This window comes from Peromyscus leucopus, chromosome 9 (genome assembly GCF_004664715.2).
Source record: "Peromyscus leucopus breed LL Stock chromosome 9, UCI_PerLeu_2.1, whole genome shotgun sequence".
NCBI classification, from domain to species: Eukaryota; Metazoa; Chordata; class Mammalia; order Rodentia; family Cricetidae; genus Peromyscus; species Peromyscus leucopus.
In genome coordinates this window covers 84,945,104-85,016,835 of record NC_051070.1, presented here as the reverse complement: position 1 = coordinate 85,016,835, position 71,732 = coordinate 84,945,104, and the positions used below count along the sequence as shown (strand labels likewise).

Below are 71,732 nucleotides of genomic sequence, written 5' to 3'. Positions count from 1 at the left end.
AAATGCATGTTGAGGAAGGGCTTGGACTTGCCTCTACTGGATGTGCCTCCCCATGGGAGACCCTTGCCTTCTTGTGGGGGGCAGTGAGGGGTAGGTTTGGAGGAGGAGGCTGGGGGTGAGAGAAGGAAAGAGGGGATCTTTGATTGATGTGTAAAATGAATGAAAAAATTTCTTAATAAAAACACACACAAAAAAAGAAAGAAAGAAGAAAAGAAGGAAGGAAAAGGAAGGAAGGAAGGAAAAGGAAGGAAGGAAGGAAGGGAGGGAGGAAGGAAGGAAGGAAAGAAGGAAAGAAGGAAAGAAAGGAAAAGAAATGCATGTTGAGAGCTCATACACTACTGCCCCTATCCTCAGACTGTGATTCAGGCCACAGATTCTGCTTTTCATTCAGAGGAAGCAGAACAGCCTGTGTCCCCATCTCACTCCTACCCAAGCTCCAAGTTCTGCATCTCAACTGCACTCAGGAAAATTAGTTTAGGCACCAGGACAACCTAGAGTTTCAGCCTCCTGTTCCTCAGGAAACCCGGGCTTCACACAGTGGTTTCAAGACAGTCGACAGAGAACTGGGCATAATGACTACCTGCTGTTCAAATCATTGTTGGTATAATGGGTCAGGATACCATGCAGTTCATTCCTCTCACAGGTCATCATCTGTAGCTGAATGGTCAGTTTCTCCACCTTGTTCATCTCCTGATCCTTCTCAGTGAAGATGGGGGGTTGGGTTGGTGCCTCTGCAGTCGTCCCTGCAGTAGATAAATACAAGTGAGCTTATGCAGTAGAATGGCACAGGGCCAGGGGAGTCCATGCTGGGTCCCAAGAAGATGCCTGAGGAAGAGGAAATGGTAGGGACCCAGTGAAGCCACCAAAGAGCAGGGCAGCTATCCTCAAACTGGGGCCCATTAGCTATGTCTCTGTCCTCAACCAGCATGGCCAGGCTTGTGCCTCACTCCCTAGTGCAGTCTCCTGGCCCTGGAAGGCATCAGCTAGCCCAGCCATGTAGATTTAGGACAGTGTCAGCTCATATCTGATGTGATGCAGGTGAGTCCATTGTCCCTAGAGCTTAGCAGCACCAAGTCCTCATCACATGTATCCAGGACCAAAACATCTGAATATCTGAGACTTTGGTGCATGGCCAGGGGAGTTTCCCTCCCTTGTTAGCATCAGATTCCCATGGAACCTGAAGGAATCCACTAGGATGAACTGCAGTGACACCCTATCCAGAGGGGGACAGCTCTAATCACTCTGTGCCTCTTGGGGGCCTTCTTTGCCACTCAGGATGAAATTAAGGTGCTCCCAGAAAAGCAGCTGCAGCCTGAAGAATTTGTGGCTCTCCCAAACCAACCATCAGAGATCCTTGACGCTCTGTCTGCTCTTTAGGAGCCCAGAGAAGCAGGATAGGCCCACTGCTCTCCAGAAGCTCCCAGCTGCTGAACTCCACTACTGGGAGGCACAACTCGAGCCTCACATCTTCCCAAAAGTTTCCCATCCCCTGCCCAGGACCCACTGTGCCTTCACCAGAACCATTTATTTCTCCATATTCTACAGAGATCGAAGGCCAGCTTCCTTCTGTCTCTCTCTGGTCTGTCTACACCATCTATTCTCTCTCCCAAGTAGACTCCTCAGTCTTCCCAACACGTTCATGGGTGAACCATAAAAACACGGAAGGAATGCCCCGAGGGCAGTTGATGTCACCACAACACTGGTGACATCACAAGAGGTGCTAGGGCTCTCCAGGATACAATAGAATGACCAGGAAAGAGACCGCTGGTGTCACATTATACAGTCCTTGCTTTCCTGCTAACTAGCTCATCCAAGACTGATCTGAAGCCAGGCTGCCCTTTCCAGGAGCCTCTCCAGGGTCACAGGGAAGCCCTTCAGCACCTCTTCCTTCCAAAGCCAGAAATTAGCTCTCTGCTTCAGTAGAATCTGTGGGGTATTGAGGGCTCACTTCCAAACACTGCCCAAGAATGGCTCTTCCCCTCCCTAAGATCCATACTCTAAGATGAGAAATAAAGGATGCTGAGAAACTAGGTCAGGATGATGGGGAGGAGGAAAGAAAGGTGAGTCCCCTGAAGTGAACGAGTACTTAGGGAAGATCCTTGGACTATTACAGTGTGGAGATCAAAATAAAAGAGAGAGAAAGATCACATACGTAGTGATGAAAATGTCCCCCAGAGCTTCAGCAGACCTGACTCCAGCCATGAGGCTGTTAGTGAAGATGTGATGAGCTGTTCACAGGTCAGGCTGAAGACACCTGAGCACTGGGTCAGCAGAGATGGCCCTCAGCCATCAAAAGCAAACATTCTGAGAGAGCATATGATGGACCAAACCTGGAATCAGGAAGCTGAGGAAAGAGTAGCAGCAAGTAAGAGGTCAGCCTCGGCTATGGATAGGCATGATGAGTAGGAAAACACACACATACACATGAATACACACACATGTGCGCACACACACAAAAGCCAGCACAGAGCGCACAGTCACAGGTTAAAACATGGTAGATCACTGCAATAGCACTTCAATCAGTGAACAAAAGCCCAATTCCTTGGTCTAGAGTCATCTGTGACAATTCACATGCTCTTGAAAACAGGTAGCAGTCCTAGCTTTGGGCACAACATCCATTATAAGAATATGAGAAGGGTGGGCAAGGGGAGCCACTCAGGGTTCTTATACCATACAGCTTTATTTAAAGCTCCACCACACCTTCCTGCTTATCCTGACAGTCCCTGTAAAGAGGACCCAGCCCCTCGTCAGCCTGGAATGAACGTTCTCCAGACCTCCGAACATTTTCCTCCAAAGCGTGTTCCTTGGACCCTAGGTCTGAGGAAGGCTGTGGGTGATCTGTGTGTTTTCAGATATTGAAATCTGGTATTAGCCAGGGTTTTCTAGAGTAACAGAACCTACAGATACATATACATATACATATACATATACATATACATATACATATACATATATGTGTGTGTGTGTGTGTGTGTGTGTGTGTGTGTGTGTATGTATGTATGTATAAAGGGAATTTACTAGAATGACTTACAGGCTATGGTCCAACTAATCCAACAATGGCTGGTTGTAAATGGAAAGTCCAAGGATCCAGTATTTGCTCAGTCCACAAAGCTGGGTGTCTCAGCCAGCCTTCGGTAGATGCTGGAATCCCACATAAGTCGGCTTTAACATCAGTGAAGGACTGGAGCTGCTAGCAAGGCAAGAGCAAGCACGTGAAGAGCGGGAGCTTCCTCCTTCTGTGTCCTCATACAGGCTCCAACAGAAGGTGTGGCCCAGATTAAAGGTGTATCAAGGCATGTGTCTTTCTCCCTCAATATCCAATTAAAGGTGTGTGTCTTCATGTCTCAAGATCCAGATCAAAAGTATGTGTCTTGCTACCTCAAAGATCCAGACTGGAAGTGAATCCACCTACTCAAACCAGACAAAAAATCTCTTACAGGTATGCGTTCCAGTTCTGAACTGTAGTTAATTTCAGATGTAATAAAGTTGACAACTAAAAATAGTTATTACAAGCCCTATCCAGTAAAGGGGGGGGGGCAAGCTTTATTTCTAAATAGGGTTTCGTAGAGACCAGCAAGTTGAGGCTACACTGAAGTCTAAGAGCAAGGCATGTGCCTAAACTGGTATTAAGAGTGTCTTTATGAACACAGAGAGAGGTAGGGAGAGATGAAGGCAGAGGGAGAGAGAAGAGAGGAGAAAGAGAGAATGAGTAATAAATGAGTGAAGGAATGAATTAGAGAATATGCCTTGTGCACATGAAGCCAGGGATAAGGCAGTAGATCTAGAAGGCAAGTTATGAAGGGTTGGCTGCAAATCCCAGCAATTAAGAGAGAGGTCTGGTGGCCTGCACTGCCACTGGGGCCATGTGTCTTCTGGGCCAGGGCTGTTGCCAAGGGCCATGTCTGGGTCCATGGCCCTGCCACAGCCACAGTCTGTGTTGATGTCCCCATGGCTATTTACCACTGAAGGCAGTGAGGATAGGGCTGCACAGAGTTGGTCCCACCCCTCCCTGGCTGCAGCACTAGGGAGAACTGTCCCTGCCCCTCACCAACTGCAGCACTCGGGAGAGCGGGCCCTGCACCTCACCCAGGCAGCACGATAGAGCTGACCCTGTTGACAGGGCCACAGGCAATCTGGCCCCACCCCTCATCTGCCATAACATGGAGTGGGTGAGGGAGAGAAGACCTCCTCCATCTCCCACCTCTCACTGCCCATGTCGAGTGGGACAGTTGGCCCTGAGGTCACAAAAGTAGGAGAGCTGGCACTGTCCCTTACTGGCTAAAGCACTCAAGAGAGCAGGCCCCTCACAAAAGCTGGACAGCACACTAGAGCTGACCCTGGTAGGGGGATGTAGGTGATCCAGCCCTGAGGGTGTGAGAGCAGGAAAGCTGACCTCCCCGCCCCCCATATTCCCCATACAGCAATTGGGAGAGCAGGTCTTGCACCACACCTGAACAAAACAGTAGAGCTGGCCCTGGTAGTACCAATGCAGGTGAACCAAACCCAAGGGCCTGAAAGCAGGGAAACTGGCCCTGCTCCTTGCTGCCTGCTGCATTAAGTGAGCTAGCTAGGGCAATTCTGGAGAGCTTGCCCTGGTAATGACGATGAGGGAAAGCTGGTAAGCTGACCAACCCAGCTACCACCCAGACCCAGAACCAGGGCTATGAGTTGGCCCACCACAACATCCTCTTTATCTATGAACAGCTAGAGTATACGAAGGGGCTGGACCTACAGATCCAAAACTGCAGGATCTCCATGCAGAGTCCCAGTGAGGGCTGACTATCAATAGTGTAGCAGAAGCCAGAGGCCTCAAACCAGACCAATGACTCATAGCATTGAACACTTACAAGTAAAGATGTATGGACTAAAGGATACATCGAGTGAAGAAAGGTTTTTAATGTCTTTAGTATAATATCTTTTCAGACAAGCTCACAACCTGTTCTCATGTGGGTTCACGTGTTATGCCTTTTCTGGTATCTGTCTTGTTGTTGTTGCTGTTGTTGTTTGAGGCAGGGTTTCTGTATATAGTTCTGGCTGTCCCAGAACTCATTATGTAGATGATGCTGGCCTCCAGTTCACAGAGATCCAAAAGCCTATGTTCTGGGAATAAAAGTAAAGGCCACCACGCCCTCTGCCTTTTGGGCTTGTTTTTTGTTTGTTTGTTTGTTTGTTTGGTTGGTTGGTTGGTTGGTTTGGTTTGGTTTGGGGGGTTGTTCGTTTGTTTGTTTGTTTGTTTGTTTGTTTGTTTCAAGATAAGGTCTCATTATGTAGCCCCGACTGTTCTGGAACTCTCTATGTAAACCAGGCTGGCTTCAAACTCTATGCCTGTGCCTCCCAAGTGTTGGAATTCAGGGGGTATACCACCAGACCTGGCATAACTTTTTATGGGTTTTTAATAGATGGAGGAAAAGCTATATTAATAAACAAGAATTTCAGAACTATGGACAGAACCTAGTTTTTTTTTTATTTTCAGATGGACTATGATGTAGGTTCCAGTGCCCAGTTCAGATCTCAGAGCTAAGGGGGAGCAATCCCTCATTTGGATGATCACCCCAGGAGCTCCTACACATTAATCTGAGGTCAGATTTGGTTTTCTACATCATCAGTTGGAAAAAAAAGTATATTCAATACTCTTCTGCTCTGATTGGGTTTGATACTGTTGGGCAGCCTGTGCACAATGCTGAAGTAATGATGGCCTGGAGGAGGTCATGTTTCTCACAGACACACTTTTGTGTGAATCCTGTGAACATGGCTGCTGCTGGGTCCTGGCAGTGCCTCCAGTGCAGGAACGACAGAGTCTCAGCACACTCAGTCAGGAAGTGAAGCCACAAACAAGCTGAGAGACAAAAGCTCGGTTGGACCTGGACTGTCAGTGTGATGCTGAAACAGGGAGTCCCATGCCCTTCCCTGTGTACTGGTAGAGACAAGAACTCAACAATAACATGAGCTTGCCTTTGTGAGACTTCTAGGAATGAATAAAATGTCACAGCATGCCAGAGGGTGCAGCCAACCCTGAGACACACACACACACACACACACACACACACACACACACACACACACCCTGTCCTATGATTAGGAGGAAATGTCCTAGCTGGACAAACTCTGAACTCTCCAGTCTTTTCTGTGTGGAGGGGGAAAAGTGGGAATCTGCCCAATGTGGGGCTTCCTGTGAATGAGTTTTTGTCTCAAGTAACTCTCTTGAGTGAGCCATTCTCTGGTGTTTTAATGCCTTGTATTCTTTTGTGGAAATTTGAGCACTTGACAAGCTGCAACAACAATACAACAGCTTCTCCCAGTTTCCATGGCCCAGCTTCGTTTAGGGGAAGATTATCAGTCAACCTGAATAGAGACTGTGTGCCCCCTAAGCCTGGTCTGGCTTGTGTGTGTAATTTTTCCCTTGAGCTTTGCTTATGCTCTTCTCTGCAGCCTCCCACACTGCCACCTGGTGTCTGCTGGCAATACTGCAATGCCTTTGGCGTCAGAACAACTAACATCCCTTTGAGAAGTCTGATTGGCCCTCCACGGATCATCTAAAGAATGCTATTTTTCTCTACTCAGTATTTTGTGTTATTTGAGACAGAAACTCAGCCACAGGTAGTCCTGAGCTGGGCATGTTCCCAAAAATATTTCAAAACTGACCATCATTGAAGTCAGAAAGCTAATCAAACCACTGTCCTCTGAAAGAGCAGCAGGTGTTTGGAACGGCTGAGCCATCTCTCCTGGGCTAGAAACTTTAAAGCACGTCTTTAATCCCAGCACTAGGGAGGGAGGCGGAGGCAGATGGATCTCTGTGAGTTCAAAGGCAGCCTGGTCCACAGAGCAAGTTCCAGGACAGCCAGGGCTACACAGAGAAACAAAGACAAAAGAAGAGGGGGAGGGGGAGAAAGAAAGTGGGGGGAGGGAGAGAGAGAGAGAGAGAGAGAGAGAGAGAGAGAGAGAGAGAGAGAGAGAGAGAGGCTAACAGACTAGGCAACAATAGAGAAGGCAAAAATTCCTCTCCCTGGGGCTTTGAGCCAAAGAACAAAGGGAGCCTTGGAGGAATTCCACAGATGCACAATTTGCAGCCTGCAAAAATTCGGACAGATTGTGATCTGAGCAGCAAACAGACCCTCAGGAAGACCCCTGTGCTCTACAGCTTCCTCACTGGTGCTAGGTGTGGGAACAGCTTAAGACAGGTCTTACCATCAACCCTTCTGGTGCTGCAAAAGCCTTTGCCTTTTTAAAAGACATTTCTAAGCCTCCCCATTGGCGAACTAAGCAAGCACTCTGAGAATTAGTGTGAGCCCAGGAAACTGGTTATGACTTGCAAAGAGACCCTGGGTCACAGGTTACACGGAGTGAAGTGTTAGCTGGCTGCTGGGGGAAGCAGAGGCCACCTCCATTTGGGAACTGCAACGTGGCATCTGGGGGAAGGAAGGAAATGAGGCAGGCCTGCTGTGTGTGAGTTAAATAGAGGCTGGGATGGGTGCAACTAAGCCAGCATTCAGTGGGTGCCTTCGCCTCCCCACTGAGCATTTTTGCTTTGGTTTGATGGCTTTCTGGGAGACTTTTGGTGGAAACAGGCACCACGCAGATATTTCCCACGCATGCACTGCCAGAGTGCCACTGGTGTAGGGACAGCCAAGTAGGCAGGCTTAGCTGGCAGGAGCAGTTTAAGGGTATGCTCCCATGCTCACTGTGTTGCTGAACCAACACACGGAGAATCCTGACATCAGTTCAATCCTGCAGCAGTTACAGAGGCATGTGCACGTTGACTGCAAAAGGCACTTCCTGGTCTGACCTGTTTGGGCTTCAGAGAGAACCTTAGTACCTCCTAGTTCCTCCCCACCACATCGTAAATAAATAAGCCTGAGGCAGAAGTGTCTCCTCTGTAAGGCTCCCCCCACCCCACCCCCACCCCCGCCATTTCCTGCTTTGGAATTCTTCTCTCTCCTTCCCCTCACCGCTCTCGGTCACTTTTGTTTGTCCGATACTGGATACTGTTTCACTGCTTTCCTCTCACTACAGCTCCTGGAACCTTCAACCCATACCTTTCCCTTCCTGTCTAGCTTATTCCCATGCTCTTTTTCTTTTTAAGTGCTGAATCAGTACTTTCATTTTTCTTTTTCTTTCTTTTTTTTTGTTTGTTTGTTTGTTTTTGTTTGTTTTTGTTTTTTGTTTTTCAAGACAAGGTTTCTCTGTGTAGCTTTGCGCCTTTCCTGGAACTCACTTGGTAGCCCAGGCTGGCCTCGAACTCACAGGGATCCGCCTGCCTCTGCCTCCCGAGTGCTGGGATTAAAGGCGTGCGCCACCACCGCCCGGCACATTTTTCTTAATTATTAAAAACAATCCTAGTTTGTTCTATACTGACCTAAGTTCCCTTTTCTATCCATGTTGGGGGTATAAATGTTTTTAACTGTTTGGGGCTTTTCTCCCTTATAGTCTAAATACCCAGTTTGTTTATGAGTTCTTGTAGTAGCAATCTGCTTTCTGTCCTTTAAGAAGTCAAGAAAAGCCGGGCGGTGGTGGCGCACGCCTTTAATCCCAGCACTTGGGAGGCAGAGCCAGGCAGATCTCTGTGAGTTCGAGGCCAGCCTGAGCTACAGAGTGAGTTCCAGGAAAGGTGCAAAGCTACACAGAGAAACTCTGTCTCGAAAAACCAAAAAAAAAAAAAAAAGTCAAGAAAAATGAGAACTCAAGACTAACCTGCTAAACAGAAGCCCTCATAAAACTCGAGGAATTCTCATCCCAGCAAACACACTATGGATGTAGAAATAAATTAATATAAAGAAGCAAGATGATGTACCTGTTATGATTTATTACACGGGCCCCCACCCCCGCCCCGTGGGTATCCTGGGAGTGCAGGAAACCATACTGGCATCCTGGGCAGATGCAGGCTGATGGGCAACCCACTCCATGCCAGCATGGCGGCGGGTGGACATTCACACCCCAGATGCTACATCTGCATGGGGAATTTGTTATAATAGAGAGATGAAGAGGTTGAAAGGGAGACAGAGAGAGAGAAGGGTGGGGTCAAGGGATGCACACCTTGTGGAAGTGCAGGGGGAGAGAAGCAGAAGAGAGAAGAGACATGGGCAGAGTTTGAGGCCGGATCAGAATATTAACAATACCTTCCCCAAATGCTTGTAGCTTTTCAACGACCAAACCCAGAAATCATTGAAATGACAGGCAACGAATTCAAAAGCCTGCTTTTTGTAATGATCAGTTACTACACAGGGTACACAGCTAGACAGAGGAATAAAATCAAGACACCAGTCCAAATCTTGGATAAGAAATTCACAAGGAGCCGGGCAGTGGTGGCGCACGCCTTTAATCCCAGACAAGAACCAAAACAATACAGAGAAACCCTGGGTGGAAAAACCAAAAGAAAAAAAGAAAGAAAGAAAAAAGGAAAGAAAGCAAGAAATTTACCAAGAAAGCATAATTTTTTTGGGAAAAAAAAATTAAACCACAAGGGGCTAAGGAAAAGGCTCAGTGGGCAAAACTGCTTGTCTCTTGAATGAAAATGAGGACACAACCCCTCCCATGTATGGTTGAGGAAGTTTTATTAAAGATTTATTAAAGATGGTATTGTAGATATAAGGAAGAGAACAGCCAGAGGCATCTGGAAGAGTCCAGACTGGACATGATCAGCAGAATAGCCTGGGACATGAGGCTAGAGACAGAAGAGGGGAGGAAGTGGGGGGGAAGACAAGTAGACCAAGAGGCCCGGAGTAGCTGACTAGCCAGGAACCAAGAGGCCAAGAGAACCAAAGATGGCATGTAACCAAAATGTCCAAGTTATATAAGAATCAGAAGCTGGGGGAAGGGAAGCCCAGCCCCTGGGCTGGAGAGGTTTGGGGTGGAGGTCAGGGTGAGAAGTGATGGAAGGAACCACACACAGGTCCTGAGTGAGATTTGACGCAGGTTTCTTTGGGATCAGACATTCCAGCCTTGTGTTGATAAGGGGTCATGTAACAGTCTCTTCTATAACTACCTCTGAGCTGAAATTGTGACATTGTTGTCCAGGGGAGCCTGGGAAGGCTGGAATGTTGGTCAAAGCCAGGAAGAGAGAGAGGAACACAGGCTGGGAGACATCTGTTTCCCTGGATGCCCAGCTTCTGTGGAACCACCTGGGGTTAGTGAAGTGCAGGCTGCTTTGGGGAAGCTTGGGGTGCAGTTTCTGAAGGGACAGCTGAGGCTAGCACATTGTAGGCAGCTTTGGAGCAGTCTGCAGTTCATTGGAAATCTGCTAGGACAGATAGAGACTAGGGACAGAAGGTAGAGTTAAGGAACTTAGGGGAATATTTTTATCTTGGGTGTACATCTGAAACTTCCAGGCCATGGTTCTGGCAGTTGGTGGGGCAGAATGGGGGAGGGGAGTCCCAAGACCAGGGGAAAAAGAGAAATCCTACCCTTGAGAAGGGGCAAGTGGGGAAACTTAGGCTGTTGATTGATGAGTACTTCTCTGGGGTCCATTTGACCTGTGAGAGATGGATCCAAGTCTCAACTCCTGAAGCTTACAAGAAATTTTTTAAGTTTACAAAAAGAGATAAAAAGTGTTATATATATTAGCATTACCACTGTTTGTAATCTATACTGAAATCTTTCTTGTAGAAAAAGCAGTAGAGCCGGGTGGTGGTGGCGGCGGCGCGCACCTGTAATCCCAGCACTCGGGAGGCAGAGGCAGGTGGATCTCTGTGAGTTCGAGGTCAGCCTGGTCTACAGAACTAGCTCAGGATAGGCTCCAAAACTACAGAGAAACCCTGTCTTGAAACACACACACACACACACACACACACACACACACACACACACACACACACAAAAGCAGAATCATGACTTTGAGTCATTAAAAAAAAGCTTGGGGATCCAAAAAATATTATTCTGAGTTAAAAGCATGAACACTTCCCCTATGCATCCAGAGGGTTGGAGATACAGATTGAACAGTGGTGTGTTTTTTTTTTTTTTTTTTTTTTCAAGACAGGGTTTCTCTGTGTAGCTTTACGCCTTTCCTGGAACTCACTTGGTAGCCCAGGCTGGCCTCGAACTCACAGAGATCCGCCTGCCTCTGCCTCCCGAGTGCTGGGATTAAAGGCGTGCGCCACCACCGCCCGGAACAGTGGTGTTTTTAGCACAATTGAGAGGCACTTTTTAAGTCTATACTTAGAAGACAACCAAAGGAAATTTCAATTTTCGAGCTTGTGACTGTGGTAATAGTAGCAGTGCTTTCCCAGATTAATATAATAGATTAATAGCCTTGTAGAACTGCATTGATTAATGTCAAAACTCTAAACTTTGGAGGACTTAGTATAACGACAGACTAGAGAGGGAGAGAAATCTGAAACAGTTCTCATTTTTTACATACCTTAAATCACTTCCTTAGACCTTCACAATGCCCATTTCTTTCTTAGACCTCACAAGTTACACTTTAAACCTTTTCTTTCATCTAGTTACTTACCATGAGACAGGGGTGGTTGATTCCTGAGAGCAGGCATTGTGAAGCAAGTTACTTTAAATAAAGGAATTGGTAAAAAGTTACATTGAACCCCGGTTTCTGAGTTTAGCTCTTTCACCGTGAAGTCGCCCGAAAGGTGAACTGTACTGTCTGCTTTTCTTAGGAAGAGACTTAGTAGCTCTAGAAAAATGAGGTCTGGTTTTACATTTGAAATGAACCCAGCGGGTGGCTGCAGCCTTAGGGAAGGAGTTGGGGGTGACAGTTAAACGGACAAAGCTACAGTTAGCTGTCAGAACCATCAGAGATCCCAGAAAGGGGAATTACCGAAGGCGGTATAATCCCAATAGCTTCTGTACCAATTAAAATGACATAGACCTACTGCTACCTGGACAGTTGACGTAGGCTTCTGTGGTGGACAGTTACTCTTGGCTCCCGTGGTCACAATGGCTTCAAGGAGTGGGTGGGAGAAAAAGGTCATAGGTCTTCTGGCCACCACACAGGACAGTATTACATTGTCAGCTGCTGCACAAGACAGCATTAAACTTTTGGCTGCCAGACCCAGAAGGTCTCAGAGATTTTCCTGTGGAGGAGGTACTTGGGAAAACTGACCCACCTTGGCGAGGCAAAAGAGGGCAGGCAACCCAACAGTGTGCACAGTTCAAGCAGGGCCCTGGTGATAGGCAAGGCATAGGGTCTTTGACAGGTGGTCAGCATTACCACAGTTCAGGTGAAGTCATCTGTGTCCCATCGTCTTGTTTGGAGATCTTAGGGTTGCTGTTAGGAGCTGGCATTTTTGTCTGTCACAGGAAGCTTTTTCATTAAGCATTTTAAATATCATATTCAGAAGATCTCCAAAGAGTTTAAGGACCTTTATCTATTAAGTATATCTGATTTTAAACAAACTATACTTGTTTTCAGTCACTTGTTTTAGGCTTAACCTTGGAAACAATATATAGGAGGCTAAAGTTTGTCATTGTAAATGGAATACATTTGTACTTGGCATGTCTAAGAGCATAGTTCTGAGCACATTAAAGAATTTGCTCTTTTATAGAGTGACTGGGCATTAACTTGCAGGTCTTAATTATCTTTAGCAGATTACAACAAATTAGTAGCTTATGTAAGACTAAGATTTTACAGCTTTATCCATGTTAACTTGAGCCCTAAATATTTGAATTGAAGAATTAATTGAAGCTCCTTTATCATCAAAATAAAACTTTAAACCATAAATACAGTCCATTGAGAGACTGAGGACTTAACTTTTTTGATCTTTTCATAATGCACCATTACAGAATATCAGTATTTTGTGAGACTCAGTTTATCCAAATAATATCCAAATATTAACAAAGCTAGCAAAGAAGCTACACATCTATCTTTAAGTCAGTTACTATTAACATCAGGAGATAGACCTTAGGAATTTATAAACCTTATTTATCAAACATATGTTTAACACAGGGTTTCTCTGTGTGGTTTTGGTGCTTGTCCTGGAACTCACTCTGTAGGCCACTCAGACTGGCCTCGAACTCACAGAGATCTGCCTGCCTCTGCTTCCTGAGTGCTAGGACTAAAGGCATGCACCACCACCATGCAGCCATATGTTCTTTCTTATCCAAAAATTTTTTTGAAGTCTGGTGTTGAATAGTTAGCAAAGACATACATCTCTAAGTCAGTTTCTGTTAACCTAGGAACACCTGTATAACCTTAGGAATTTTTTTTTCTGGAGCTGAGGACCGAACCTAGGGCCTTGTGCTTGCTAGGCAAGCACTCTACCACTGAGCTAAATCCCCAACCCCGGAATTTTTTATCATACAAAAATCTATCCTATTCCAAAATATTTTGGAGACCTGTCGTTACCTCTTTAGTTCAAAAGGAGACAGATACAGTGATAAGCAGAGGGCTCAGTTGGACTGAGAAGTTTCCTAACTGCTGTTTAGTTGGTTTAAACCATGTATTCATTTTAACCAAGATAGTGTGGAGCTCTATGACATGGTACCTTTTAACCTTAGTAAAGATGACTGCCAGCCACAGGGCTGCTTCCATCCTAAAGAGGTCATCGGCCAAGATAGAGGCAGGTCACATGGTTGCTATTTAAAAACATCTATTTTTCTAAACAGGAGTTGAATTCAAGTAACATACAAAGCACATAGATGTATTTTCCTAAATAAGAGTTGAATCACATATTGGAAATTAAGATTCAACCTTTTGTTACAAGTTTTAAGCTAACTTTTTTGCTACAGATTTTACAGATTCTTTAACCACACCCAATGAACTTATACATTCTGAGCTAAAGAGTTTTCAAATAAGAGTCTTCAGGGCTGGAGAGATGGACCAGTGGTTAAGAGCACTGACTACTCTTCCAAAGGTCCTGAGTTCAATTCCCAGCAACCACATGGTGACTCACAACCACCTGGAATGAGAACTGGTGCCCTCTTCTGGCACATGCAAGTACACATGTAGACAGAACACTGTATACATAATAAATAAATAAACCTTTTAAAAAAATGAGAGTCTTCAAAGATGTCTTGAAAGGCCAGCACAGGGAAAGTTTAGACATAAAAGATTTTCAAGAGCAGAAAGTTGAAAAACCTTAGAAATAAGAGACTTTGGGGAGTGTAGAGCAGAGAAAGCTTAGATATAAGAGATTTGGGGACCATTTGTTTGTGCATGGCAGAAGTTATTACAATTTGGGAGAATCTGAAAATCCAGTGTGTCAGTTTCTGGCCATTGATCTGTATGGAGACCAATCCATTTACAGTAAGGTATCAAGGCTATGGTAAAATCTCTAAGTAACAGAAAAAAGGGCTTTAAAACAAACCAGAGGGAGGGTTCCTGTGAGCTCCAAGAGGGAGCTGAGAGATGGAGAAGAGGGTTGCAGATAGGAATTCTGCCCCAGTGAGGACTCTGATATTGTAGAAATCCAGTAGGGCATGGAGAAGCTGGGGGACGTAGCAGGCAGTTCCTAGGGAAGCTAGGAGCCTTGAGGGAAAAGGGTCAACATGTATGGGCCCAGGAGGGATAGCCAATGTAGCTGTGAGGAGAAAGGGTTGCAAATAGGAGCTCCACCTGAGGGAGGATTCCAACATCATAGAGGACAAGAGGGCACAGAGAAGCTATGGGACCCCAGCTCCTAGAGGGAGTCGAGGAAACTCAAGGAAGAAGCTGAGAAAAAAAGAGAGTGGAGGGTGGCGTCCAGGGTGTCCTCAACCAGACTGAAAGACTTGTCAGAGAAATGTCCCAAATCACAGAGGAGAGGCATCCCTTTCCACGTCCTAGGGGCCCAGTAGGGTGAGAGGAGCTTCCTGGCATACAGGTGTGGCTTTTGTAGTAATGGTAGACAATGCAGGCTGACACTGACCAGCAGAGGAGGAGAGATGAGTGGTTAGAGCAAGTAGAGGAGAAAACAGCTGAAGAGGTAGACTGGGAGAGGCTTTTGGGGAGAGGGAGGGTTCCAATTGAGGGTGGCAGGTAAATGTCTTAGTAGAGAGTGGCCCACACGGTGGGGCCCCAAGTAGGCAAGGAGAGACATAGATTTTTGAGCAGGAGGAGAGAAGAAGCGGCTGAAGAGTCAGACTCTAAAACTTGGATGAAATATGGTGGAGGGTAGAAGCCAGGAGAAACAAATAACCCATACACCTTAGGCAAGGCAAGTCCGCAGCTCTGTTCAGAGCCTGAGTCCCTTGGAAGGGAACTCGCAGATGCCATTCCTGGAGTTTGGGCACCAGATGGATTAAAAAATGAGGAAATGATTGTTCCAAGGTTTGGTTGAGGAGAAGGGTTGTACTGTAGATATGAGGAAGAGAACAGCCAGAGGCATCTGGAAGGGTCCAGACTGAACCTGGCCAGCAGAATATGAGAAGAGCGAGGGAGTGAGAGCAAGAGAGGGAAAGGAGAGAGAGGAGCCAGGGGACAGGAGAACCAAGAGAGCATGTAGCCAAAATGGCTGAGTTAATGGGAATCAGAAGCTGGGGGAAGGGAAACGAAGCCCAGCCTCTGGGTAGGTTTAGGGTAGGGGTGGGGTGAGAAGTGATTACTAGAAGGAGCCACGGGTAATTAGTTAGCCTAGCCCTGAGTTTTTTGGAATCAGATACCTCCAAGCCTGCTGACCTGAGGTTGATCCCTAGGACTCATATGGAAGGAAAGAAGCATCTACCACAAGTAATCCTCTGACCTCTGCACATGCATTATCACACACACACACACACACACACACACACACACACACACACACACACAGAGTAAACAAATGTAATATTTTTAAAATAAAATCTAAAGCATAAATCTTGAAAAAAAAAGTTCAAAACATCAACTTTTTTTTTTCAAGATAGGGTTTCTCTGTGTAGCTTTGGCACCTTTCCTGGAATTCACTCTGTAGACCAGGCTGGCCTTAAACTCACCACCCGACCTCAAAACATCGAATTTTTAAAATTCAATGAAAAGTATCATCAGTTGACTATATCAGCAGAAGAAATAATAATAGGACCTGAAAGCAAGATCAAAGGACTATTGCATTCAGATGCCATAAAGGGAAAGGAAAAAAAGAAAAAACAACAACTAGCGAATATGACCACTTTAAAGAATTCTGAGACACAATTAAAAGATCAAACTTGCCAGGCGGTGGTGGGCACCTTTAATCCCAGCACTCAGGAGGCAGAGCCAGGCGGATCTCCATAAGTTCAAGGCCAGCCTGGTCTACAGAGTGAGATCCAGGACAGGCACTAAAACTACACAGAGAAACCCTGTCTGGGGGGGGGGGGAGAATCAAACTTAAAACTCTTCAGGGTTGAAGAAGGAGCTAGAATAGAAACAACAACACCTACCTATTCTGTGAAATTAGAGCAGAAAACCCCCAAGCATGGGCATCCACACAGTGTTGGGCTTGGGGTCTCTCGATAATGGGGGATAGACCACCAAAATCTATTAAATCAGAAGCAAACTTTATTCCAGAAAAAAACAAAGAAAAATAAAATTTTAAAAATGTCACCACAGGGCACAAAAGTTTATCAGCTAACTAAGACCACAGTCAGAGTTTGGATTTTAAGGCTGTGGCAGTTGGAGGGGGGTTATGAGCCCCTTTTTATAGTAAGGAGAATGGCATTAGGCACAGAGTGCATGCTAAGAGTCACATGGATACATCAGGCATGGGATGCATGCTAGAAGTCCCGTAGAAACAACTATTAAAAGTTAACTTGGTCCAGGCAGTTGTTGGCTATAAGGGGCAAGGGGGTTAAAAGTTAACCCCTGGCTGCTGACAGAGGAGCAGGCTGTAAAGCAGACAGCCATTGTTAGCAGTTAACCTTTAGAGCTGATTACTATCAGTTTCCATTTTTCTTTTTGTTTGTTTGGTTTGGTTTTTCAAGACAGGGTTTCTCTGTAGCTTTGGAGCCTGTCCTGGACTAGCTCTGTAGACCAGGCTGGCCTCGAACTCACAGAGACCTGCCTGCCTCTGCCTCCCGAGTGCTGGGATTAAAGGTGTGCGCCACCATGGCCCAGCCAGTTTCCAGTTCTTAAGCTTATAATTTGAAATGTCTATATTCCTGGACCCTTCAAGAGAACATGCACAAGTCATACCACAGTTAAAGAAAGGAGATTGAAAGCTGCAGACCAGGTCAGACAAAGGGCTGACAAGATGGCTCAGTAAGTGAAGGAGCTTGCCACCAAGCCTGCCCTGGGTTCAATTCCTACAGTGAAAGAAGAGAACTGACTCCAGCAGGTTTTCTGACCTCTGTGTGCATCCATGCATTCACACTCACTTACACACACATTATACATAAACATACAATAATAAATAATGTAAAAAATACATTATCCAGGGACTGAGTATAGAGAGCATGAGGTTTTTCCACTCACAGATCAGCACTGGAGAAACCAGTAATATTAAATACATAAGGTTGTCTCTCCAATGGGAGGGATGTGTATATATACCTGTTTCCACCCAGAAGGCTAGGGATGGATGTAGTTAATAGCCTGGTGATCTGTGCTATCTGTAGGCCAGGTCTCACCCAAACCCCCCAGACTGTTATGTTCATCCCAGACTCTTCCTCCCTAAACACCTTTATCCTGCCCATTATTTCTCAGTCAACAGAACCCGTCCTTATGGACGAGCTCACCTGTTCTTTACAAAAGATCTGTGCAAAAGACAAACTTTACAAAAAGGTTTCGATGTAGCCATGCCTTAAGAATTGTGATAATTATCACTAAGAAACTGTTTTTCCAAAGTTGTACTGTACTTAAATATGACTAAAACAAACTGCCCCATGTCAGTCAGACTCAACACCAGCTAAGTCATTTTGAACCGAATTTCCTTCTTGTCTCACACGGATCATTATTCTGCTGGCCATAGTGTTGACAGAGACACCCACAACTGTCACCCAATGTGAAGGGCTCAACCCTTAGGGAAGGTAAGAAAAGTTTTCTCTAAAGAAGGAAGGAAGGAAGGAAGGAAGGAAGGAAGGAAGGAAGGAAGGAAGGAAGGAAGGAAGGAAGGAAGGAAAGTTTTCTTTAAATAGAAATAAGGGGGAAATAAGGAGCAGGAATTAAGTCCTCTTGCCCAAGGGCTCACAATCATAAGTGAGAGAGTGGAATTAATATGGGTTCTTCTCAGTCCTCTGAGATTAAAAAACAAGTATACAATTATTAACCTGTTAATGAAAGACCCCCAGGGGAGATCTTCCCTCAGGAGAGACCCCAAACCCAAGGAGCACGCCGAAACCATGGATCAGATGCAAACAGCAAGAGGGTTTATTCAGATACACAGGTACCTGGGGCGAAGTCTCTCGGAGGACTTGCGCGCCTTTCTAGGGCAAGGGGGACTTTTTATAGGATCCCAGGGGCAGAGGCGCGGTTACAGAAGCGAGAAGCATAGTTACAGGGCTCCTATTGGTTGTTTCAAAGAAGGCCAGGGTGAACTTGGGGTCGTATTCTTAATTCTCAGAAATTTGATGTGTGGCTGACTTGGCCTTGCCCAGGGTATAGTGGGTGTTTTTCCAGCCCAGCTGCTTATTCCTCAAGGCCAGGGGGCCAGCCATAAAATATCCTGATTTGACTCAACGGTTTTTCTCCCAAGGCCGCCGACCACAGTTATCTCTCTCTCAAGGCCGGATGGCGGGCCACAGTTATCTCTCTCTCTCAAGGCCGGATGGCTGGCCACAGCTGTGAACTCCTGTTTTTCTGGTTCCTTCAGAATGGCGTTTCTTAGGCTAAGTTATTGGGACGGGGGGGGGGCATTTCATCGGCCCAACGCCCCATGTCCTCATAATGGAGTGGGGGTCTTTCATTCCCCCATTTTCTTTAGTACCAAATGGAATCTTTCATTTTAGGATGGAGAATAAGGGGTCAGCTCCATCTCTGACTGTCTGAGCCTCTGATATTGCTGGGTTAGGATCAAAGCCTGGACAACAGAAACCCTATCCTTGATGAATTGCACCAATCTGTTGAGGATGCATGGCCCAAACAATAAAATGAGCAGGAGGATGATTAGGGGGCCCATAATGGTGGAGACAAGGGTCATAAACCATGGTGACCTTTGGAACCATCCTTCAAACCATCCCTGTTGAGACTCGAATAATTGTTGTCTCTGTTTTAATCTTTCTCTTAATTTAGCCATGTTATCCCTGACTACTCCAGTATGATCTGCATAGAAGCAGCATTCTTCTCTAAGGGCCGGACATAGGCCACCTTCTTGTAGGAAGAGGATGTCTACCCCCCTCCTGTTTTGTAAAACAACCTCAGATAGAGATGTAAGGGATCTTTCTAGGGCACTTATGGATTCCTCTAGGGCCTGGATATCAGTGTGCATAGCCATTTGTAGCTGTCTGAATTGTGTAGTTTCCATGAGCGCCACAGTGCCAGTTCCGATGCCTGCGGCCATACCCCCGACAGTCAATCCCCCCAGCAGTAAGGCCACAGTCATAGACATTGGTTCTCGAGGGAACCTGTGCCATTCCTCATAATAGGTGAATACATATTCGGGGGTATGATAAATAATTTTGGGCCATAATTCTATCAATATACAATAATCAGAGGTCAAATTAAGTACTGTCATTGAAATACATGGAGTCAACCCGGTGCTGCAGGTCCAGTAGGTTCCATTGGGGGCTGCCAGGTAGTAGGAGCCCCCGACCACCTGTTGGGTGGTATTGCACAGGAACTGGTGAGACTTGGGCACCTTTCCAATGCATAACCCTTGTCCCGCAACTTCAGATAGGGTTAGCCTATGTTGAGGAGTGCAGGTACATTCTGTGGATGGGGTAGTGTGGTTAGTAAAATTCCCCATAACAGCAATCCCTTCGTAATAAGGGGGACTTGAAATTAAACAAAGCCAGCAGCTTCTGGTTTTGTTTGGGGCAGTGAGGTTGAGGGTTAGATATGCCCCTTGGATTAATTTCAGGAGTCTATCTCCAGTGCCTGGCCTTACAAGGGAAGCAGTGGTGGCCATGCTGGCTGTAGGGGACAATGTAATAGATTGGTGGGGGAGCTGGTCTGGGGCTCTTTCAGGTTGTGAAGGTAACTTCTGTTCTGGGAGAACAGGGTTGGGGCCCATAGGAATGTTAACTGATTCTATCTTTTGTTTTACTTGGAAGGTGAATCCCCTGTCTGTTCCCGTCATATAGAACCTGGCTCCCCAAGACCTTCCATCGGTCCATGAAGAGAACTTTGTGCCCTTCGGGGTGAAGGAAATGTTTAGTGAATCTTCTCCCTTCTGACTTCGTCCCACCCTGATGAGATCCCAACTGGAGCTAGGCTTCCAGTACATGTCCCCGGTCGTTTCACATCCCCATTTTGCACAAAAAAAAAGATTCTAGTCCCCCACATTTGTAAGTCGTATCCCAGTCCCTTCCGTCCCTAGGGCATACATACAGCTGGGTCTACTGCAGCTTCCTATAGGCTGACCATGTTCTGCAGCCAGGTGAGTCAGCTATATGTAGTCCTTGGGCTGTAACCCCAGTCTGTATGGCCCGTTTCTTTCAAGACATAACATTGTTGTGGTCTGCATTTAGGACAGAGTGCCTATTGGTGTGGATGTACTCGGGGATATCCCAGGTATCCAGCCTAGCGACTAGGTCGCATATCTTGGGAGTCAAGAAGGGCCACCATGTGTTAGGAGTGTGTTGAGCAGTCATAGACCAGACTACACCCCCAGTTTGGGAAATGACCTGCCAGGTAACTTTCTTAACCAGGTGAGGGCTCTCTGGTGATGCCCCTCCTAATGTCAGGACTATTAGGGGGATCAAGGGGACCCCCGGGTGAGTCTTATCTTTAGTGGGTTTGGAGAGCATTGAACTTTCCATGTTGATGTCTCGGTGCTCTCAGCTTCGTCGGGTTCCTTGGCACCCTTCACATGTGACGCGTGGACCCAAGCCGCTGTCCCGTCAACCTTGAGTGCGGTGGGAGTAGTTAACAGGACGGTGTATGGTCCTTTCCACCTCGGCTCTAGGTTCTTGGATTGATGGCGTAGGACCCAGACAGAGTCCCCAATCTTGAATGGGTGAGGCACCACCGGGCGATTCAGTTGCTCCCGATAGGCATCGGCCAGGGGTTTCCACACCGTCTTTTGTACCAGTTGGAGGGCTTGGAGGTGTGCCTCCAGGGTAGGGCTAGTGGCAAAAGAGGAGATATCAGGGTGAAGGAAAATTACAATTGGTGGGGGAGCCCCATACATAATCTCGAACGGGGTTAGGCCATGAGGCCCAGGAGTATTCCGGGCTCGGTAAAGGGCTAGAGGGAGTAGGAGCACCAAATCTCTAGTGCCAGTTGCAAGCGTTAATTTAGTTAAAGTCTCCTTAATGGTTCTATTTGCACGTTCTACCTGTCCTGAGCTCTGGGGGCGGTATGCACAATGGAGTTTCCAATCAATCCCCAGTAGCCTGGCCACCTTCTGACTTACCTGGGAGACGAAGGAGGGCCCATTGTCTGATCCCAATATCTGGGGCATTCCATACCTGGGAAAAATTTCCTCCAGGAGTTTCTTGGTTACCACGTTAGCGGTCTCCTTCTTGGTATGGAAGACCTCTGTCCACTCTGAATATGTGTCTACAAAAATCAGAAGGTATCTATATCCATACAGTCCGGGTTTTACCTCGGTGAAGTCAAGTTCCCAATGGACTCCGGGGCGGTGACCTCGCAGGCGGCTCCCTCTGCTCAGATGGGCTTTTCCTGGATTAACTTGGGCACAAGCAGGGCAGTTGGAAGTCACCTGTTGGAGGACCTGTTCCTGATTCAATAATACAGTGTCCGAAGCCTCATCAGCCAGAAGGGCCCTCATCTTGTTTTTGCTTAAATGGGTTAGCGCGTGGAGAAACTTGAGCATGTATTTAGTGTGGGAGGTTGGCATAACTAATTTGTTATCCATTATATAAGCTTGTCTCTTGGGGCTCCATTCTGCCCCCATTTTCTTTGCTAGTTCCTGGTCCTCCGGGCTGTAGGGCATGGGGTCTCTGCTTGGCTGTTGGTCCTGCAAGACCAACAGCTGGTCGCCCCTAGGGAATTGTAAGGCGACTGTCCGGGCTGTCAGATCAGCCAGCCGATTTCCCCGTGCTACGACAGAGTCATCCTTTTGGTGCCCGGGACAATGTATAATGCTGAGCTGATGTGGGAGGAACAATGCCCTTAAGAGGTCTAAAATTTCCTTTTTGTTCTTAATTTCCTTACCCTCCGAGGTCAAGAGGCCTCTTCTTCTGTAGATTTCTCCATGTACATGGGCAGTGGCGAAGGCATATCTGCTGTCGGTATAGACCGTGAGTCTCTTACCTCCCGCCATCCGGAGGGCCTGGGTCAGCGCGATCAGCTCTGCTCTTTGGGCCGATGTTCCAGGGGGCAGCGGTGAGGCCCAAACTACCTCTGATTCGGTGGTAACGGCTGCTCCGGCCCTCCGTTCTCCTTCTTGGAGGAAGCTGCTCCCATCCGTGAACCAGATAAAATATGGGTTCGACAGCGGTTGATCTGTTAGGTCGGAGCGGGTGCCATGGGCCTCCGCCAGAATCTGGAGGCAATTGTGCTCCTCGGATGGGTCTGGCAAGGGCAGCAGGGTTGCGGGGTTGAGGGAGACAACTGGTCCGAACACCACTCGGTCTGTGTCTAGCAACAGAGCCTGGTAGTGGGTCATCCTGGAATTTGAGAGCCACCTGTCTGGGGGCTGCCGGACCAGAGCTTCTACCACATGGGAGGATAACACAGTTAATGGCTGTCCCAAAGTCAGTTTCCCTGCATCCTTGAGCAAAACAGCAATGGCGGCTACCATGCGCAGACAGGGGGGCCATCCTGCAGCTACCGGGTCCAATTTCTTGGATAGATAAGCTACAGGTCTCTTCCATGGCCCCAGTCTCTGCACCAGCACTCCTTTTGCAAAGCCTGAGTTCTCGTCCATGAACAGTTCAAAGGGCTTAGTCAGATCTGGTAGGCCAAGAGCTGGTGACTCAAGTAAGGTTCTCTTAATTCGTTGAAAGGCCTGTTGTTGCTCCTCTCCCCAGTGGAACATGACCCCAGGCTTGGTGAGAGGATACAGGGGGGCAGCCATCTCAGCAAAACCTGGGATCCAGAGGCGGCAGTAGCCGGCTGTACCCAGGAACTCCCTCACCTGGCGGGGGTTCTTTGGAGGGGGTATGGAGATTATGGCCTCCTTCCTTGCTTCCGTGAGCCATCTCTGTCCTCCCTCTAGGGCGTAACCCAGGTAAATGACTTTGCTTTGACAAATCTGGGCCTTCTTGGCCGAAGCCCGATAGCCCTTCTGTCCCAGTTTAGCCAAAAGGGCCCGAGTGCCTCTCAGACATTCAGCCTGGGTTCTGGCTGCTAGGAGGAGGTCATCCACATATTGGAGCAAGATTAAGGCTGGATGTTGGACCCGGAACTCGGCCAGGTCTGAGTGAAAGGCTTCATCAAAGAGGGTCGGGCTGTTTTTAAACCCCTGGGGGAGCCGAGTCCAGGTCAACTGTCCTGAAAGTCCCATCTCTGGGTCTCTCCATTCAAAAGCAAACAGCAGTTGGCTCTGGGGGTGCAATCTCAAACAGAAGAAGGCATCCTTCAAGTCCAGTATCGTATACCAAATGTGGGTTGGTGGAAGAGTGCTGAGGAGATTGTAAGGGTTTGGCACCATGGGGTGTATATCTTCAACCCGTTTATTAACCTCCCTTAGGTCTTGCACCGGTCTGTAATCCCCTGTCCCAGGTTTTTTTACAGGCAGGAGGGGGGTATTCCAAGGGGATCGACAGGGCACAAGTACCCCCTGGTCCAAGAGCCTCCGGATGTGTGGTTTAATGCCCTTGTGGGCTTCCCGGGACATGGGATACTGTTTGATTGAAACAGGAGTGGCGGAGGCTTTTAATTGAATAACAAGTGGGGGTTGGTCGTGAGCCAGCCCTAAGCCGCCAGTCTCTGCCCATGCCGAGGGAAATTCCCTCAACCAGTCCTGCATCCCTTGTGGTGGCCCCTTAGAGGGCTCGGACTCAAACAGGCGGTATTCCTCTTCCAGTTTTAGGGCTAGGACTTGTAGGGGGCTCCCTTTGGGTCCTGTAATGGTCGACCACTTGTCATCAAAATAGATCTGAGCCTTGAGCTTAGTCAACAGGTCTCAGCCCAATAATGGGTGAGGGCAATTGGGTATATGCAAAAAAGAGTGGGTTACCTGTCCAGATGCCAGCTGAACCTTTCTCTCGGTGGTCCATCGATACCTCCTGCTACCTGTGGCCCCCTGGACCAAAGCTGTGTGGTCACTGAGAGAGCCTCCGGTATGGGTCAGGACTGAATGTTGAGCTCCGGTGTCCACTAGGAAGGTCACTGGCTGCCCCCCAATCTTGAGAGTTATCCTAGGCTCAGGTGGGGGCTCCTGGCCCTGACCTCCCTAATCCTCCAGATTGAGGAGGTCCGTGGCCCTTGGCTTAGGTCTCCGAGACCCTTGAGGCTTCTTTGGGCAGTCACAGTCCAATGTCCTCTCTGTTTACAGTAAGCACACTGGTCTTTGTCAAGCGGTGTCCTTCTTTGATCTCCCGTCCTAGCTCCCTCTCTGACCTGTCCCTGAGACACTACAGTGGCCAGGACTTTACTTATTTCCCTATGACGTTTTTTATCTCTCTCTTCTTGTCTCTGCCACATCCTCTCCTCCCGCTCTTCGGGAGTTTCTCTCTTATTAAACACTTTCTCTGCCTCTCTCAATAAATCTGACAAACTGAGTGAATGCAATCCTTCTAGTCTCTGTAACTTGGCCCTTATATCTGGACTTGACTGATAGATGAAAGACAAGATGACACCCGGCGCGTGCCTGTCCTGGATCTTCCGGATCGTACGGGGTATACATCCTATAAGCCTCTCTAAGTCTTTCCAAGAACGCTGCCGGCGTCTCCTCCTTTCCCTGGATCACATTCCTAACCTGAGCCAAATTGGTAGGGCGTCTAGCAGCCCCTCGGAGACCCGCCAAGAGCAACTGGCGATAGAGACGTAGGTGCTCCCTACCTTCTGGGGTCGCGAAGTCCCAGTTCGGGTGGGTGAGGGGAAAGGCTGCATCAATGATATTAGGCAATTGAGTGGGTCTTCCATCGTCTCCTGGAACCTGCTTCTGAGCCTCCAGGAAGACTCGCTGCTTCTCCTCCACCGTTAGGAGGGTCTGCAGTAACTGCTGACAATCTTCCCAAGTGGGCTTGTGGGTCACTAAAATGGACTCAATCAGGTTAGTCAAGGCAACAGGGTCCTTAGAGAAAGGAGGATTATGCTGCTTCCAGTTATAGAGATCAGAGGCCGAAAATGGCCAGTATTGGAGCTGGTGATTAGGACCTTCCCTAAGGGGGAAGGCCCTGAATTCTTTGGCTGGTTCGTCGCGCCTTCCTCGTAGGCGACCGGCAATTGGGGAGGGAGCCGGAGCCTCATCCTCCCGCTCTCTCCTTAGAGGCTGTTCAGGCGCCTCTGCAGGGGCTGCCGGTCCCTCCGGCACCCCTGCAGGGACCGCTGGTCCCTCCGGCGCCCGATTCCCTGGGTATGGTGGTGGGTCCTCTGTTAGGAGGTCAATAAGAGGTGAATTGGGGTCTGGGGGAAAGACAGGAGCCTTAGGGGGATCCTTTCGTGGGAGAACAGGGTAAAGGGAGGAGGCAGGAGGGGCGAGAGGGAGCGGTGGTGCTGTGGAGGAGGTAGGAGGGGCGGGAGGGAGCAGTGGTGCTGTGGAGGAGGTAGGAGGGGCGGGAGGGAGCGGTGGCGTTGTCGGGGGGCTGTAACACTCGGGGCGGGGTGACTCGGCATCCACGGGTGACGCCGCCCCTCCCGGGCCACCTTCCCCAAACCGGGCCTCCCCAGCCGTCCCGGAGTCGGTCGTGGCGCACCGCCACGGTGGAAGTGTGCCCGGCAGTGGCCGGTCGCCAGCCAGGGGGCGGTCCCCCGCCCCGGCTTCCTCGGCCCCGGGATTAGGCGAGTGCTGCTGCTGCCGGGGGGCTGGAGGGGAGAGAAACAGCCTAACCCATGGAGGGGGTTCTGTCGCCAGGAGTCTCCACATGGCGATGTATGGGACCTGGTCTGGGTGGCCATGGGGACTCGGAGCGAAAACTTTTCCCTCCACCTGTGAAATAAGACTGAGGTTAAAGGTTCCCTCGCGAGGCCATCCTATTTCCATCATGACCCATTCAGCCTTGCAAAGGGTGGTCCATTTATTTTTCTTGATTACAACTCCCTCCTTGTTGCCTCGTGCCTTCACGTCTGACCAGTGGTTAAGCGTGAGGCTCAGGGGGGTGGTGACAGTCTGCCCCATGGTTGTTTCTAGGAGGAGAACGGTTAAACAGAAAACAAAGAACGACAGACAAACGCAAATGAGACTAACATGCGCTGCGTGGCTTCGGTTCCAAACCAAAAGCAAAACCTCAGAAGGAGACTGCGAGGGTCCGGACCCCTTGTCTCCGACCAACACCACGTATCCCTCGGATTCGTGAGTGGCCCCGAAAAACCGTGCCCCAGAGGGAACTTCAGACACCCGTGGAACGTCTTCCAGGGTAACAGTGGGCGAAATCCGAACTCATCAGCTCCTTCAGCCCCCACCGCCACAGACAGATTATCAGGCGCGCAGACAAACAGACAACACTCAGACAGGACAGGGATGACATATACCGAGGCCGGCCGGCTTACCTCCTGACAGTGGGTCGGTGGTCCCAGGGAGGGGTCTCTATCTCAGTGGGACCTCCAATGAAAGACCCCCAGGGGAGATCTTCCCTCAGGAGAGACCCCAAACCCAAGGAGCACGCCGAAACCATGGATCAGATGCAAACAGCAAGAGGGTTTATTCAGATACACAGGTACCTGGGGCGAAGTCTCTCGGAGGACTTGCGCGCCTTTCTAGGGCAAGGGGGACTTTTTATAGGATCCCAGGGGCAGAGGCGCGGTTACAGAAGCGAGAAGCATAGTTACAGGGCTCCTATTGGTTGTTTCAAAGAAGGCCAGGGTGAACTTGGGGTCGTATTCTTAATTCTCAGAAATTTGATGTGTGGCTGACTTGGCCTTGCCCAGGGTATAGTGGGTGTTTTTCCAGCCCAGCTGCTTATTCCTCAAGGCCAGGGGGCCAGCCATAAAATATCCTGATTTGACTCAACGGTTTTTCTCCCAAGGCCGCCGACCACAGTTATCTCTCTCTCAAGGCCGGATGGCGGGCCACAGTTATCTCTCTCTCTCAAGGCCGGATGGCTGGCCACAGCTGTGAACTCCTGTTTTTCTGGTTCCTTCAGAATGACGTTTCTTGGGACGGGGGGGGGGGGCGGCATTTCATCGGCCCAACGCCCCATGTCTTCATAATGGAGTGGGGGGTCTTTCATTAAGATCCAATGGAGCAAAATATTCAGAGCAACAGCTCTGCAGCTTTCTACACATAGGAACTGTGTAAGAAGGGACCATGAAAAGGGGGTAATAAAATCCCCATCAGTTATTTTACAAGCTAGAGTATGGTGATGTATTGCTTGGACCCTCTCAGGAGAAAAAAGGGGGGAGGGCATCCTGCAGGATACATCTTGGCAGGTTGGGCTGAGTGGACTCCAGGGCTGCTCAGCTTCAGGCCAGCTCTGCCATTCAGTGATCGCCCTCTCAAGGATCCCACTGGAACTCAAAGACCTGTGGCCCCAAAGCCCTGTCTGCTCCCTGGGTTTGGCTGAGCTCAGAGCAGCCTCTGATGAGTTCCAGCAACTGGGGAATGAGGACTAAGCTCCTGCAGTCTGGGCTAGGGCTTGGCTGCCCCAAGGCATAGTTTTTGTTGGTCTTCCTCACAGCAGGAATAAGTCAGTACAAACTGATCAATGGTCCTGTCTTGTGGAAAAATTAAAACAGGCCCAACTTCTAGTACATCAACAATTACAACTAAGACATGATGCACCTGAGCTGGTGCCATTTAAATTTCCTTAGGTATTTGTCATTCAGGGCACGGATGACATTCTCTTCTCCTACTCTAATCAATGCTTAAATGAATGCTTAACTTGCATAGTAAACAATCTAAAAGAGAAAAATGTTAAATTTGGGGCCATGCCAGTATCTGATCTGCCTATCCCTACTGAGAATTTGGCTCGGCCCTTTAAGTTGCTTTCCAGAGAATCTCAGTTAAATTCTATAAGAAATGGAATACCTGAAGCAGAGCGGATTCCTAGCTTATTAATAAATAGCTCATAGAATTAATCCCTTACTGGTAAAGAGCTTGCAAAAATTACTGTGCTGCTCTATAAAATGCAGGTTGATTATTTGTTCCACACTAATAATTGGCAGGTTGCATGAGCATGATATTCAAGAGCTATAGATAACTACTACCCAAAAGATCCCCCTTTAAGATCTGTTTGTTTTATGTATATGAGTGCTCTATCTGCATGTACACCTTGATGCCAGAAGAGGGCATCAGATCCCACTATAGATGGTTGTGAGCCACCACGTGGGTGCTGGAAATTGAACTCAAGACCTCTGGAAGAGCAATCTCTCCAGCCTGCTTGAGATTCTTTTTTTTAAGCTACTTCATGGGTATTTTCTAAAATTACATCTAAAAAATCCTATAGAGCTTGCTTTTAATGCTTTTACAGAATTCTTCAAAGGGACAAGACCCTTATGTCTATAACCGAGACTAGATGCTTTCCCTGCTGATGCCTGGTCAAATTATGTTACCATTCAGTGATGTACTCACAGCATTAGCAAAATAAGGAATTTATTTTGTCTTTTACATCAAAATTGAAGACTTCCTTATTTCAGGCCTTTTAGGCACTGAGAAACCAAGCCACATGGATTCCATTGTATTTATAATTACTAAAACTTCACTTTTCACTTTTGTATTTTGGTACAACGTAACAAAAATTTTAAAATAACAAGCTTGGGATGAATTTTAAAAGTAAAATAGGGCCGGGCGGTGGTGGCGCACGCCTTTAATCCCAGCACTCGGGAGGCAGAGGCAGGCGGATCTCTGTGAGTTCGAGGCCAGCCTGGGCTACCAAGTGAGTTCCAGGAAAGGCGCAAAGCTACACAGAGAAACCCTGTCTCGAAAAACCAAAAAAAAAAAAAAAAAAAAAAAAAAAAAAGTAAAATAGGAGTAAATAAGAATTAAGAAAATTTTTTTTAAATATTTCTTCTGAATAATTGGTAGTCAAGAAATGCAAACAAAATTGCATGTTTCTCAAATTCCCATGGAGGCCAAAGGCAGTTAAAAACCAAAAATGCAATCAGTAGGAATTTGCTACTATAGATTATTTGTTGTTCAAGTATAATCTTGGTTGTCAACAATTCCCTGGCATGTGTTACTTTAATGTGTCAGATTTTTCTCACACTATTGATGATCAAATTAATGATTTACATAAAGAGATAGACAAAATCTCTCAAGTAACTTTGAATGTAACCATGAATGGCCATCACGGTTAAGAAGACTTCCCCTCTCCTTGGTCCTCTGTTAGCTAATGTTCTCTTATGCTTCTCTATTTTGATTAGACTAGCTATGGAGGCAATGCATTCAACTATGGCCTCTATTACGGCCACTATCCTTTCTTTAAAAACTTAGAAGTGGGGAGATGCAGAGGGTCCCAAATCCTTATGCTCACAAATCAACACTCCTCGAAAACCAGGAATGTTAAATATGCAGGGTTGTCTCTGCAATGGAAGTGATGTATTCCTGTTTCTGCCCCCAAAGGCTGGGAAAAGATGTAGTTAATAGCCTGGTGATGTGTAATATCTATAGGGCTAGGCCTAACTCAGATCTCTCAGACTGCTATGTTTAACCCAGACTCTTCCTCCCTAGACCTCTATCCTGTACATTGTTTCTCAGTCAATAGAACCTGTCCTTATGGAAAAGGCCACATGTATTCTGCAAAAGAGTTTCCATGTAGTCATGCCTTAAGCATTATTGTGATAACTGTCACCAGGACACTGTTTTTACAAAGTTGTATACTGTACTTAAATATGAGTAGAATAAACTGCTCAGGGTCAGACTCTAGAAGTCTGAACCAACACTGGCTAACTAAGTTGTGTTGAACCAGACTTCCTTCTAGCCTCATGTGGATCTTACTCTGCTGGCCCTGGGGTTTACAGAGACTCCCACAGCTGGGTGTGGTGGTGCACGCCTTTGATGCCAGCACCCAGGAGACAGACAGATCTCTGTGAGTTCAAAGCCAGCCTGATCTACATATCTACATAGTGAGATCCAATCTCAAAAAAAAAAAAAAAAGGAAGATGAAAAGAAAGAAAAGCCGGGCAGTGGTGGCACACACCTTTAATCCCAGCACTCGGGAGGCAGAGTGGATCTCTGTGAGTTCGAGGCCAGCCTGGACTACAGGGTGAGTTCCAGGAAAGGCACAAAGCTACACAGAGAAACCATGTCTGAAAAAAAAAAAGAAAGAAAGAAAGAAAAGAAAAGAAAAGAAAAATGTGTGTGTGTGTGTGTGTGTGTGTGTGTGTGTGTATGTGTGTTAGTAGAGATGCTGCACATGTGTCCCAGCAAAAATGCACGTGTCCCAGGAAAGCTATACTAATGGGGAATAAAGACTCTTCAAGCACAGACTAAAGTGGTTCATGACCACTAAGCCACTAAAGCCAGCACTGCAGAAAATGCTGAAATAATTCTACACACATCGAGGAAGAAAACCAGTCACAATCACAGAGGTTAGGAAAGAATAAATCACATGACACAGAGAAGCACATGAAAATTTCTGAAAAAGGCCAATAATAAAAATCATTACTTTGTCCAGTTAATAGATGCCAACAAAATGTTTTTTTAACCATGAAACTGCTGAGCATCGTTTACTAAGTAAACCAGGATGTCACTAAGATGAGTGCAGGAAAAAGAAAAAAATTGGGATAATCAACTCAAATCAGGGAACAAGCCAACAAAACCACAAGAATGTGCACTTGCTTCCCAATAATAGCCTTACATTCAAATAGCCATAATTCTTTCATTAAAACATGAAGATTGGGCGAGCAAGATGGCTCAGTGGGTAAAAGCATTTGCCTTCCAACCTGATGACCCGAATTCAATCCCAGATCCCACAGTGGAAGAACTAACTCCTGGAGGTTCTCCTCTGGCTTTCACACACATGTGTAAATGAACATATACCCACACGAATGCACATGTACACATGCACATGCACATACACACACACACACACACACACACACACACACACACACACACACACACATGTATGTGCACAAACTCAATGGGCAATGTTGGACCCCAAAGTTTAGGGTCTCAAGTGGGCGCCCCAAGAAACCAGACTCCAGTCCAGTTGATGCAATAGCAGGAGGATTTATTAAGCTTCTATATAGAAGGGCAAACTCTGCTTCTAAGAGCAAGAGCCGCATCTTACTGCAGCCACATGGGGGTTTTTAAAGGAAAAACCCACAAAAGCCATAAGATTACAATTCCCATACAATTTCGTTTCACAAGATCATGGTCTGGGTACAGAATGATCACAGAAGGGGTACAGTTACGTCAACAGGTACATTTTTCCTGAAACCTCAGGGGGTCGGGGGGTATCAAGGCAGGATTGGAGTTTACACACAGGTCACGGTGGTTTTTCCTGGAACATCTGCAACTATCCCAGTCACAGTTGAGCGCATCTCTTAACAGAAATCTCTTTACATTGTTATATGGTTGCAGAGGAGATCAAACAATGGCTAAATCAGGTTGCCCTTGGAACTAGATTTTTAGTTTCTCATTTCCTGGTGCTTGAAGTTTCTCTTTTCCTGAGGCTTGGGGGTGTAAGCCTGAAGGGCTAGGGTCTTTCCGGCATGTACACACACACACTTAGCTAATTAAATTAGCTAAATTTAGTTATTAAATTGACTAACACTAATGTTAGTTAATTTTGCTAATAAAAAAATAATAGGTTTTAAATTTTTTTTAATTTTTTTTAAAACACAGCCTCAGTAAAACCCCCCACTCTATTCCCTACAGACAAAGAGAAGCTTAAACCAGGATTCCTGAGCGTAGATAAGAACTTAGACCCCTTTTCCCCAGGTGGCTGTATCTGCTACAGGGACTTTGGAAAACACAGAATCAGGATATTCGACCAAAAGACTAAAAAAAGGGAGGCGGGTTAAAATAAATTATATGGTCTGTGCCTTTAAGAACTAGCCTCACAAAGAAAGGGGAGCACTCCTTCCAACCTCCCTGATGTGAGTGAGAGATTTGGAAGAGCCTCCCTGGAGGCTTGTAAACTTAGAATTCACCTTGCTTTTACATTCTGTACCTAAAGATTCCAGTGGTGGCTTTGGGGACACAATCTGGGCACAACAAGACTCTCACTCTATTGTCTCAAAAAGGGGACCTTAGACAAAGATATCTCAATATAGATAGACCCAGGCCAGTTTCAAGTCCCCAGAAATGATGGTGCCAGCCCCAGGAACTCAAAAGAACAAAGTCAGGATGTCTGATGGTAACCTATTAACCACAAGATGCCCCTCTCAAGGGATAACATGACCAGACCCCGGAGATGAGTTGTAAAACTCCTGACAGGGCAAACAGATAAGCTAGAATAAGATAAAGTCCAGGCCCGGGAAAAACTGGACCAATCAAGGATGGACCTGCACTAACGCCCTCCCCTCTAAAAAATTTTATGGGTTTTGCCTATAAAAACTAACTTCCCCAAGAAAGAGGAACTCCTCCCTGCCTCACTTGAGATGGCTTGAAATGAGTTCCCTGTCATGACTTGCAGCAGAAGTAAACCTTGTTTTTGCATTCCGGTGTGCTCGTCCTTGGTGGTCTCTCTGGGGGTTACGATCTGGGCACAACAACTGCCTCATTATATTAAAAAAAAATCTCCAACTATTTCCTGTCTAAAGAAGCATCTTCTATTGGCAAAGATACACAGAGACTAAATTCAAAGGACAGAAGAAAAAAAAATTCCAAGGACACAGACTCCAAAAGCAAGCTGAGGTAGTCATACTCAGAGCCGATGAAGGAGAGTTCATGACAAATCACATGATCAACTCAATAGACACAGAACAAAGCTTTGACAAAACTCAACGCCCTTCATTATGAAAGCCCATCTAAACTGAAACAGGAGGATCGCAGCTCAACATAGGACAGGCTGCCCAGGAGAGATACTCAGATAGGCAACCGTGCAGGAACGGGAGATACTGACACATCTCTGCTAAAATCAGATTGTACCGGGGTCTGCTGAATACTGTTTCAAAAAGCAAGCCATGCATGGTGGTGCTACAGTCCTAGCATTTGGGAGGCAGAGGTAGGGGAATCTCCCACAGGTCAAGGTCACCCTGGTCTACAAAGTGAGTTCCAGGCTAGCTGCCTACCTAGGCAGACTCTGTATTAAATAAACAAAAGTAAATAAACAAATACAAACAAAGTGTTAAAGTAGCGGGATATAAAATCAGTGTTTTAAAAATCAGTAGTTTTTTTTAATATATATATATATATATATATATATATATATATATATATATATATATATCAACTCCCCTCAGGTTATCCTTAGATCTCCTCATTTCACAACATGCGCATGGCCCCCAATAAAATAAATGAAAACAAAGCTGGGCAGTGTGATACCTCAGTAAAACCCCCCACTCTATCCCCTACAGACAAAGAGAAGCTTAAACCAGGATTTCTAAGTGTAGATAAGAACTTAGACCCCTTTTCCCCAGGTGGCTGTATCTGCTACAGGGACTTTGGAAAACAGTCAGGATATTCGACCAAAAGACTAAAAAGGGAGGCGGGTTAAAATAAATTATATGGTCTGTGCCTTTAAGAACTAGCCTCACAAAGAAAGGGGAGCGCTCCTTCCAACCTCCCTGCTGTGAGTGAGAGGTTTGGAAGAGCCTCCCTGGAGACTTGTAAACTTAGAAAACACCTTACTTTTGCATTCTGTACCTAAAAGTCTCCAGTGGCGGCTTTGAGGACTGTGATCTTGGCCAGGCCAGTTTCAAGTCCCCAGAAATGATGGCGCCAGCCCCAGGAACAAAAGAACAGAGTCAGGATGTCTGATGGTAACCAATTAACCACGAGATGCCCCTCTCCAGAGATAACAAGACCAGACCCCGGAGATGAGTTGTAAAACTCCTGACAGGGCAAACAGATAAGATAAAATAAAAAAGTCCAGGCCCGGGAAAAACTTGACCAATCAAGGATGGACCCATACTAACCCCCTCCCCTCTAAGAAATTTTATGGGTTTTGCCTATAAAAACTAACTTCCCCAAGAAAGAGGCACTCCTCCCTGCCTCACTGTATTGGGTGTAGGAATGAGTCCCTGTCTAGACTTGTATCTGCAGAATAAACCTTGCTGTTGCATTCTGGACATCCAAGGTCTACGGTGGTCTCTTTGGGGGGTCACAATCTGGGCATAACAGGCAGTAGTGGCACACTCCTTTAATCCCAGCACTCAGGAAGCAGAGGCAGAAGATTTATGTGAGTTCAAGGCCAGCCTGGTTTACAGAGTGAGTTCCAAGACAGCCACCAGTGATACACAGAGAAATCTGACAATAAATAATTAATTAATAAAAATAAATAGATAGATAGATAGATAGATAAAGACTGAAAATACCTAATTATAAACTTAAGCAAAGATGTTAAAGACCTCTATATGAAAACTGAGGAACTAAGCTGAAGAAAATACCAGAATATGGAAAATCCTGCCTCACTCATGGACCAACAAAATTAATATTGTCTAAGTGGACATGTTACTGAAAGCAACCAAGCCACAGCAAAATCCTAGTAACTTCCTCTTCACAAAAAAATAGGAAAAAGTGATATTTAAATTCATATGGAAATACAGAAGATCACCAATAGCCAGAGCAATCTTGAGCAGATAGAGCAAGGCTGGATGTGTTCCGATCCATGCCTGCAGGGTACGGCAGAACCAGAATAACACAGCCAGTGTGGAATGGCATAACAACACACAGAGGACCCTTGAGACAGTTGAGCAGATAATGAATGTATTTGCTGCCACACCTGACAACCTGAGTCTGGTCTCTGAGACACATGTAATGGAAGGAGAGAAGAAATCCCCAAAAGTTTTATCTGTGGCACATGCGTGCTTACCTTTTCATATAACATAAAAAATAAGTATTTTTTAAGATGCAAAATCAAATGGACTACAAGACCCAGAAATGGGATCCCACATAGCTACAGCCATCAGACTCTTGACAAAGTTACCAAAACCACAGATTAGAGAAAATCTTCCTTAATGAGTAAAGACTGGATGTCCACATGCAGAAGATAGGAACTAGATCCCTACCTCTCACGTGGTACAAAAGTCCACTCCAAATGGATCAAAGACCTTTAACATAAGACCTGAATCTCAGCCAGGCCTTCAATCCCAGCACTTGGGAGGCAAAGGTGGGCAGATCTCTGACTTCCAGGCCAGCCTGGTCTACAGAGCAAGTTCCAGGATAGCCAGATACCCAGAGAAACCCTGTCTCAAGAAACAAAACAAGCTGGGCGGTGGTGGCACACGCCTTTAATCCCAGCACTCGGGAGGCAGAGGCAGGCGGATCTCTGTGAGTTCGAGGCCAGCCTGGTCTCCAAAGCGAGTTCCAGGAAAGGCGCAAAGCTACACAGAGAAACCCTGTCTCGAAAAAAAACCAAAAAAAAAAAAAAAAAAAAAAAAAAAAGAAACAAAACAAACAAATGAAAGGACCTGAAGCTCTTAACTGCAAGAAGGAGCCAAGAAAAGACAGCTGAAGACACAAATATGATAGAAGCAAGAACTTTCCAGAAGCACAGGACACAATAGCAAGAGTTAAATATGGTATGTACTCACTCATAAGAGGATACTAGACGTGGAACAAGGATGACTGGACTGCTGCTCACATCAGCAGTGAAGCCATCTGGAAAACAGGACCCAAGAAGGATGGAGAAATGGATGAGATCTACATGAACAGCCTGGACGTGAGTGGGAGCAATGAAGGGCGAGGGTCGAGGGAAAGAGAGCGGGAGATCCCAGCTAGATCAAGAAAAGAGAGGGAGAACAAGGAATAGGAGACCATGGTAAATGAAGAACACATGAGAAAAGGAAGAAACAAAGTGCTAAAGAGGCCCACAGAAATCCACAAAGATAGCCCCACAAAAGACTGCTGGCATTGGTCAAGAGACAGCCGGGACTGACCTACTCTGGTAATGGGATGGCCAAACACCCTAATAGTTGTGCCAGAAACCCCATCCAAGGACTGAGGAATCTAGATGCAGACATCCACAGCTAGGCCCCGGGTGGAGCGCTGAGAGTCTAATTAGTGAGAAAGAATATGAGCGAGAATTGTTGAAACCAAGGTTGGATAAAGCACAGGGACAAATAGCCAAACGAATGGAAACACATGAACTATAAACCAAAGGCTGATGGGTCCCCAACTGGATCAGGCCCTCTGAATAGGTGAGACAGTCGATTGGCTTGATCTGTTTGGGAGGCATCTAGGCAATGGTACCAGGTCCTGGGCTCATTGCATGAGTTAGCTGTTTGAAACCTGGGACTTATGCAGGGATGCTTGGCTCAATCTGGGAGGAGGGGACTGGACCTGCCTGGACTGAGTCTATCAGGTCTATCTCAGTCCTCGGGGGAGACCTTGATCTGGAGGTGGTGGGAATGGGGGGTGGGCTGGGGGGAAGGGGAGGGGGGCAGGAAGGGAGAGAACAAGGGAATCTGTGTCTGTTATGTAGAACTGAATAGTATTGTAAAATAAAAAAAAAAATGGGAAGCACACTTAGTCATTAGGGAAATCCAACCCCAAAACACCTTGAGATCAGTCAGAGGTAAGCATTAACAAAAGAGGAGCAAAGGACTTGAGTCACCTCTGGCTCAGCAGTTAGGAGCACTTGCTGCTCTTCCAGAGAACCACAGTTTGGTTCCCAGTACCCACAGCAGGCAGCACACAACCTCCTGTAACTCCAGCCCCAGGGAACCCAATGCCTTTTTCCGCCCTCTCCAGGCACCTGCACATATGTGACATATACACGCACAGACACATTAATAAAAGTAAAATTAAATATTTAAAAAAATAAAATAAAAAGCAAAGCCATCAAATATTGGCAAGGATTTGGAAGGGAAAAGGAAACCTTGGTTTCACCATTATAGAAACCAACATGGAGATGGCCCCAAATGCTAGATCTAGAATTGCTACAGCACTCTTCAGTGTATAAAGAATCAACACCAGCATAAAGAAAGATGACTCATAGGGTAAAAACAATAGCCGTGTAAGCAAGATCACCTCAGTTCAATCCCCATGACCCAGACCGGAAAGAGAAAACCAACTCTCAACCTATACACACACACACACACACACACACACACACACACACACACACACACGTGCGCGCACTTACATTTTTTAAATCAGCATGTAACAGACACACACTCAAACTCATATTTGTTGTGTTACTATTGTTTGGGATATGTGTGTCACTCTTATATGTGTGTGTATTTGTTAACAAATCACGTATTAAAAAGAAAAAAGAGCTCAAGTCAACAATTTAATTTGCAACTCAAAGCCCCAGCAAAAGAAGCCTCACAGTTTGGGCCATGATTTCTTGGATTACTACTTGAAGTGTAGACAACAGAAACAACATACAAGTAGAAAGACTCGAACATTGTAACTCGGGGCTGAGGAGGTATAGCAGTGGTAGGGTGTGTAGAGAGCATGTGCAAAATCTCCAGTTCAAGTGGGCGGTGGTGGCACGCACACCTTTAATCCCAGCACTGGGAGGCAGAGCCAGGTGGATCTCTGTGAGTTCAAGGCCAACCTGGGCTAGACAGTGAGTTCCAGGAAAGGCGCAAAGCTACACAGAGAAACCCTGTCTCAAAAAAAAAAAAAAAAAAAAAAAAATCTCCGGTTCAGTCTCCAGCATGGAGGAACACACAGATACATAATTAAAATTCATAACCCCTCAAAGCACACAGCATGGTGAAAAAGTAAGTTATGGAATGGGAGAAGACGTTTGCAAATCACATTGGAAAAAGACTAATATAGAGAATATAATTTTCTTTTGTTTTGTTTTTTTCAAGACAGGGTTTCTCTGTGTAGCTTTGCGTCTTTCCTGGAACTCACTGTCTAGCCCAGGCTGGCCTCGAATTCACAGATCCACCTGACTCTGCCTCCCGAGTGCTGGGATTAAAGGCGTGCGCCACCACCACCCGGGCAAGAATATAATTTTAAGAGGGCTGAAGAGATGGCTCAGTGGTTAAGAGCACTTGTTATTGAAAAGTTTCTAGGTTCAGTTCCCAGTACCCACACGGTAGCTCACAACCATCTGTAACTACAATTCCAGATGAGGATCAGGCATGTACATGGTGCATATACATGCATGAAGGCAAACCATTTACACATAAAATAATATTTTTTAAAACAGTGTAGATTTTAAATGTTTAGAATTCAACAAATACTTCCATAAGTAGTGATCAGATTTGAGTAACTACGTGAAGAGATACCCAGCACCATTAGAGAACCCCAAGTCAATGGAGAATGAGTTTCTATCTCTCACCTATTAGAACAGCCACTACCAAAGCAACAAGAACAGGCACTGGTGAGGATGTAAATAAATGACCCTTGTGCACTGGTGGTGGAAATATGAAATGATGGAGTCACTATGGAGACCAGTATGACAGCTTAAATAGACATCATAAGATCCAGCTCTGATGGTTCATATTGATTTTCAGTATGACACAAGAGGAGAATCACCTAGAAAGAAAGGCCAATGAAGGACGGTCTTTATACAGTACGTAAAAGAATTGGATCTCAAAGTTACCTGTAGGCTGTCATTCCTTACAGCATCATTTCCAATGTCTAAGAAGTAGGAGTAACCTTGTCCATTGGTGGACAAAATGTGGAATACATGTATAGTGCAAATTATTTGTCCTTGGGGGAAAAAGGACATCCTGACACAGGTTCCCAAATAATACACTTTGAGAATATTATGCCAATAAAAGTAAGTTGACTACAAAAAGCAAATATTGTATGAATCCGCCTATCTGAGGGACCTAGAGTAGCCAAACTCACAGAAACAGCAAGCAGTGGGGCTGAGGAGATGGCCCCTTGGTAAAGGACTTTGTCATGCAAACATGAACACCTGTGCTGTGGGATGTCCTGTATGTCCTGTGTGAGGCCATTCTTGGGTTCCGAGTAGCTTTACCCAGCAGGTCCGCATAGAGGATGATCAGGACCACGGGCCTGAGTGCATGTGTCTGAGATGGTCTGCACTTGGCTGTGCTGGGGGATGGTCTGTATGGCAAATGTGTTGCTCTGATTGGTCAATAAATAAAACCTGATTGGCCGTGGCTAGGCAGGAAGTATAGGCGGGACTAACAGAGAGGAGAAATAAAAGAACAGGAAGGTTGCCGGGCATTGGTGGCGCACGCCTTTAATCCCAGCACTTGGGAGGCAGAGGCAGGCGGATCTCTGTGAGTTCGAGGCCAGCCTGGGCTACCAAGTGAGCTCCAGGAAAGGCGCAAAGCTACACAGAGAAACCCTGTCTCGAAAAACCAAAAAAAAAAAAAAAAAAAAAAAAAAAGAACAGGAAGGCAGAAGGACTCACAGCCTGCAGCAGCCGCCAGAACAAGGAAGATGTAAAGTACCGGTAAGCCACAAGCCACGTGGCAAGGTATAGATTTGTGGAAATGGATTAATTTAAGCTATAAGAACAGTTAGTAAGAAGCCTGCCACGGCCATACAGTTTGTAAACAAAAGAAGTCTCTGTGTTTACTTGGTTGGGTCTGAGTGGCTGTGGGACTGGCGGGTGATAAAGATTTGTCCTGACTGTGGGCAAGGCAGGAAAACTCTAGCTACACACCTGAGTTTAGATCTCCAGCCCCTGTGTGAAAAAGCCAGGTGCCAAGCACATCTGGAATCCTCAGGCTGCAGACAGAGGCAGGAAGATCCCTAGAGCTAGCCAGTGTCGCTCAACAGTGGGGCTAGCCAGCCAGTCTATCTCAATCAATCAACAAGCTCCAGGCCCAGCACGAGACCCTGTCTCACAGAATAAGGTGGAGGGGTTGCCGAGATGGCTCAGTGGGCAAGAGCAAATACTGCTCTTCCAGAGAACTCAAGCTTGGTTCTAGCAACCCTGTGAGACAGCCCACAACTGCCTGACATTCTAGATCCAAAGCATCCAATACCCCAGGCCTCCCAGGCCTCCACAGGCACCTGCCCTCTTGGGACCATAACTTCTCTCTCTCTCTCTCTCTCTCTCTCTCTCTCTCTCTCTCTCTCTCTCTCTCTCTCTCTCTCTCTCTCACACACACACACACACACACACACACACACACACACATACACACATTAAAAAAAATCTTTTGAAAAGAAAATGTGGATTACAATGGAGAAAGAGGAAACACTGGACATTAACCTCTGGCCTCCACCCCACCCTCACTACACACACACACACACACACACACACACACACACACACACACACACACACACACAGTAGAATTGTGGCTGCCAGGGGCCAGGAAAGGGGAAAATAGGAAGTTGCAGTGTTCACTAGTGTCAAGAGCTAAGCATATGATGAAGCCTTAAGGCAAAGGGAAAAGGAGTATATCTACAGAGAAGATCTTTAAATATGCATGTAATCAACATTAAGAGAGGTCCTATGTGTAGGACCCTTCAAAGCAGAGACGAGATACAATCATGCACAGAGCACAAGTTATGTGAAGACTGAGTCCTCAGAAATTCCCAAGCCCTGAAGAGCCTCTGCCCCATCCAGAACTACAAGCACCTGCCAAAGGGACTTCTGACCTCTACAGCAGTGGAAACACACCTTTTCTGTGGCTTGAGACATACAGTCTGTGGCATTGTTATGGTTGCTCAAGTGACTTGAACAGAGTGTGAGTTTCAGGTTGCAAGATGAACGTTATTGGTGTGTACTGGCCAGCGGCCAATAATATAGTTAGTACCACTGTACCACACACTGAGTGAGTGACTGGTAACCAGTAAGTAGTAGTGACTTTTAACTCTCTGTGACCAAAACATCTACTTGAAGCAACTCGAGAAGAATGGTTTATTTGGGTTCTTTTCAGGGTGTTTCAGTCCATTGTCACAGAAAGGCATGGGGAAATGTGTTCGTCTGGGCAGAGGCACCATGTGGTGAATGCTGGTCGTGTGTTGAGTATAACTTCCAAAGACCCACCCCTGGCCTACTTGGCTGGTCAGAACCCACCTCCTAAACGCTCCACAGACTCAAAGGGCACCACCAACTGAGAGGTAAGCATCTAAAACGAGCTCGTAGAGGACACTTCAGATTCAAAACATAGCCAATAACAAATGAAACAGATTTTTAACAGTTTTTTTCTTTTTGGTTTTTCAAGACAGGGTTTCTCTGTGTAGTTTTGGTGCCTGCTCTACAGACCAGGCTAGCCTCGAACTCAGAGATCCACCTGCCTCTGCCTCCCGAGTGCTGGGATTAAAGGGGTGTGTCACCAACGTTCAACAATTTTTTTTTAAAACCATAATTAAAATCAAAACCAAGCCAGACATGGAGGCATATACCTGTAGTGCCAGCTATTCAGGAAAAGGCGGCATGGGAGCTCAAAACCAGGCTGAATAAAAGTAAGACCAGATCTCAAAAATAAATTAAAAGTAAAAATCGCTGCTCCTTTCTGTGCCCAGGTGGTTTATGCTGTTCACTGAATTGAACTAGTTCCATGATTCGGTTATATTTATTCTTCACTATATCCCCTGATTTCAAACCCAAGGCCAGGTGTCCCGGATTAGGATCTTGATGGTCTCCTGAATCTGCGTCACTGATAAAACTTCTCCCTCCATAAAAGAGAACCTGAAAATCTTCTGAGAAGCTCTCCAAGCCATGCACAGTCATCCACAGGTGGGCCTGGATGTGAAGAGATGAAGCCATGTTCAGTGGGAATTAACAGAAACGGCTTGAGGCTTAACCCTATTGCTGTGGAATTTCGTCCGCTTGATGAGGTAGGCCGGCAGGCTACAGAGGCTGCATCTGCCATGGATGCTGCAGCTCAGGGTTGCCAGGGGACCAGTATTCTCTGTCAGGTACCCACTCAGCAAGCATCAGTTGGAACCACTCATCCCAGTGCTGCAGAAAGGCAAAGTCTTTCCGGGCCAGTTGATTGACAGCCGGGGCCTGAGTAGAACCGTCTAAGGGTTGTACAGCCAAACCACTGTCCACACTGGAATCCTGACATCTTTCTTGGATGGGGAGCCATAAAGGAGCCGGAGGATGGAAGGCCTCCAGTGCTGGAGCTATGACCGGTGATAAGTGGCCATTAAACACGGAGGAACTTGGACGATCACCCCTTCCCTGTCCAACCTGGGATGGCTGCGGTACTGTGGTCCTTGATAACTGCTTCTGACTGCCCCTAGAGAGATCCAAAGGACTAGATTGTGGGTCAGGTGGAGAAAAGGCTGGTGTGACTGACAAGCTGCTGGGGAGAGTTGTAGAAGGAGGAGGTTGACCAGTAGTCTTCAGGGCAGGGCACTGGCTGTTCTGAGGCAGCTGAGCAGTTGCCTGAGTACCCTGTTGGGTGTCTGGGTGCCGAGCTCTCCGATTCTGAAACCATATCTAAAACACATACACACACATACAAAAAAAAAAAAAGTCCTGAATAGCAGAAGTCATTCCACCTGATTCTTATGATTTGCTAAGCAGAATGACAAGGGGACAATGACCAAACCCTTACAATGCAGGTTCTTGGTACTTCACTTCCTCCAACTAGACCCCACATTCCACATCTCTACCACTGCCCAACAGCCCCTTCATATTTTGAACAGAATTTTTGCAGCAACTAGCTCAGAGGTCTTTGGATCTAATGAGCTCTGGGAACACCTCATCTCCCCGACACACCTGGAGATGACTTCACTAATCTTCAGTGTTTCTCAACCTAATTAAGTTGACAGTCAAGATTAAGTAAGTCACGGCACATGGCTCTAGGTAAAATAACACCATGGTTGAAAAGTTAGAAGTTTAGGATCCACCCCTCTGATTCCCCACACTGATTCAGGAAAGAAGTTCTCAAAAGCAGGGTGAATGTCTGCCCACCAAGGAGCATCTAAGAACATGGAACTCCCAGAAGGCATGGAAACAATGGCTGATGGGATTATCTAAGGACATGCTTCAGAAGCACGCTATCAATCTCCACAATATACAAAGAACAGGGATTCTCTATGCAGGCAGTGTTCTAAATTTCTCCGGTTACAGTCAGAGGTGAGCTGAAGGCTAGGTAGGCAGGCATCCCATGCCTAGAAGGTCTGGATGCTAACGAATCCTCTGGTACTACATTTCCAATATTTTTGAGGGCTAGAAATACTAACAAAGACTGTGTTCTCAAAACAGGTGTGAATTCCAGCTTTCCCAATCTTCCCTTTTTTCCTCCTTCCTTTCTTCCTCCTCCTTCCCTCCCTTCTTTCTTTCCTGTTTTGTTGTTGTTGTTGTTGTTATTTTGTTTTGTTTTTGAGACAGGGTTTGTCCTTCGGCTCACAGAAATCCGCCTGCTTCTGCCACCTCCCAAGTGCTGGGATTAAAGGTGTGAGCCACCACCACCCTGCTACCTGTTATTTCTTACTTCCTATGCTTCCACGGGTCTGATGAGACTCTCCAGAGTGTCGCTTTCAACATCAAATGTCTACATCCCATCTCTAGAGCAGAGGGGACACCCCCAAATAACCCGCGTTTGTCCAGCAACAGCTCAGGAGGAAAGCAGCTAGCAGTAAGAACAAATAGGCTGTCAGAGACAGAGAACCCGTGCAACGTACATGAATTCTGGATTCGGGGATGCCTGTTTCTTGAGCCAGCTTCTCCCTGGTAACAATCCCAGGGAATCGGTTAATCTTGAAAGCTGCAATTAGAGTATCAACCTGCGCCTTTGTAAACTGTGTCCGGCTCCTCCCAGGTTCTTTAACTAATGAAAGCATAGACACACATCAGGGTTTGCAAGTTAGTTTTCACATTCAAACTTGAAAAGAAAAAAAAAAAAACCAACATGTTGAATATTGTTCTGACCACTTTTACTCTTAGAATATGCTCCACCCCATACCACCAAGGAACTCCTTAACCTATCTTGTCCCTGAGATGAAACTCCAGAGGTGACAAGATACAGCATCGCTAAACAGCAGTGGAAATAAAGGGAAGCTTTTCTTGCTGTAGCCCAGGCTAGACTCAAACTCTCTAAATAACCAGAGATGACCTTGATCTTTCTTTCTTTCTTTCTTTTTTTTTTTTTTTTTTTTTTTGGTTTTTCGAGACAGGATTTCTCTGTGTAGTTTTGGTGCCTGTCCTGGATCTTGCTTTGTAGACCAGACTGGCCTTGAACTCACAGAGATCGCCTGCCTCCCGAGTGCTAGGATTAAAGGTGTGTGCTACCACCCGGCTGACCTTGATCTTTCTTGATACTCTAACTTTCCCCTTCCATGTCTGGGTCACAGCTACCACACCCAGTGAAACAAAGTTTCTGTCTCTGACCTGAGCATGCTCAGAATATGCTGTAGTTGGTCCCTGGCCTCAGCTTTCTCTACAGAATTTCTCCATAACATACAGTTGTTTATACTCCCAAAGAAATCAATGGAGGGGTTCTATTGGAACTTGTGGATCTTACCTTTAGGTTTATCCCGTCCCTGGGCTTGGCTGTCTTCAAAGCAATATTCAAACTCCACTTGTTTCTGTATTTTTCTGTGCTTCTGAAACCAAGTCTATGTGGAGAAAGAAAACGAGAGGAAACAGGATGCAGCTCAGTCCAGATCATTCCAAACTGATCTTAGGCATATGCCCTTGAGACCATGTCCATAAGAGAGGATATAATTCAGTTATTGTTATTGTTAAGTTTATCTAAAATACAGGAAATTCTACACTCATCCTCACTCTTGCTCCCCAAACCTCTGCCACGCACGCACGCACACCTCATATTTGTTAAGCAGGTAAAGTATTCAATGCTAATTTCTAATTTATTGGCCCCCTCTTCTTAGCAAATATTATTTTATAATGTGCAATACATATGGACTTAATCTTTGAAAATAATTCCGAGCCAGGCAGCAGTGGCACACGCCTTTAATCCCAGCACTCGGGAGGCAGAGGCAGACCAATCTCTATGAGTTTGAGGCCAGCCTGGTCTTCAGAGTGAGTCGAGGACAGCCAGGGAGGACAGCCAGGGCTGTCAGCATTTAGGCTTCTGTATTGGCCTGCCCTTAGGGTCCTGACAGGATATAACCTCAGCTGCAGCCATTAAGAGCAGACTTATTTCTGAGTATTTTCTTTGGACAACCTGATAATTCCCTCTAACCTTGTCTGACCTTAATGACAACCATTTATAGGCTGAGTTGCTAGACATACGCCTTAAAATCCTAAAACACCAATTCCAAGCTGTGTTCTCAAAGGCTCTTCATGTTTTCCAGATCTGGTATTCAAAATAAGTTTTCAAATTAAAGCCTTATGAACAGCTGGAAGCTTCCAACTAATGAGAAGAGATAAATGTCCTCAAGAGCCACCAACACCCTACAAGGTTCGGAACTTTTCCATCAGTCCCAGTCTCTTGGGTACCTGCCACCAGGTGTGCCCACATAGAACATTTCATTAGTTTGACTCTCTAGGGTACCCAGCCACCAGGTGTGCCCACATAGAACAATGTCATTAGCATTATTGTGTCAACCATCTCCCATACCTGGAGAGTTTATCAGGATAGAAGAAAATTTTCCTCTCTCCAGGATTTCCAAAGATTCGAGTCATTATACCAAATAAATGCATCAAGGACAGAAGCTTGAACTCACTCACTTCCTCACCTCAAAAAGTTTAAAGGTTTCTCTCCACTCGTTTAAACATCAAACCACTTGACAAAAACTACACAATGTACTACTCCAGCTCATCTTGGTCTACCCCATCAGCAATTTTATGAAAATAAAACCATATAGCATTTTACACAGTGCTTTTATGTAAAAGACATTTTGAGATTATAGACGAGCCAGAGGAGGAGAAGAGAGGAGGGGGATAAGAAAAAGAGGAAGCAGAGAAAGAGCTATGGTGGCATACCTTTAATCCCAGACTGGCAGAGGCAGAGGCAGGCAGTTTCAATAGTTGTAGGCCCTGGCTAGCTTGGGCTACAGAGTGAGACTCCTGTACACACCTTTAATCCCAGGCAGATCTGAGTTTGAAGCCAACCAGGACAGTGAGTTCCAGGACAGCCAGGGCTACACAGAGAAACCCTGTCTCAGGGGAGAAAGAAAGAATAAAAGGATAGAAGATGACAGTGGAAAGAACAGTGAGGATGCCCAGAGGGAATAAGAGAAGGAATTCAGAGAGGATGATTCAGATAAAAGCATTTAATTAATTTAGAACTATTAATAAATAAGTGAGAAAAGAATAAAGGAGAAAAAAGCAATAGCCTACAAACCAGCTATTTTCATGAGGTCTCAACTTCCCTATTTTTTCACAGATGGTAATTTCATTCCTTAAAGGTTCTACATTACTAAGCTGATGACATAATTTCTTATATTCTGTAATTCTCTCCATACTGGTTACATTACCCCCTATGTGGGAAACGGTGAGCTGGTTATCCTTTCCAACAGTGCAGGCTCGCAACCAATATTTCCTTCCAATAAAACATATGCAGCGTTTCTGTTTTATCTTCCCATTACATATGGAATAAACTTAGCAAAATATAGCCCATCTATGAGAATCGCCCAAACTTAGCCTAGCTTTGCTCTTTTTTGTGTTTTAAAAATAGTCTGAAGGAGCCAAACCATACAACAGCACCCACATGAAGGTTTATTGAGGGGAGTAAAGTGGGCAGAGGCCGGTCCCTGGGGACGAAAGAAAGAGAAAGAGACGGGACGTGTACAGGGCCCATCTTTTATTTTTTTATTTTATTTATTTTTATTTTATTTATTTATTTATTTTTGGTTTTTCAAGACAGGGTTTCTCTGTGTAGCTTTGCGCCTTTCCTGGAACTCGCTTTGGAGACCAGACTGGCCTTGAACTCACAGAGATCCGCCTGGCTCTGCCTCCCCGAGTGCTGGGATTAAAGGCGTGTGCCACCACCGCCCAGCAAGGCCTATCTTTTATAAGGAAACAGGGAATGTGCACAGCGTGCGCTCTTAGTGGCTGCAGCTAAGGTCTATCCTGTCAGGACCCTAAGGACAGGCCAGTACAGATGCCTAAATGCTGACCTCTTTACCTTTACTCCGAAAAACAGGCTCTCAACCTAACACCTACCATAATTTGAGACTCTGAGATGCCCAGTTCCTTAGCCAAAAGTCCCCTGGTAGCTAAATCCGGATTGGGATTCTTTTGAAACCATGCACGAAGAGTGTCCTTTTGCTTCTGGTTCAGAACTATTCTCCTTCTCCGGACTTCTTTTCCCAGGAGGCCTAGCAAAGAACCACAGACAAAGACGTGAGATGGACATCTTTCCTAGCATGAACTCCTGCTTTATCTGCTTCATGCTGAAGGCCCAGACACACGGGGATAACTCTGTGCTTTTACTTTAGGGATATATCTGAAGCCAAGCCAATAAGGACATGCACAGGTATAAACATAGATTTTAGAAAAAAATGATAATCATGTTAGACTAAAAACAAGAAATGACAGAAATTCCACAATAGTGCATGAAAACATAGCCATGAGAACTAGAACATGCAAATTAATGAAACAAGTACATTTTTTTTTTAAATTGAAAGGTTAAATTAGATTATTATACAAAAGTTGAACTTTGGGACAAATGACATGTTTTAATAAAATGAAATATTGGGTACTTAATTTTCTCTTCATCCAAAGTGTCAACTTTAAAAGTCTTAAGTAGAAGCCTCTTTTGTAAGAGCCTTAGCCGGCACTGCAAATTGGAAGTTCCAAGAATTTCAAAATGCTCATCCATCTACCCACCCAAATTGTCACCAAAACCCAGCTCTCTCCCTCTCCCTCACACAATGTAAAAATCACAATTATGGCCGGGCGGTGGTGGCGCATGCCTTTAATCCCAGCACTCGGGAGGCAGAAGCAGGCGGATCTCTGTGAGTTCAAGGCCAGCCTGGGCTACTAAGTGAGTTCCAGGAAAGGCGCAAAGCTACACAGAGAAACCCTGTCTCGAAAAACCAAAAAAAAAAAAATCACAATTATGATATAAAAGTCCTGAGGTTTGGGGAAACAAAGGAGGCCTTTGGCACTGCCACGGGAATAAACAAAGATAGAACATACCAAAAGGGCAGCTTAGATCCATACTGGTGTCACCAGGATCCCACGAGGCAAGTGACCCAACTGCGCTGCTCACAAAGACACAGGGTTTAATCACAGCCCACAGTGGCCCACCCATCCCTTAAATACCTGTTGCTTTAATCCCTCATTAAATATGCAACAGCACTGTGGCAAATCTTGATTGTCAACTTGATTGGATTAAGAGGTTGCCAGGAGATTAGTGGAACCGCCTCTGGGTGTGTCTGGGGTGCTTCCAGAGGAGATTAGATCACGAGCTGAGCTAATCACAGGTTTAACCCTTGGGTGGACTGACACTCAGAAGACTCTTAACAGGTGATGAACTGTGAAGGCAGAGACTCCTTTGGAGGGCGGCTAAGACTGTGTGACTTCAAAGGAGAGGCGTGGCCCTGCTGCATTCCTGTCACCCTCTCTCTCTGCTACCAGATCTCCAGGATAAACAGCCTGAGACTCACTGTCTTGATATGCTGCCTGATCAGATCTACAGCAGTGGACCCCAGTGACCACAGATAGACCTCTGAACCAGTGAGCAAGAAATGAATTCTCCCTTCCTCAGCCTGTCTCTCTGGGCCACTTGTTAGAGCAATGTAACTTGGACTAACAGAGCCACATAGGAGGACTTTGAAGTAATTACTTACACAAACAAGTTGAATTTGGAGAAAAAGTACAGACTCTGCTGGGTAATTCTGCATCTATCCTAATGCCTTTCCATGTATGGTTTTATTTCTGAGCTCTCTAGATTATATCTGTATATTATTTCATCTTCTTCATCTTTTGCTGTGCTCAGGATGGAACCCAGTCTCAAACAGCTAGGTAAATGCCCCAAGCTACAGCCTCAGCTAGCTCCTACTATTCACTTCCGGTTGTTTTATTTCATAATTACCTTGACGTGACCATATTCTTTAATATATTAGGAGTCTCCCCTTGTTTCGTATTTTTCAAAATTTTCTCATCTTCTGCGGAAACACATTTAACTTCTTTATCCTGTCCTGGCTGATCTGTCTGTACATTCAATTGGCCAGCCTCAGCTCTCTAGTATACCGACTCAACCTTAGTGCAGGTGTGCAGCGAATGTACTTGGCACATGTGATTAAAGAGTAAAACTAGATGACTCCATGTAAGGCAGACTATCCAGTATGGGTGGGGCTGACTCAGTCAGGAGGAAGAAGAGAAAATAGAAAAGCTGGCACTCGCCTGGAAGACGTCAACAATGGAGAGCTGGCTGGCGGTGCAGCCCTGGCATGAGAGGGCCAGCCTGCTCCCCTCTTCTTCCCTGGCTGGCCCTGCTACTACACAGGTGGATGCATGTGCATTATATACACAAGCCTTATGAGCATGCATGTATACACACTTGCAAAATACTTTCATTTCCTTCTTTTATCCCATCATCATCTAGTACAAGATACATTAATAACGATTAACTTCAGAGGTCAGTGAGGGTAGGGAGGGGGTGCTTGTTGCCAAGCCCTGAGGATCTGAGTTCAATTCCTAGACTCCATATGGTAGGAGGAGAGAGCTAACTCCCACAAGATGTCCTCTGACCTCCACCTATACCATGGCATGAATGTGCCTGCCTTATACATACCTAAATAAATGAATGAGTAAATGAATAAATAACAACTTTATATACCCACATTCAATGTATGGTAAGAAGAGAATAAACCTCACCCAAGAACCTTGTCCTTCTGAGTAAATGTGTTCAGGGAGAGTTATAGAAAGTTAGAAATAAATATGACCTTGCTGCTGTCTTTTATTTGCACCTAAGAATAGCTTAGACGAGGCATAGACATGCCAAGTTGGTATAGCTGTTATGTCTCTGTGGAAAGTAATAGTGGAATTAAAACTGCTAATGAGAAATCATTTCAGCTGTCCCTGCCACTAAAGAAAAAGACAGTTCATGCTTTAGAAAGGCTGATCGGCTCAGGGCATCTGAGAAACAAACTGTCTTAGTTACTTTTCCAGCTGCGATAAAATACCCCGATGAAAAAGCAGTTTAAGAAAGGAAGGGTACATTCAGGCTCACAGTTCCAGGGCACAGTCAGTCCACCATGCAGGGCAGTCAAGGCAGCAGGAGCCTGAAGCAGCTGGTCACATAGTTTCCGAAGTCAGGAAGAAGACAGCCAAGGATGTTGCTGTTCAGCTAGCTTGCTCCTTTTCAGTGCAGTCCAGGACCCAAGCCCGAGTCCCAGGAATGGAGTGGCCTGTTTTGAAAGTGGGTCTTCCCACCCCCAATTAACCTAATCAAGATAACTCACAGGTGTGGCAGGAGACTGACCTCTAAGTGAGCCCAGACCCTGTAGAGGCGATGATCACTTTAACCATCACACACATCTCCACCGATCCTATAAAATCTAGGTATCCCACCAAGTTTTCTAGTTTGTTTTACATTATAGTCAGACGTTAATTTTTCAAAATTGTTTGCTGAACATTTAATATTGCCAATTTTCTATTGACTGCAGCCAAAAGTCACATTTCAATATGCACATATTGTTAAAAATGTGTTTTGTTGACAAGATATATTCTTGTGGCTTGGCATAAAATACATTGTTGTTTTCACTTAAAAAAAGTATTTATGATAACAAAGAAAAAAACAGACAATAAATTGGGAGCCCCTGTAGCTAAATGAAATCAGTTGCATTAATTAACCTTTATGGAGTGTGCTACAGATATCTCTGTATGATACCAGTGTTAGATCCAAAAAAGCCACGTGACTAAACTAATGAAAAAATGTGTGTGGGGGGAAAAAAAGACTATCTAGACCCACAGGATCCTACACATATGGTAAAGTAAGGGAAAACCCAGTAGCCCCTGATCCCCCTACGCATTTGTAAATGAAGGAGAGATGGGGATCTAGCCGAGGTGTTCTAGTCAGGCAGCAGAAATTACCTAATTAGGGGAATCGCATCTCAAACTGAAGGATGTGGAAAACATCTCTCCAGCAGCAACTTGGTTTCCCACTGATACTACCTCGTCCTCTTCGTAGTCTCCTGCTCCCCCCTCTCCACAAACCCCCTTCCCCACTGTATCAGAAGAGAAAAATGTTTTGCTTTCTGTGGTAAGATGGCGGACTGGACGCTTCCTCCATGCAACTCCGGGATAGAAGGGTCAGGGTAACAAAGGACAGACCGTATTCCCCGGACAGAAAGAAAGGAAGCGCACCAGAAAGAAGTAACAGGACAGATGAAAAGGGATGAGAAAACAGAAAGACTCTGGCAAGGACAGACGGAAGCAATCTGCCGTCCCAATCCCCGCAGGGGGAAAGAAGAGCAGGAGCCCCAGCCACGCGTAAGCCTGTCAGCTCTGGTGACAAAAGACTGGCAGTCCCAGCTGCAGGATAAACCCACAGTTCTCACAAGCCTTAATCCAGTTGGGGGAGGGGAGACAATGCCTCCTCCGGTGGGGCCCCCCGCTAGCTGCGGAGAAGCAATCCTGCATCCAGTCCCTGCATCCACACCCCTACCCAACCCGGTGTTCAGGAGTGCAGTGCTCTACCAGATGCCTGGTGGAGAAAGGACCTATTGTTTGAGACTAGGCTACTCTGGGACTCCGAAAACAAGGAACAATCACAACTCAGCGAGCCTAGGGCCACTCCACCACAGAGCCAGAGAAGCTGACCGTTACCAGGCGCAGAGGCAAAGACCGAGGGTCGGACATGGGCGGGCTGGGAAGTTTTAGGGGCGGGAGCTCAGCGGGGGGCGCCCCTCCCTGAGAGCTGAGAGCAGGCCCCACTGCCGGTGGATCCCAGCAAAGACACAGAGAGATCCAAGTCCTGGCTGGCGGATTCCTCGGCCTCTGGAGTTGCCTCTGGTCTGCCGCCTAATGTAACAAAGCGCCAAGAGCCCAGAGCTGGCAGATGGCTCCATTTCCAACGTAGAGGTTTGCTGCTGGGCTGGGGCTGCGTGCCCGGAACCAGGCAGGCAGCTTGCCACCCCCACCCCACCCCACCCCCACCCCCGTGAAGAAACCAGCACTCCTTGATTCCCCACTCTGATACACTCCGGGGACACCCCTAGGCTTGGACATTTGCCACTGATGGATGGGCAAATCTAAGCGGTGGGCGTCTATGGGTTGGAAAGCTGCCTGGCCCACAGGCTGCAAAGCTTACTGTGGCCAGCAGCAGCTGCCAGGGAAGGGAAGCTAGTTGAGTGTATCCCTGACCTCGCAGCCCACCCTTGACAAAGACAGACTCCCTCCGCATAAGCAGGAGGCTTTCCACAGGTTTCAGCACTGACTCGGCACCCTCCCTCCATCTGGCAGATTCTAAAAGAACTAAAAGAACCCGGAAGGAAGTTTCTGGGTTTGCCCCCTCACTTTTTTTCTTTGTACTATATTATGTTTCTACTTTATTTTATTGATATTTTAATTTTTTATTTCTCTTTTATCTCTAACTTTACTTACATACTTTAAAATTTTAATTCATATTCATATCTCTGTCATTTCCCTCATATTCCTTTCTCATCTTTTTGTTTATTTGTTTTTGTTTTTTCCAGACAGGGTTTCTCTGTGTAACCTTGGCTGTCCTAGAACTCATTCTGTAGACCAGGCTGGCCTTGAACTCACAGAGATCTACCTGCCTCTGCCTCCTGAGCTCTGGGATTAAAGGCGCGCACCACAACCACCCAGCTTCATCTCTTAACCTCATTTCATCTCTTTTCCCTTTTCTTTGCCTCCTCATTTCATTCTTTTATTATCACCTTTATCTTCACTAAAACTTTTTTATTAGTGTGTATTAATTATACATAACCATGGGTTTCACTATGTCATTTTTCCATGCACACATACAATGAATGTAGCTGACCATGTTCATCCCAGTTGTTTGTCTTGCTGCTGAGACAAAATATCTAACAAAAGCAACTTAAGGAAGAGTTTATTTTGGGTTACAGCTCCAGGAAGTACAGAGTAGCAGAAATGAGAGAGGTGCAGAAGCAGCAGGTAGCTGGCCGTATTGTGTCCACACTCAGGAAACAGAATAAATGTTTGTGTTTGTCCTGTGTTCTCAACTTACCAGTGGCTATGCTACTGCAGAAAAGAGCTGTCCTTCTGCAAGCAACCACGGACTGTACATCCTCGGGAAGCAGCAAGGCCCTTAAGTCCTTCTCCCCTCGTGGCAGAATATGGGCAAGCCCCGTCTTGTACAGGTGTTACGTGGGGAGTTATGGCTGCTGATTGTTCAAGAGTACAGTGACCATGTCTTGCCTAGATGATGTCTTTATACACTCTGCCCCTTCTCTCAGCTCTTGGGGCTTTTTTCCCCCTGTCCTCTCTGTTGAACCTTTGGAGGGCATGATTTAGGGTGAGCAATCAATGGTCACTTAGGCTCACACTTAAACCAGTTATGAGTCTCTGCAGTAACTGCCACCCGTTGCAAAAAGATGCTTCTTGGGCCCAAACTGGCAGCACTAATGGCATTGCTGGATTCAGAGACTTTGAGTCTCTCAGCATTCTATGGCTTTATTACATTAAAAAAAAAAAAAAGATTTATTTAATTCTTTATTTCTTTGTGTGTATCTGCCTGTGTGTGTGTGTGTGTGTGTGTGTGTGTGTGTGTGTGTGTGTGTGTACACAGGTACCTGAACCTATGTGTGTACATGAAGCCCAGGAGAGGACACTAGATGTCCTCTCTCTCTTTTTTTCTGTCTATTCCTTTGAGTCAGGGTCTCTCCCTGAACTTGAGGATCATGTTCTCAGCTATACTAAGAGCCAGAAAGTCCCAGCAATCCTCCTGTCTCTGTCCCCCCTTGGAGCTAGGGTCACTGGCATGTACTGGATGCCCTACTTGATCCATGGATCCATGGGTCTGAACTCTGGGCCTTGTGATCACCCAGCAAACCTGCTTAGCCGCTTAGCCCTCTCTCTAGCCCCATTAATTTTTAACTATAGTTTATTCTGACATTTTGATAGCTTTTCTAGGATTATTCATTGTATACTGGCTAGATATTTGATTTTTATTGTACTTCTACATCAGATTTGTTTTGGCTTTATTGCTGATCTGATGGTTTATTTTCTCCACTCTGAGTTGGTACAGACACTGAGGCCTCACTAAGAGAAGGCTGCTCACTAAGAAGAACTCCACCAGGAACTGGAGAGCTGGCTCAGCAGTTTAGGTGCTTACTTACTGCTCTTCCAGAGGACCAGGGTTTGGTTGCTAGCACACACATGGGGCAGCCCACAACTGCCTGTAACTCCAGCTTCATGGGATCCAGTGCCCTTCTCTGGACACCAATGGCATCTGCACATGTATGGCAAACACACACAAATAAAAATAAAAATGTTTTATGTCCATATAAAAGCAGAAGAACTAGCCCCCTCAATCAATGTACAAAATACAACAGTAATTCATGTTTTAAAATATCAATGTAAAAACGTGAGAAATAGGACGGTGGTGGCACATGCCTTTAATCCCACCCAGCACTCAGGAGGCAGAGACAAGTGTATCTCTGTGAGTTCCAGGCCAGCCTGAGCTACAGAGTGAGTTCCAGGACAGGCACCAAAAATGACACAGAGAAACTCTATCTCAAAAAAATAAAGTAAAAATAAAAAATAAAGTGAGAAATAGGAAAAAGCAAGGCAACATGACTCCTCTGAAAGTTCCTTCTCCATAGTAACTAAATCCACAGATGTTAGAATGGCTGAAATAACAAAATATCAAAAGTCTAGTTTTAAAAAGATTTCAAGCCGGGCGGTGGTGGCGCACGCCTTTAATCCCAGCACTCAGGAGGCAGAGGCAGGCGGATCTCTGTGAGTTCGAGGCCAGCCTGGGCTACCAAGTGAGTTCCAGGAAAGGCGCAAAGCTACATAGAGAAACCCTGTCTCGAAAAACCAAAAAAAAAAAAAAAAAAAAAAATCTTAACAATTAGGGCTGGAGAGATGGCTCTGAGGTTAAGAGCACCAACTGCTCTTCCAGAGGTCCTGAGTTCAATTCCCAGCAACCACATGGTGTGGCTCACAACCATCTGTAATGAGATCTGGCACCCTGTTCTGTATAAATAAATAAAAAATTAAAAAAAAAAAAAAAAAAAAAAAAAAAAAAAGATTTCAAGAGTTCCAAGTAAACATGAGTGAAAAGGTGTTGCTAGTTCGCTTGTCTTGTTGTGATGAACGTCCCTTCAGGAAGGGAGGGTTTACTTTGGTTTTCAGCTCCACCATGCGCAGTCCACAAGGTGCAGACGGCTCGGAGGCAGGAGCCGGACACGGCTGGACACATTGTGTCCACAGGGAGGAAGCAGAGAGTATCCATTGCTTATACCGAGTAACCAATACAGAAAATCCCTCCTAGGAAGTTGGGCTGTTGATGAATAAACCTGACCATGCGTTCTTGGGTCTTGGCAATGTTTTTTCTGCAAGACGAATGTGGAAGAGTTTTAACTCAAGACAGAAAATCCCTTGAATATTGTAGCAGAGCATGATGGACTATTCTGGTGGGAATTTAGAAAGCAAGAATGCTGAGGGAAGCCCGGGCGGTGGTAGCACACGCCTTTAATCCCAGTACTTGGGAGGCAGAGGCAGGCAGAGTTCTGTAAATTCAAGGTCGACCTGGTCTGCTGAATGAATAGGATAGCCAAGGCTACACCGAGAAATTCTGTCTCTAAGGGCGGGAGGGGGGGGCGGGGGAAGAATGCTGAGGGAAAGGTAGACAGAGATGGTCCAGCTTATGCATGAGGTTTAAGGGGAACAAGGATTCTCTCAGACACTGACTAAGCCAGTCACCGGGACCTTGTGACAAAGAATCTGCAGCCTGCCCATTTCTGAGAACACAAGTGTGGCTGGATTTTAAGATAATGAACAACTTGCTTGGCAGAGGAATTTCAGGATAGGATAGCATTCCATTTGCGCCATGGTGGCTGCTCGCTGCTCTTATCCAGGTTTACAGCAAGAGAGAGCAGGAGGTGGGGTAGAAAGAAGAAAAATGTAGAGTTTCCCCAACGAAAGGGGTGTGAACAGGATTCAAGTTTCAGACAAGGAGCATGCAGACAACAAAACATCAGTACGTGTGGAGGAGAGTAGCAGATTAGCACCTTGAAAGAGAGCCCCAGGAAGATGGCTCCATGCTACGCAACCCTGAGGACTAAAGTCTGACTCCCCAGAACTCATGTAAAAGCTGGGTGAGCGTGGGTGGAGGCTTGCCCACAGTCCCAGAATACAGGAGGCAGAGAGAGGCAGATTCCAAAAGCTGTCTGACCAAATTACCCCAAAAAACAAAGTTCTAGATTCATTGAAACATCCTTGCTCAGGACTGGAGACATGTCTCAGGGCTTAGGAGCCCTGGCTGCCCTTACCTCTGACCCAGGGTTGAGTCTCAGCACCCACACAGTGGCTCACAACTATCTGTAACTGGAGTCCTAGATGCAGTGCCCTCCTCTGGCCTCAAGGGCACCAGGCATTCACAAGATGCACTGACACCCACACAGGTACAATAATTTTATTTGGTTTTGTTTTGTTTTTCCAGACAGGGTTTCTCCATGTAGTTTTGGTGCCTGTCCTGGATCTCGCTCTGTAGACCAGGCTGGCCTCGAACTCACAAAGATCCGCCTGGCTCTGCCTCCTGAGTGCTGGGATTAAAGGCGTGCACAACCACCACCACCACCACCACCACCACCACCGCACCACCCGGCGCACAGTAATCTTTTTAAATAACCTTCCTTAATGTACTGTCCTGTGCAGATCACTGTAGGATGATGCCCAACATCAACCTTGGGCTTCCAAATGCATGAAGACGCACACGCATGTACACCCACTCACATGTTTGCCCACACCAACATGCATCATACCACACATACATACATATACCAGGGGAAGAGGGGAGAGATCTGGTGCCTTGACTTGGAACAGCAGAAAAGGTATTCTGAGAGTAAGACCAACATGAAAATGCAAATTAACTTGGAGAGATAGCACCTAATCTGGGAATGTTGAAAGGGTCTCTGTTTTTTTTTTTTTAAAAAAAAGGTACATCCCTACATACATGCTTCACACAAATCCCAATGCAACTGTGGTACAAGGAAGAACCTGGCAGCTTGTTACCATGGTTTTCGTTTGGGAGGCATGAAAGATACATGACTGAAGGGGTTAAGCGAGGAGTCTCACAGCATGATTCCAGAGAACTGCCAATGCCAGGCAAAACATGGCAGAGTCTGAGTCCTGCCAAAGACATCCTGAGAGCCCAATGCATGAAGCTGTGAAAATGAAGCCCTTGTGCGCTGGAGATGCCAAGAAGAGCTGCTGGCACGGAGCAGAGCCAGCCTAACTGTGCTGAAGGCAGTGGAGGAGGAGCCATGGCTCAATCCTAGCCCTTTGAAGGGCCAGAAATTCCATCACGGCCCCAGGTGTTCCACATGGAACTATAGAATTTGATGTTTTCCTGCAGGGTTTTAGTCTAGCTTCAGTCCCGTCGTTTCTTGCTACGCCCCCATTTTCCCCCTTTGAATGAAAATGTCTGTTTTGCGTCACTGTGTGTTGGAAGTATGGAACTCATATTTATTTTATGGAAGCTCAGATAAGAGAATGTCCTGGGGCTGGAGAAATAGCCCAAGAGGTTAAAAGCACTGGCTGTGCACCCAGCTCGGCCCCAGTTGCCGGCCAGCAGGCAGGGCTCCTTTGGGAAGGCCCCCCTTCACCAAGGCACCCCCAGCGGACCCTGCAATCTACACGCCCTGCCCCCATACCCATCTGCCAGAGACACCAGCCACTTCCTGAGGCTTGGAAACCAGCCCCCAGCTCTATTCGGACCTAGAGCTCCCATTGGGCCTAGAGAGAGCTCTCATTGGACAAAGAGCTGTCATTGGACCAATAGTAACCTCAGGAGACAGGGAATCTGCCAGGCCTCATTAGACCAAGAGTGGGTTTCTGAGAAGTAGAATCTGCCACCTCTCATTAGACCAAGAGAGGCTTCCTGAAACACAGAATCAGTCAGCTCTGACTGGACCAAGAGCCCTGATAAGACCAAGAGCAGATCCGTGAGTCACAGAATCAACTAGCTTGGGTTGACCCAAGAGAAGCTCCCTGAGACACAGAATCTGCCTGCTCCAATTAAACCAAGAGCTAAGATAGGACCCAGATGGGCCCCCTGAGACACAGACACAAGTGGCCCAACAACAACTCTCTCAGACACAGGGCCTCTTATAGAGGAGTGGATGGGCAGATGACAAGGCGGAAGTACATACATGAAAAGCAATACAGCATTACCAGAACCTAGCTCTCCTCAAACAGCAAGACCTGAACATCACAAGGAAGAAGAAGCAAAAGAAAGAGACCTTGAGAATAGCGTCATGAAGATACTAGAGGCCTTTCAAGAAAAAATGAAAAATGAAATTGAGGAAAAGGGCTGGAGAGATGGCTTGGAGGTTAAGAGCACATTGCCTGCTCTTCCAGAGGTCCTGAGTTCAATTCCCAGCAAACACATGGTGGCTCACTGTAGTGGGTAGCCATTCCAACCTTGATCTAGAAGTTCCAACCCCCATTGAGGCTTCGGTAACTGTCATGCCTACAAGGTGGAGACAAGAGAGGACCCTGAAGACCCAAGATCTGGATGTGTGGGCTCTCTTGGTTCCTGGACCCTGGACACTGGAGGTAGATGGAGCAGAGTTCTCCAGAGAACATCGCCGGACTGCGCCAGGCCTTTCCTAGACCCTGAGACCTACCTATCCCTTCATTTGTAAGTTATGCCACTAAATAAACCTCCCTTTTAACTACGTGGAGTGGCCTTAATAATTTCACCAATAGCTCACAACCATCTATAATGAGATCTGGTATCTGTTTCTGGAATGCAGGCAAACAGGCAGACAGAACACTGTATGCATATTAAATAAATACATCTTTAAAAAAAAAAAAAGAGCCGGGCGGTGGTGGCCCACCCCTTTAATCCCAGCACTCGGGAGGCAGAGGCAGGCGGATCTTTGGGAGTTCGAGGCCAGCCTGGTCTACAGAGAGAGATCCAGGAAAAGCACAAAGCTCCACAGAGAAACCCTGTCTCGAAAAACCAAAAATAAAAAGAAAGAAAGGAAGGAAGGAAGGAAGGAAGGAAGGAAGGAAGGAAGGAAGGAAGAAAGAAAGAAAGAAAGAAAGAGAGAAAAAAGAGAAATTGAGGAAAAGATAAACAAAAATGTGGAAGAAATCAATAAAGAAATTGAGAAAAGGGCTGGAGAGATGGCTCAGAGGTTAAGAGCACCGACTGCTCTTCCAGAGGTCCTGAGTTCAATTCCCAGCAACCACGTGGTGGCTCACAACCATCTGTAATGAGATCTGGCACCCCTCTTCTGTATGCATAATAAATAAATCTTTAAAAAAAAGAAATTGAGAAAAAGACAAACAAAAAAATGGAAGAAATCCATAAAGAAATAGAGGAAAAGACAAATAAAAAATTGGAAGAAATCAATAAATCCCTTTTTAAAAAATTATGAGGGCTGGAAAGATGGTTCAGCAGTTAAGGGCACTCTGCTTTTCCAGAGGTCCTGAGTTCAATTCCCAGAAACCGCATGGTGGCTCTACAACCTCGTGTAATCTGATGCCCTCTTCTGACCTGCAGGGACACGTGCAGGCAGAATATTGTATATATGATAAATAAATAAATCTTTAAAAAAAGAAAGAGAGAGGGGGAGAGAGGGAGAGAGAAAGAGAGAGAGAAAGGAAGAAAGAAAGGAAGGAAGGAAGAAAGGAAGGAAGGAAGGAAGGAAGGAAGGAAGGAAGGAAGGAAGAAAGAAAGTCATGAAAAAGCAATTAAACAGGTGAGGGGAAGCTGGATATAGAAAATCTGGGTAAACAAACAGGAAACACAGATGTAAGCATAACCAACAGAATACAAGAGATGGAAGACAGGATCTGTTATAGAGGATACAATAGAGGAAATGGAGTCATCAGTCCAAGAAAATACCAAAGCCCAAAAAGTCATAACACAGAATGTCAAAGAAATCTGGGACACCATGAAAAGACCAAACCTAAGAATAATGGGGATAGAGGAAGGAGAAGAATACCAACTCAAAGGCACAAAAAAATATATTCAACAAGATCATAGAAGAAAACTTTCCCAACTTAAAGAAGGAAATACCTATGAAGATACAAGAAGTCTATAGAACACCAAACAGACTAGACCCCCCAAAAAGTCCTCTTGCCACATAATAATTAAACAACTAAACCCACAGAATAAAGAAAGAATATTAAGAGCAGCAAAGGAAAAAGGCCAAGTGACTTATAAAGGCAAACCCATCAGAATAACACCTGATCTCTCTTTCTCTCTCTCTCTCTCTCTCTCTCTCTCTCTCTCTCTCTCTCTTTCTCTCTCTCTCTCTCTCTCTCTCTCTGGCTTTTTGAGACAGGTTTTCTCTGTGTAGGTTTGGGCCTTTCCTGGATCTTGCTCTGTAGACCAGGCTGGCCTCAAACTCACAAAGATCTGCCTGCCTCTGCCTCCCGAGTGCTAGGATTAAAGGCACCCAGCAACACCTGATTTCTCAATGAAGACTGAAAGCCAGAAGGACCTGCACAGATGTAATGCAGACACTAAGAGACCATGGATGCCAGCCTAGACTAATATACCCAGCAAAACTTTCAATCACCATAGATGGAGTGAACAAGACATTCCAAGACAAAACCAGATTTAAACAATACCTATCCACAAATCCAGCCCTACAGAAAGCACTAGAAGGAAAATTCCAACCTAAGGAAGTCAGATACACCCACGAAAACACAAGCAATAGATAACCCCAAACAGTAAATCCCAAAGAAGAGAAGTACATACACACTACCACCAAAAAAATAACAGGAACTAACAATCACTGGTCATTAATATCCCTTAATATCAATGGACTTAATTCACCTATAAAAAGACACAGGCTAACAGAATGGATATGAAAGCAGGACCCATCTTTCTGCTGCATACAAGAAACACACCTCAAATTCAAAGACAGACACTACCTCAAAATAAAAGGCTGGGAAAAGTCTTTCCAATCAAATGGTCTTAAGAAGCAAGCGGGTGTAGCTATCCTAATATCCAGCAAAATAGACTTCAAACTAAAATCAATCAAAAGAGATCAAAAAGGACATTATATACTCATCACAGGAAAGATCCACCAAGGAGAAGTTTCAATTCTGAACATTTATGACCCAGACACAAGGGCACCCACATACGTAAAAGAAACATTACTAGGCTGGAGAAATGGCTCAGTGGTTAAGAGCACTGACTGCTCTTCTAGAGGTCCTGAGTTCAATTCCCAGCAACCACATGGTGGCTCACAACCATCTGTAATGAGATCTGGTGCCCTCTTCTGGCTTGCAAGGACACACGCAGGCAGAACACTGTATATATAATAAATAAATAATCTTAAAAAAAAAAAAAGAAACATTACTAAAGCTTAAATCATATATCAAACCCCACACATTAATAGTGGGAGACTTCAACACCCTACTCTCACAACTGGACAGATCTGCCAAATTGAAACTTAACAGAGAAATAAGGGACTTAACTGATGTTATGACTCAAATGGACTTAATTGATATCTACAGAACATTCCATCCTAACAAAAAAGAATATACATTCTTCTCAGCACCCCATGGAATCTTCTCTAAAACTGATCACATGCTTAGTCACAAAGCAAATCTCAACAGATACAAAAAATTGGAATAACCTCCTGTGTTCTATCAGACCACCATGGTTTAAAGTTAGATTTCAACAACAACAAAAATTACAGAAAGCCTACAATCTCATGGAAACTGAATAATGCTCAACTGAATCACCAATGGGTCAAGGGAGAAATAAAGAGAGAAATTAAAGACTTCCTAGAGATCAATGAAAATGAATATACCATATACCCAAACTTATGAAATCCTATGAAAGCAGTGCTAAGAGGAAAATTCATAGCACTAAATGCCCACATAAAGAAGTTGGAGAGGCCGGGTGGTGGTGGCGCACACCTTTAATCCCAGCACTCAGGAGGCAGAGGCAGGCGGATCTCTGTGAGTTCAAGGCCAGCTTGGTCTCCAAAACGAGTTCCAGAAAAGGCACAAAGCTACACAGAGAAACCCTGTCTTGAAAAACCAAAAAAAAAAAAAAGAAGTTGGAGAAATCTCACACTAGTGACTTAACAGTACACCTGAAAGCTCTAGAACAAGAAGAAACAAAGTCACCCAGGAAGAATAGATGCCAGGAAATAATCAAATTGAGAGCTGAAATCAATAAAAATAAAAAAAAAAAGAGAATACAAAGAATCAATGAAACAAAGAGTTGGTTCCTTGAGAAAATCAACACGATAGACAAGTCCTTATCCAACCTAATCAAAGAGCAGAGTAAGAGAATCCAAATTAGCAAAATCAGAAATGAAAAGGGATACATAACAACTAACATTGAGGAAATCCAGAGAATCATCAGGTCATACTTCAAAAACCTGTACTCCACAAAATTGGAAAAATCTGAAAGAAATGGATCACTTTCTGGATAGGTACCACATACCTAAGTTAAATCAAGACCAGATTAAACTATTTAAATAGACCAATAACTCCTAAGGAAATAGAAACAGTCATTAAAAGCCTCCCAGTCAAAAAAAGCCCAGGACCAGATGGTTTCAACACAGAATTCTACCAGATCTTTAAAGAAGAGATAATACCAGGGCTGGAGAGATGGATCAGAGGTTAAGAGCATTGGCTGTTCTTCCAGAGGTCCCGAGTTTAATTCCCAGCAACCACATGGTGGCTCACAACCATCTGTAATGAGATCTGGCTCCCTCTTCTGGCCTGAAGCAATATGTGCAAGCAGAACACTGTATACATAGTAAATAAATAAATTTTTTAAAAAAGAGATAATACCAATACTCCTCAAATTGTTCCACACAATAGAAACAGAAGGAACATTACCAAAATCCTTCTATGAGACTACAATTACCCTGATTTCCAAGCCAAACAAAGATGCAACAAAGAAAAAGAACTACACACCAATCTCCCTCATGAACATTGATGCAAAAATACTCAATAAAATATTGGCAAACAGACTCCAAGAACACATCAAAACAATTATCCACCATGATCAAGTAGGCTTCATCCCAGAGATGCAAGGGTGGTTCAATATACGAAAGTCAGTCAATGTAATACATCATATAAACAAACTGAAAAGAAAAAACCACATGATCATCTCATTAGATGCTGAAAAAGCCTTTAACAAAATCCAATACCCTTTCATGATAAAGGTCATGGAGAGATCAGGAATACAAGGAACATACCTAAACATAATAAAGGCAATTTACAACAAGCCAACAGCCAACATCAAATTAAATGGAGAGAAACTCAATGCGATTCTACTAAAATCAGGAACAAGACAAGGCTGTCCTCTCTCCCCATGCTTATTCAATATAGTACTTGAAGTTCTAGCAAGAGCAATAAGACAACATAAGAAGATCAAGGGGATACAAATTGGAAAGGAAGAATTCAAGCTTTCACTATTTGCAGATGATATGATAATATACATAACTGACCCCAAAAATTAGACCAAGGAACTCATACAGCTTATAAACACCTTCAGTAATGTAGCAGGATACAAGATTAACTAAAAAAAAAAATCAGTAGCCCTCCTATATACAAATGATAAACGGGCTGAGAAAGAAATCAGAGAAACATTACCCTTTACAATAGCCACAAATGATATAAAATACGTTGGGGTAACTCTAACTAAGCAAGCAAAGGACCTGTATGAAAAGAACTTTAAGTCCCTGAAGAAAGAAATTGAAGAAGATGTCAGAAAATGGAAAGATCTCCCATGCTCAAGGATAGGTAGGATTAACATAGTAAAAATGGCAATCTTACCAAAAGTGATCTACAGATTCAATGCAATCCCCATCAAAATTCCAACACAATTCTTCACAGACCTGGAAAGAACAATACTCAACTTCATATGAAAAAACAAAAAACCCAGCATAGCCAAAAGAATCCTGTACAATAAAGCAACCTCTGGAGGCAACATGATCCCTGGCTTCAAGCTCTACTATAGAGCTACAGTAATAAAAAACAGCTAGATACTGGCATAAAAAAACGACATGTGGACCAATGGAATGAAACTGAAGACCCTGATTCATCCTCACATGTATGAACACCTAATTTTTTTTTTTACAAAGAAGTAAAAAATGTACAATGGAAAAAAGAAAGCATCTTCAACAAATGGTGCTGGCATAACAGGATGTCAACATGTAGAAGATTGCAAATAGATCCATATCTTGTCACTGTGCACAAAATTTAAGTCCAAGTGGATCAACGACCTCAACATATATCCAGTTACTCTGAACCTGATAGAAGAGAAAGTAGGAAGTAATCTTGAATGCATTGGCACAGGAGACTACTTCCTAAATATAACACCAGTAGCACAGACACTGAGAGAAACAATCAATCAATGGGACCTCTTGAAATTCAGAAGCTTTTGTAGGTCAAAGAACATGGTCAATAAAACAAAATGACAGCCTACAGAATGGGAAAAGATCTTCACCAACTCCACATCTGACAGAGGCCTGATATCCAGAATATATAAAGAACTCAAGAAACTAGACATCAAAATGCCCAACAGTCCAATTAAAAAATAGGCTATAGAGCTAAACAGAGAATTCTCAAAGGAAGAATTTCAAATGGCCAAAAGACATTTAAGGAATTGCCCAGCATCCTTAATTATTAGGGAGATACAAATCAAAATGACTCTGAGATACCATCTTATACCTGCCAGAATGGCTAAGGTCAAAAACACTGAACACAGCTTATGCTGGAGAGGGTGTGGAGCAAGAGGAACACTCCTCCACTGTTGGTGGGAATGCAAACTTGTACAGTCACTTTGGAAATCAGTATGGCGGTTTCTCAGAAAATTGGGAATCAGTGTTCCTCAAGACCCAGCTATACCACTCTTGGGCATATACCCAAGGAATTCCCAATTATCCCACAAGTACACATGCTCAACTATGTTCATAGCAGCATTATTTGTAATAGCCAGAACCTGGAAACAACCTAGATGCCCTTCAACTGAAGAATGGATAAAGAAAATGTGGTACATATACACAATGGAATACTACTCAGCAGAGAAAAACAATGTCATCACGAGGTTTGCAGGCAAATGGATGGAACTAGAAAATATCATCCTGAGTGAGGTAACTCAGACTCAGAAAGACAAACATGGTATGTACTCACTCATAAGTGGATACTAGATGTAAAGCAAAGCATAACCAGACTGCAACTCACAACTCCAGGGAGGCTACCTAGTAAAAAAGAGGACCCTAAGAAAGACAAAGGAAAGACACAGGGATCTCCCAGCAACAGAGAAATGAATGAGATCTACATGAGCAAACTGGGGGTGGGGTGGGGGTAATGGAGGGCAAGCATCAGGGGAAAAAGAGCTTAGTGGAGTGGGAGTTCCCAGTTGGATCAGGAACAGAGTGGGAGAGCAAGGACAAAGATACCATGATAAATGAAGACTCCCATGGGAATAGGAAGAAGCAGAGTGCTAGAGAGGTCCCCAGAAATCCACAAAGATACCTCCACTATAGACTACTGGCAATGGTTGAGAGAGTGCCTGAGCTGACCTGCTCTGGTGTTCGGATGGCCAAACACCCTAACTGTCATCATAGAACTCTCATCCAGTGACTGATGGAAGCAGATGCAGAGATCCAGGCCCCAGTCGGAGCTCTAGGAGTCCAGTCGATGAGAGAGAGGAAGGATTATATGAGCAATAGATATCAAGACCATGATTGGAAAAGGCACAGGGACAAATAGCCAAACTAGCGGAAACACATGAACTGTGAACCAATAGCTGAGGAGCCCCCATGGTACTGGATCAGGCCCTCTGGGTAAGTGAGACAGTCGACTAGCTTGAACTGTTTAAGGAGCTCCCTGGTACCTGTCCTTGGTGCATGAGCTGGCTTTTTGGATCCTAGGGCCTATGCTGGGATACTTTGCTCAGCCTGGGTGAAGGGAGGAGGGGACTGGACCTGCCTCAACTGAATCTACCAGGCTGGGCTGACTCCCCAGGGGAGACCTTGCCTTGGAGAAGGTGGGAATGGAGGATGGGTTGGAGGGGGAGACTGGGGGCTGGGAGGGGAATCCGTGGCTGATATGTAAAATTAAATCAATTATAAAATTTTAAAAAAAGAGCACTGGCTGCTCTTCCAGAGGTCCCAAGTTCAATTCCCAGCAACCACGTGGTAGCTCACAACCATCTATAATGAGATCTAGTGCCCTCTTCTGGTGTGCAGGCATACATACAGGCAGACTACTGTATACATAAGTAAATAATAAATCTTTTAAAAAAGAGAGATTGTCCTAATCCCTAACATTGGGAGTAGGGGTGTCTCTGACTCTGCCTGATCTAAGGACCCTTTCCTACTTCTGGGTTGCCTCCCCCAACCTTGATATAAGGGTTTGTGCTTAGTCTTGTTGTGTCGTGCTATACCATAATACTGTGTTCGGTTGATATCCCTGGGAGGCTTGCTCTTTTCTGAAGGGAAGTGGAAGAGGAGTGGATCTGGGGGAGAGGGGAGATGTGGGGGTAATGGAGGGAGGGGAAACTATCTATGGTCAGGATGTATTGTATGAATACATTTACATTTATAATGAATACAGAATACATTTTAAAAAGAGACTATTCTAAGACTTAGATGAGACTTGGACTTGGGGTTTTTAGTTCTGGAATTGTTGGTTTGGGGGATTTTAAAGTTGGGCTGACTGTATTTTACATTACGGTATGAGCCTGTGGTGACAGGAGGTGTTTGGTGGTAGTGTTGACTGTCAACTTTACAGAATCTAGAACCTCCCAGGGACAGACGCCTCGGAATGAGTCCAGGCACACACGTGGTGCTTCTGAGCCTGCCTCTGAGGGGTTGGTTGAGCTAACCGAAGAGAAAGAGTCACCCTAACATGGGCTGGAGTCCTGCTCCGAATAAAGACGAGATCAAGCAAGCATCAACTCTATCACTCACTGCTTCCTTCCCGTGAATGACCAGCTGCCTCCTGATCTCGCCACCATAACCTTCCCTGCCTGGTGGACTGAATCCCTTCCTTCCGTGGTGGGCCTTTTCCAAGATTTTTGTCCTAGCAATGAGACAAGAAACTACGACAAGCAAGAAACAGAATCATTTGAATAAGAAATACAGCAGTTTGAACAAGAAATTCAAAGAGACATGCTTTCTGAACAAAAGCAAATGAAAATTCTAGAAATGAAAGCTCAGTCCTTTTACTAACTCACTGCAAAGCATCACAAGCAGGTGGGATAGACTGAAAGGGTGTGAGATAGAGAAGCTTTGTCATCGACTGCCACTCGTGGTGGAGGCCGTTCATTTTCATAGCACTACTTAGTGATTTACAGTCTAATCAGCACTGGTGCCCCAGGGATCTGCCTCGACATCCTGAGTGCTGGGATTACAAGCAGCTAGCATTGCCCAGCATTTGTACAAGAGCTCTAGAAATCTGAACTCTGATCCTCACAATTCACAGGGCAGAAACTTTAAGCTGTATCCCATCCCCACTTATAAGCTAATGATCTATCACAGAGTTGAGTCTTTGATCCTACCTCTCAACAGTCCCAGATATACATCTATTGTTACTGTGTGTTACAGTCCTTTGCTAATAATTGATATGAAATTTGAAGGGCAAAGAGTCCTTCTTTTATTTTGTTTGGGTTTTTTGTTCTGTTTTGTTTTTGTTTGCTTGTTTTGAGACAGGGTTTCTCTGTGTAGCCCTGGCTGTCCTGGAACTGCTCAGTAGACTAGGCTGGCCTGGAATTCAGAGATCCACCTTTTTTCTTCCTCCTGAGTGTGCTGAGACAAAAGGTGTGCTCCACCACGCCTGGCAAAATCTGTCTTCAAAGTGAAATGTTTCCGCCTGTCTGTCATTCTCTCAGTCTCAAAATCTAAAGGTCCACCTGGTCAATAACCTGGCACTGTGGCACATGCCTTCAATCCTATCACCTGGGAGGTGGAAATAGGTGGATCTCTGTGAGTTTAAGGCCAGTATGGTCTACATAGTGAGTTCTAGGACAGCCAGAGCTACATGTTGAGAAGGAAAAAAATGAAAAAAAGAATCATGGGTAGGTGTTTGCTCAGGTGCTCCCATGATTTTAAGGATTGCTCAACAAAATTTGTGAGAGGCCGTTGATTTGAGATATCCTCCTCTACTAAACCAGGCACAGCAAACCACATAGAATTCAGTCATAAAACAAGCATTATAAAACTAAATAAATAAATAAGTAAATAAATAAGATAAACATTATATTATACATTGGATCTCAAATGTCCACAGGGGCTATATGCTAGAGATGTGGTTGTTTGCTTATGGTGCTGTTGGGAGGTGGTGGGATCTTTAGGACGCAGCCTAACTGGAGGAAGCTGGCTCACTCGGGGTATGCCTTTGAAGGCGACATAACTTTCAGTTGGTATTACTTTCCCACTATACACAATGCCCTAAATTCAACCCACATCACTGCACTGACCAAGTATGATGGCACATACCAGCACTAAGGGAGTACAGGCAGAAGAATCAGAAGTTCAAGGTCATCCTCAGCTACATAGTAAGTTTGATACATAGGCAGTTCTGAACTAGCCTGGGATATAAGAGCCCTTATTTCAAAAGGAAAGGGGGCTAAAAAGATGGTTCAGTGGTTAAGAGCACTGACCACTCTTCTGGAGGGCCAAGAATCAATCCCCAGGACCCACAGAACATCTATAAACCATTTTTACCTCCAGTTCCAAGGGACTTTAGCGCCCTCTTCTGGTTTTTTTAAGCACTGCACAAACATATAAGCAGGCAGGACACCCATACATAGACATACAAAAAAAAGTAAATCTAAAAAAAAAAAAAAAAAAAAAAAACTAAAGAAAGACAATTTCTATGACCCGAAACAAATATTTTAAACTTCTAAGTTGTCTATCTTGGTGACAGAAAGCCAACACTCTGACTTTATAATTAAGCTGGAACCAGTTGAATTCTCTCCTCGATTTGTTTTCTTTAAATGCTACTATGTCTGTTGTTGGCCACAACTCTTAGAGACTGTTCTGACTCTAAGGGCAACCCAATTTTCGAATCATTCTCACTGCTTTGTTCTTTAAACTCACTAATAATTTAAACTTGTTTTTCCTTTCAACAGAACTTAAATTAGTCACCAAAGAAAGACAATAGCCCATATTAAAGAAAAATGGTTCCCAACTTGCTTGGATATCTCATTTGGAGTGAGAGACTGTCTGTTGTATACAAGATCACCGCCGTGTTTTTCTTAGTGAGGAATAGAAGGAAGGCAACTTTGAGAATTTGGAACTCACTCTGTAGACCAGGCTGGCCTAGAACTCACAAAGATCTGCCTGCCTCTGCCTCTGGAGTGCTGCGATTAAAGGCGTGTGCCACCACTGCCCGGCTACTCCAAGTTGTTTATAACGGAATCATTGGCTTGGTTTGGTGCTTCTGTATAGCAAGCATTTGGGGCCTCACTGAACCCAGCTCTTGACACCAAGCCATTGCTGTTGAACAAAGCTCTAAGAAAAGATCATACAAACCATCTCAGGAAATGCTGGGGACAGCAATGCCATGGTGCTCAACAGCAATCATGGAGGTTCCCTGCGACATGACAGGCCATTGTGTTTTTTTACACCTTACCTTCGGCAGTTTGTACAAAGCTGCCAATGCATCCTCCACATAACTCTTTTAGTTAAGTTAGCTCAAAAGCAGATGAAGCCTTATCCAGCTTAGTTCATTTTCTACCAACATATGTCTCCAAAGAACATCATTGTATGGCACCCACTGTTAAGCAGTCCTTGGTGAGTGAGTGGATGATACTATTCAGCTTTTCAGTTAAGGAAATTAGCAAGGGATCATGGCACACACCTGTAGTCCCAGCTACTCCGGGTTGACACAGGAGGATCACTGTAGTCTGAACTAGTGCAGCAGGTAGTTCTTCAATGTCAGGTTCCTGTGAGAGAGTGAACCAAGGTGTGAGAGGATAGCGAAGATAGCAAAGCTGGCGTCAGGAAATCTTCAATCTTGTTAAGAAGTACAACTTCTAGGCCAGGCATGGTGGTGCACACTTTAATCCCAGCACCCAGGAGGCAGAGGCAGGAGGATCTCTGTGAGTTCAAGGCCAGCTTGGTCTACAGAGTAAGTTCCAAGACAGCCAAAGATACACAGAGAAACCCTGTCTCCAAAAACAAAACAAAACAAAAAAGTACAACTTCTTCAGTGGGGAAGATGGGACAAAGCCAGCAGGAAGCTAATCAAGCAATGTCGCACAAAGGGACACAAGCTATCTCAACTGCATTCAGAGGACACTCAGCTGGGGGACTGATAACTATAGCACTCTCTGTGGGAGGAGCTGAATTCTCAGGATGAAGTAGCAGCTCCCCCAGGACCCTGGCCCCAGGCCATGACTGGTCTTGCCAAACATAATTCTGCTTTCAGAGAAGGAACTACATTCCTTCTCTGTACAACAGGGATGTAGGGAATGTCTCAGACCAACCTAGCTTAATAATACAGCAAGAATCTGAGACCATCCTAGGCAACATGGCAAGACTCCTGTCCCAAATACTCCTAGTTCTAACAAAGAAACCCTGTTGTTCAAAAACATGGAGGAACTTGGAGGACATTATTCTAACTGGCCAAAGTGCAATATAAAGATGAGAGCTCATAATATACGCTCCTGTATTTGAAATTTCATAAAATTCTTTAACTGGATACAATGAGTTCACATCTTTGTGGGTGCAAAGACAAAACAATGATAGACAGCCAAGATTTGAAAGAGTGGGGGAAGACATATTACCTGCAACAGGCAAGGCAGCACACGAGTTATTTCCAAAGCAACGCCCTCCTGGAGCAAAGGTTTTATCCAGGGAGCCTACACATGCTCACAGGGCTTGGTGCATTCCTGAGCATGCTTGGTTTAACTTCACAATTTAAGAACAACCCAGAACAGACATATTTGGACATGTTTAGCTTCAGGTCATGGAGCACATGTGTAAAACATTACAGTAGTGGGGCAGGAGTGCCTCTGGCCTAGCTCAGCTGGATATCTAGCTTTTCCTGAAAATAAAAGTAAAAGTCATATTTGCAGGTGCATTAATATGGATGCCGTTCTAAGTGCCTGCCTTGCTTACTGGCTAAAAAATTTTAATTAAATTTTATGTATAGGAGTGTTTTGCCTGCAAGTATATATGTGCACCACATGTGTGCCTGATACCCTCCAAAGTCACAAGGCATTACAGAAAGTTGTGAGCCACCATGAGGGTGCTGGGAACTGAATCTTGGTCCCCTGGAAGAGCAACAGGTGCTTTTAAATGCTGAGACATCTCTCCAACCCTCTTGCTAAATCTTTTTAGTGAGGAAAAAAATATTTGTCAGTGTATGCACAGGGCCTGGGCTCACATCCCAGCACCACAGCCTTCAGATGGAGTGGTGCATGCCTGCAATTCCAGGAAGAAAAGCAACCTCAGCAGGGCCATCAAGGTGGCTCAGCTGGTACAGCCGCTCGCACTAAAGACCCAAGGTTTGATTTTCAAAACCCACAAGGTGCAAGAATGTGCTCCCACAACCTGTCCTTTGACCTCCATGAATGCACGCACACAGCCCTGCCTGCCCCCTCATGATAAATAGATGTAAAAATACTTTTAACCTGTTTATTAATCCCAGCACTCGGAAGGCAGAGCCAGGCATATCTCTGTGAGTTCGAGGCCAGTCTGGTCTACAGAGTGAGTTCCAGGACAGCCAGGGCTGCACAGAGAGACCCTGCTAGGGGTTGGGGGGGCATAATAGGG

At 45.5% G+C, this 71,732-nt stretch overlaps 2 protein-coding genes across 4 annotated transcripts; both read right to left on the bottom strand.

Annotated features, from left to right (window-relative positions):
- Positions 1-20,663: 20,663 nt before the first annotated feature.
- Positions 20,664-26,156, bottom strand: LOC114709616. The gene is given in 5 exon segments (XM_037208287.1): positions 20,664-21,739; positions 21,809-23,021; positions 24,054-24,269; positions 24,437-24,685; positions 24,687-26,156. Coding segments are annotated over 5 exon segments (4,224 nt in total).
- Positions 26,157-41,235: 15,079 nt separating this feature from the next.
- On the bottom strand, positions 41,236-51,829 carry LOC114709631 (double homeobox protein B-like). 3 transcript variants are annotated; one of them, XM_028893588.2, is made up of 6 exons: positions 48,887-51,829; positions 47,989-48,053; positions 47,011-47,165; positions 44,405-44,498; positions 43,566-43,711; positions 41,236-42,375 (listed from the first exon to the last, which is right to left on the bottom strand). In XM_028893588.2, the coding sequence occupies exons 1-6, from the start codon at positions 48,898-48,900 to the stop codon at positions 41,779-41,781; spliced, it is 1,071 nt and encodes a 356-aa protein (XP_028749421.1). In that variant the 5' UTR covers positions 48,901-51,829; the 3' UTR covers positions 41,236-41,778. The 3 variants fall into 3 exon arrangements, with proteins under 3 accessions (XP_028749421.1, XP_037064532.1, XP_028749420.1); XM_037208637.1 differs by having other exon boundaries at positions 50,027-51,829; XM_028893587.2 differs by having other exon boundaries at positions 47,989-51,829.
- Between the last annotated feature and the right edge of the window lie 19,903 nt (positions 51,830-71,732).

What these genes read in the sequence shown, in the direction of transcription:
- LOC114709631 (XM_028893587.2), bottom strand. Translation starts at nt 48,103, where the DNA reads ATGGGTGGGCCACTGTGGGCTGTGATTAAACCCTGTGTCTTTGTGAGC. An exon ending in GGATCTAAGCTGCCCTTTTG is followed by an intron (nt 47,166 to 47,988) that starts GTATGTTCTATC and finishes GTTCTTTGCTAG; the next exon opens with GCCTCCTGGGAAAAGAAGTC. An exon ending in GGGACGGGATAAACCTAAAG is followed by an intron (nt 43,712 to 44,404) that starts GTAAGATCCACA and finishes TGCTTTCATTAG; the next exon opens with TTAAAGAACCTGGGAGGAGC.